The sequence below is a fragment of the Brassica napus genome, chromosome C6 (assembly GCF_020379485.1).
Source record: "Brassica napus cultivar Da-Ae chromosome C6, Da-Ae, whole genome shotgun sequence".
Taxonomy (NCBI): Eukaryota; Viridiplantae; Streptophyta; class Magnoliopsida; order Brassicales; family Brassicaceae; genus Brassica; species Brassica napus.
In genome coordinates this window covers 12,752,966-12,825,054 of record NC_063449.1, presented here as the reverse complement: position 1 = coordinate 12,825,054, position 72,089 = coordinate 12,752,966, and the positions used below count along the sequence as shown (strand labels likewise).

Genomic DNA, 72,089 nt, shown 5'->3' with positions numbered 1-72,089 from the left:
CAAACGACTGGGTTCAGGTGTTTCGGTACCTGGTCAAGTTCCCATTTTTGCTTCCACTCATTGATTCGCTTGGTGTAGTGTCGAGCCGCTTTCTGGTGAAAAGCATTTTTCACCGTTGTTGTCAACACTGAATCCCAAGTAAACTCTTGCTGCAAAATAAATACAAACAAATTAAAAAAAGTTACAAATGTAGAAATTTTAAAAAATATTTAAAATTGAGAACTTATACCGCAAATTGCCGAAACCAGAGGGCCTGATCTTCGTCAGGCATGTCACAGTAAGTAGGATAACCATGCTTTAGCAAGTTGTACTCCGTCCTAAGAAGGCTTTGGGTGATACCATTGCTAGACAAATCAAACCTACAAAATAAAATCAAACACAATTAACAGTAAAAGTTGAATATAAGATGTAAGAAACTTTTAAATTAAATATTTACCAAGTTGTGTTTAGGACAAATCGATAATTTGGATCGAGGCGCGTGAGCGATTCTCGGCCAGGTTGACTAACCAACTCCTCAATGCTCATTACAGTGGGAAATCCTCCTCTTGAACCTTGAGAAGGGTCGGAAGCTACCGAAGTGGGGGTGCGGGCTGGTGGAGGGGTGCGTGCCGGTGGAGGGGTGCGGGATGGTGGAATGGTAGCTGCAACAGGGCAGCAGGTGAAGTATTCGGAGGGGCCGAACTAGAACTACCACTCCGAGATCAGGAACGACGTCTAAATGTAAGAGGAGGAGGTCCATCCCTTAAAAGAAATATATATGAATAATTAATCTTTCAATGACAAAAATTCCTAATCTAAACTTCAATACATAATTCTAACATCAATCCTGACCCTAATCTATCTCTACATCCCTAATCTAACTTCAAAATCCCTAATCAATCTTTCAATCTCACAAATCCTAAACAAACTAACTTTGTAACATCTAAAACCCAAAGCAAAGTAATTGGGAGAGAAAACTTACATGATTAGGAGGGGACAGTGAACGAATCGACAGAAGAGGAAGAGAAAGAGCCGATTTCGGCGATTTTCACGAGAGAGGGAGAGAGAGATCGACGGAAGAGAGAGAGAGAGAGAGAAGAGGGGAAAAATGGGGAAGAAGAATGGTTTTTGGGTTAAGTATGGAAACGAAAATCCTAACGGAAAAAACCTGTGGAATATACCGTCGATATTTACGGGTTTAGCGGTGAACCGAAATTTTGGCGCGGTACTCTCCCGGGTAATTTTTGCTATACCGACGAATTATTCCGTCGGTAATTCGTTGGACATATATATCCGTCTGTATTTCGTTGGTATTTCCCGACGGAATAGAGTTTCTTAATGGCAACTCTTCAAAAATGATTTACAATTTGTTATATGCCTTTGTACAACTGAAATATTATGTTATATAATCATAAACATTAAAAAAATTGTTAAAAGTAATTGGAGGAGTACAACTTACAAATCCGGCATAAGCTACATAAGAGTGTATGAGTTTTACAATACAGTTTTGATTCGATGAATGTCATGTTCAAAATTTTAAAATGTGAGGATACAAAGGTGACATTTATTTTCTAATCTTATATATGATCCCTAATCCTTTTAAAAACCAAAACCCATAACCCGTAACAAACCGAAACCACAAACTAGAGGTTTCCGTCTGCATTCCCTCGGTATTTACTGACGGGATTCCGACGGAAACCTCAAATTTGAGGATTCCGTCGGAATGCCGTCGGTATATCCCGAGGAAAAACAGACGGAAACAACAAATTTGAGGTTTCCGTCGGAATGTCGTTGGTAAATCCCGACGGAATACAGACGAATTTGTGGTTTCTAACTATCGAGAATTTAATTATTTTTTTAATGAAATTTTCAAATATTTTTAAATATTTTTAAAAGAAATCTAAAATGATTAAAAGTAATTCTCAGATATTATATATATATATAAGAAATTTTCATATATTCTTAAATGTTTTTAAAAGAAATCTACAAAGATTAAAAGTGATTCTCAAATACATTTAATTATACGAGATCTATTATGAAGCAGAGGAATTATCTGATGATGAACATGAAGCTGAATCGTCTTCGTCATACTCTCCAATCTCGTCCTCTGATTCCAAGTGTACATCCTCTTCGGTTAATCGCTGTTGTAGTGGATCAAATACTCCTTGTACTCGGCTTCTTGGATATATTGACGTGACAGTGATCCAAGGATCATTTCTTTGCCTAATCCGTGGATAACGTATATAGCAAACCTGAAATAGCATAAAATATATAAGTCGAAGTAAATATATATGATTACTTTAGGCGGAAAATATATTTCAAAAGACATACTTGATCAGCTTGTGAAGCAAGAATGAATGGATCGTAATAATCCAGTCGACGTCGCGAATGTATAGACGTAACTCCGAATGCATCGGTGTGTACTCCGCGATCAACAATGTTGTCGTACCAATCACAGTAGAACAGTGCACCTCATGCCTATCATTCCCGCGTACTGGATTTCTAAAATTTCGCGTACGTTACCGTAGTACACATCATCCCCTGATGAGGAAGAAACACCACAATCAACTGTTCTCCTCGCAGTACCTTCCTTAAGAACTCTGAATGCATATCCTCGAGTGCAATATCTCAGATATGATTTCACAACAAAGTTTGGACCACAAACTATCTCACGCAACCAATCTTTAACAAGGTGCCCAATAGCTAAACAATGGCTTACCTATAAAAACAAGAAAATTGTTATTGTTCAGTAAAATTTAATAATAAAATGATTAATTACTACTAATTACTTATTAGACACTTACATAATCAGAAAGCCATGTTGCGAAGTTGGTTTGCTTAAGTTGTTCTTCAGTCGCACCCGGGTACTTAAAGCGCATCTCTGCCATGTAAATCCTGTTAAAACACCAAGATGTTACATATTTGTCAAATATATTGCAATTAATTCATAGTTTTGAATTAACGTACCTCTCATATTCAAGAACGTTTTCGCAGTTAGTAAGCAAATATGTGTAAAAATGGGCATGCTCAGCCACAGTAAGTCTCCGATCCATCGATTTCCTACTATGTCGTCCAATTTATGTAAACATTTTTGGCACATAAACATAATAAGTTGCCCTTTCACCTCTATCATCATGCCGTGCAGGTCTTCGACTTTTTGTTTGAACTTCTGATGGAAAGTAGTATTCAGCAAAGTTTGAGGTTTCTTCATTGATGCACTGAGCCACTATTGATCCCTCCACCTTGCTCAAATTTTTCACCTTCTTCTTCAAATGAAACATATACCGTCCGTACAAATACATCCACCTATATTGCACATGACCACCAAGTGCCGCTTCTCTTGCAAGATAAATACAGAGATGCTCCATAACATCAAAAAAAGATGGAGGAAATATCTTCTCAAGGTTGCAAAGAGTCACTGGTATATTAGCTTCCAAGTTACGAATACCATCTGATGTGAGTGATCTCGAGCATAAATCACGGAGGAAAGTACTTATCCCTACATACATAAAGAAAACAAATTCCATAAGTATATATATAAGAATTAAAAAAAATTATACAACAAATAATTAAATATATTAGAATATAAAGTACCTGCAATTGCTTCATGGACATTTTGTTGTAATAGTTCAGAAAATGCAAATGGAAGGAGGCGCTGCATCATTACATGACAATCGTGGCTTTTCAGGCCACTAAAATTCCCTGCACTTTTGTCAACACAATTACGCAAATTTGATGCGTAAACGTCTGGAAATTTAACACTGTATGTTATCCAATAAAAAAACTCGTCTTTCGCAGCTGCATCCAGTTGGTATATGGGAATAGGAGCTTCACCATGCTCATCAATGTGAAGTTCGGGACGAGCACAAATATAAACCAAATCCAGTCTTGTCTTCAAATTGTCCTTCGTCTTGCCTTGGACATTAAAGACAGTGTTCATCAAATTGTCGAAAAAGTTCTTCTCCATATGCATGATATCTAAACAGTGCCGCAACAAATGAGTCTCCTAATATGGAATATCCCAAAAGATACTCTTCTTATGCCAGTTATGATGTTCTCCTACACCATCAACCGGTTCATGTCCGTTTCCACCCACGTCTGGTGTCCTTTCTGCACCAAAATCTCTTAACAGTTCCACCAACTTTTGCCACTTACTTCTTCAGGTGGACTGTCAAACACCCTCTTGTTCTTTGTAAACAATGTTTTACTCTTACGATATGGATGATCGTGTGCTATAAATCTCCTGTGATAGTCAAACCAACACGTTTTCCTACCGTTTTTTTAGTTGGAAAGCATCTGTGTTGTCTTGGCAATAAGGACATTATAGCCTCCCATGAGTGGTCCATCCAGATAACACACCATATGCTGGGAAATCACTTATTGCCCACATAAGTACTGGTCGCATCTAAATTTTTTCTTTCTGCGAAACATCGTCTGTAGGAACACCGTGCTCCCATAATAATTAAAGCTCATATATCAATGGCTAAAGAAGCACATCTAGTGATCTCTTAGGATGATGTGGACCGGGAACGAGAATTGAGAGGAAAATAAACTCACATCGCATACACAAATGTGGTGGTAAGTTGTATGGTGTCACAATTACTGGCCACAATGAATATTGTCTTCCATGCTTTCCAAATGGGCTGAAACCATCTGTGCTTACTGCAAGATACACATTTCTTATTTCAGATGCAAATTCGGGATATGTTGATTGAAAATGCTTCCAGGCTTTTGCATCAGAAGGATGTGTTATCTCACCATTTGTTGAGTGCTCTGCATGCCATCTCATTTGTTCTGCTGTGCGTTCTGACTGATATAACCTCTTCAATCTTTCAGTCAACGGCAAATACCACATTCGTTTGTATGGCATCGGAACTCTTCCACTCGTTTCCTGATAACGGGGCTTGCCACATAATTTACATTTCTTCCGGTTCTCATCTGCTCTCCAGTAAATTATGCAGTTATCGATGCAAACATCTATCACTTGATAAGGTAAACCAAGACCATCGACTAATTTTTGAACCTTATAATATGAACCAGGTGCAAGATTATCCTCAGGTAGAACATCTCTGACAAGATACGCAATCGCGTCCACACATTCTTCAGGCAAATTATAGTCAGTCTTTAGCGTCATCAATCGACTTGCAGATGATATTGGTGAATGTCCATCTCTACATCCTCGATACAGGCTGCTTAGCTGCATCTAACATTTCAAAAAATCTTCTGGCTTCTAAATTGGGTTCTTCTCGTCTATCTCTTTCCTCTTTACCCGGCGGTAAATTTTCTCTATATGCATCATTTACCATCTGAACAGTCCCTACCCCAAAATCTACATCCGTGCTAGGTTCATCTAACCTATCGGCAGTGTGAGGTTCGCTACTACTACTACTACTACTACCACCATAATCAAATCTTTCTCCACGAAGATACCAAATCTTATAACCGGGTGTAAAACCTTTTAGATATAAATGATTCCATACTTCCATTTTCTTAACGCTTCTATTATTCTTACAACTAGAGCATGAACATAACAAATACTTACTTGTTCTTGCTTCCGGTTGATTTTGAGCTACCGCCATGAATTCTTGAATACCACGTGCGTATTCTTCCGTAAGTAAACCTGGATTTGGATTCATATGAGGTTGATCTATCCAAGAACGAAAATTATAAGGAGAAGCCATGATTTTTATTGTTTTGTTGTGAGTTGAAAGAATGAAGGAACAATTGTATTTATATGAAAATCTGGAAAACTACCGACGGCCGATAGCCATCGGTAATCCGTCGGGAAATCAAACGGCTATTTTAACGTTCACATTCCGTCGGGATTCCGTCTGTAATTCAGCAGGATTATTCAACTTTAAACGGCTATATATAACGGTTATTTAATCTGTCGGGATGCCGTCGGTATGCCGTCAGTAGGTTCTATTTTTTCAACGGTCATATTTCCTCGGGATATCGTCGAAATGCTGTCGGGATTACCAGACCAAATACCGATGAGCTTTATCTGTCGGGAAATTCCGACGGAATACCGACGAATTTGACGAAGCTTATTTTCGACCATTTTTCGCAGGAGTTCTGTCGGGATATTCCGACGGAATTTTTTCGGTCGGATTTTTCGTCGGGATATCCCTTGTTTTCTTATAGTGAAATATATCTATGACGCAAGGCCTCCTTCCTCACAAGAAAATTCACCCACAAGAATCGCCGGGGAACTCCCATTATAAGCTTCGCTATTTCTTCTCCAGCGAAGGACACCGGGCGAGACACAACTTATAGCAAAAAAACCAAGCATCAATGAATACGAGGTCCTAAAGGATTGGTAAACTCAAGGCTCAAATAAAGGAGAAAACCTTACCGACGGTACGCCAGGACGTAGGATAGCCGAATGGCTCCTGAATCTTCACGAATGCATACCGGTTGTTCCAACCATCCCCGAAGGGATAATTACCCCTAATACCCCTTGAAGATTCCTCAACGAAAGGAGTCCCATTGTGGGAGCAGAGGTGATAGAACCCTGCTTTGTTCACCTGAGGGGAAAAGTAGTTGGAGTATAGAATCTCATGCACTCCGACGGAGAATCCATGAAAGTCCCCGAGTACTTGGATAGCCATTAAAATCCTCCAGGTCAGGGGAGTAAGTTGAGAGGGACATAAACCGAAGTAAGAGGATACTTTAGCTGTAAGGGAAGGGATACTACCTCGGAAGCCCGCCTCTAGATATGCCTCGTAGACAGCACCTCACTCGCTCCTCCGCCTGGAGCGCGCTCGAACTCGGAAGGACTCCTCATTCCAACTGAAGGATGAATCCCATACTTCCTCCAGATATCCTCAAGATCTCCCTCCCGGATCTTGGAACGAGGACCGTCATAAAAGAAACAGGAGTGACGCCCTCTCAGGGGCGCCATCGGGACCACTTCACTATCAGCGTTTGGAACATCTCCCCCAAGAAGGAATGGGAGAGGAGAAAGGATCGGTGAAAAGACGACGTGGCTTTGAACGGCCACCCACGAGTGAGGACGGAAATGCGAGTAGTTCGGGATTCATCTTTCATGTCCAAAAATCAGCATTCAAGATGGATTGAGGCTGATATAGAGGTATCGCGAGCCATTATATACACCGGGATCATCCTTCCTAACAGAGCTGGAAAAGGAAATATTATGATAAAGAGATCCTTCCATATTTCCAAATATCTCAGAGAATCCTCAGCGTAGATGACCAGCGTAAAAGGAAACTCGGTCCTCGCAAGAAAAAGGGAAAATCCTCCCTGAAAAGGAAAAAATTCCGCAAAAAATGGACACGTGCCTCCTAAATATTCTTTGACTTAAATATCCTTCTAAGTACTCGGAACCCTTTAGACCTTCCTCTACGCATCACACTCAAATGCTCAGGCTTCCTCTTCAGGAATTATTAGAGCTCTAGGCTCCATCATCTACAGGATAACGCTAAAGCCCCGAGCTTTGCCATCTTTGACAAGAATCAACGGTTCAAGAAGATACCACCATGTCCCGGCCTACTACAACGGAACCAGTCCTCCCCCGGGTTCATAGTATGGCTCTGACCTAAGAGGAACCCGGAATAGCATGATTACTAGAGCGATGTCCTGCCCAGGGGAAGCCAACTGAGAATGAGTAACTCCGGTTGACTTGAGTGCACAGGTTATTCCCCGAGTTCGATGACGAAATCGAGAAATAAGGGGCAAACTGTTTGGGAAAAATACTCAGGTATTGAATTCCTCCAGACCCAGGCAGGACACCGGCCTCCGGGTCCCCGCTAGGAGACGCCTCGGGTCCCCGCTAGGAGACTCCCCGGGTCCCCGCTACGAAGCACTCCGGGTCCTGTCAAATGGACCACCCCTTCCTCTGGGAAATGGAAAAATTCTGATATGGAGAACCTTCCATATTTCCGAATATTGAAGAGTTTAACCTACTCAAACCGACTCAGGCCAACCTCAAGACGACTATATAAGGGGAGCCCAAACCCTAGAAAAAGGGATCGACACTGGAAAACTTAGAGATTAGAGGTAGGCGGCTAGAACTAGGGTTTATACACCAATCTATTGTTGTTCCAGCTCTTTGATATAATAAAACGTCCTCTTCTACCTTGTTACTTGCAAATCAATACGAAATACCAGCTTCATCCATCGTTCCGGGGTAGTTACAAAGATCCTACACAAAATCCCCTAACAGAGTATATAAGGATGTCGAGGCTGAAGATGCAGGGGGGCACAAAAAATTTCTACTCAGAGCAAAACTTAGCAATTAGAGCATTTAGGCAAGTTTCCGTTTTTGTTATCGAGCTGCGACTCAACTAGGTTTTCCGCAGTCTTAGGTTGCTAGAACTAGGGATCTCGCCGACATCTCTCGTAGCCAAGGCTCTTACCTTGTTGTAACGCTCATACGCAGAATCGGAATAAAACACTTCTTGCTCTCTTTCTATTCTCATATGTACTTTTCGTCTATATTTTCGTGTTCTGATGGCTTGGCGTGTTGTTTAACAGATATTCGAGACCTCTGGGAAATTTAGGGTTTCCTATCTTTCCTAAATCAATGGAAATCGATAGTGTGAATTTTGGTTCCCACACAATCTCTTCTTCCTCCTCTGACGATCTCTTTTTCCTCCGACGATGATCTCTTCTTCTCTCTTCTGGTAATTTTATGAGAAAACCCTGGTTTCTTATATGTTACTTTCTCTCTTTCACGGAGTATTGTGGGCCTTAGGGACTGTAAAGTTGTTGAACTTTTGATTCATGTTTCTGATGAGCTCGTCATTTGTCTTCTCTTATTATAATCATTGTCACTCTGTTTCGTTTCAGGGTAAGAGGAGATTTTAACCCATCTTTTAGCTTCATCTCTGATACGATCTGGTACGTCTCTTGTGGGAAAACATTTTTTTATTATTCTCAGATAGCTCATTTGTTTTGATTTTGTAATAAACTCAATTAGACTAGCTAGCTTGCTACTTGTTTTGCGGTTCTTGTCTTTGTCTTAAGTAATACTTTAAGCTTATGAACTAATCTTGTCTTATTTTTGTATTGAGTTTCAGCTACTGATACTATGGATCTCCCATCACTTGAAACACTTGCTGCTATGGATGCTGAAAATGAGAACATAGAGGTGCAGATGGAAGGTGAAGAAGAATTTCATGAGCAAACACTAAGTGTCACTCATCCATTTCAATCGGTACGTAAAAGACGTAGGGCTAAATGTTGGAAAGATTTTACTCATGTAGGATTAGAGGATGATGGAAAACAAATGGCTAGATGTAATCATTGTGGTCTTAAGTTGGTAGTAGAAAAAACACATGGAACATCAACACTAAACCGCCATTCAAAGATATGCCCTGCTAAGCCTAGGTCTGATGCTGTTAAATATGATCACAAAGCAGATAGAGAGAAGATGTCTGACATAATTATATATCGTGACTTACCTTTTAAGTATGTTGAATACGGAAAATTAAGGGAAAGAGATAGATTTCTTAACCCTGATGTTCAGCATATCTGTAGACAAACTGCAGCAGCAGATGTCTACAAGAGATATGAGATAGAAAAAGCTAAGTTGATAGAGGTTTTGGTGAAACACAAGGGTAGAGTGTGTTTTACAGCAGATTTGTGGACAGCCCGAAGTGTTGATATGGGATATATATGTATTACTGCGCATTTCATTGATGAGAATTGGAGGTTGAATAATAAGGTTCTAGCATTTTGTAATCTGAAACCTCCTCATCGTGGTGAAGAGATAGATAAGGTAGTTTATGATTGCTTAAAGGGGTGGGGACTGGAGAAGAAAGTATTTACTATCACACTAGATAATGCTAAAGCTAATGATAGTATGCTAAATATTCTAAAGCATCAGCTTCTGAGTAGCAATGGGAGTAGAAATGGGCTATTGTGTAATGGAAAGTTCTTGCACGTTAGATGCTCGACACATATTTTAAATCTGATTGTGAAAGCAGGTTTAGAATTAGCCACTAGTCTAATAGAGAACATAAGAGAGAGTGTAAAGTTTGTAAAAACATCTGAGTCAAGGAAAGACTCTTTTGCTATCTGCGTTGAGAGTGATGGGATCACAAGTGGTGCGGGTTTGTCTTTAGATGTCTCTACCAGGTGGAATTCGACATATGAAATGTTGGCGAGAGCTTTAAAATTCAGAGAGGCATTTGCTATTCTGAATTTGTATGAAAGATGTTACAAATGGTTGCCTACAAAAGAAGAGTGGGAACATGGAGTCAAAATATGTGACTTGCTGAAGCCTTTTAATACCATCAGCACTTACTTTTCATGAGTAAAATATCCAACCGCCAATGTCTACTTCATTCAGGTGTGGAAAATTGAGATGATTTTGAAGAATATGCTGATTGTGAAGATGATGGTGATGTGAGAACAGTGGCTAGGGTGATGCAAAAGAAGTTTGCGAAGTATTGGAATCAATATAGTGTGATTCTAGCTATGGGGCTGCTCAAGATCCGAGGTTGAAACTGGATATACTTCGATCTGCTTATCAAAAGATTGATCCAAGGACTTCTGAGGAAAAGGTTCAAGTTGTTAGGGACAATCTGATTTCGCTTTATGAAGAATATCAAAAATCAGCAAATCCTTCAAAGTTTTCTGCAACATTAACTCCACATGAGCTTCTCACAGAGTCACCACTTGAAGATAATATGGATGATGTAAGTTCTTCAAAATTTTCTCATTAGTTTTCATTCGAAAACAATAGCAAGTAACTTACTGGTTGTGTCTTTGTATATAAACAAAGCAATAAACAAAAGATGTACCTCGACGATGGTCTCATGCGGAGTCAAGAAGCTTCGCTTCAAAAAACGGAAGAAACACTTCACTGAAAAAAAAATTAAACTTTGAAAATGTGGAAACTGAAAACGCTAAAAAAAAATTGCAAACAGAACCGACTAACATGAAACTTATAAATCCTAATTGACATATAGACACAGAGATGTACAAAAGATACACCACATTAGGATTTGAAATCGGTTGATGCATAAGTAAATAAACCTACAAGATCAAAATAAATGAGTAAGCCAACACCAAAACCAGACTTGGAACTTAATGAATCAAAACAGACAAGTGAAAGGGAAACACTAACCTGCAGAATTTCAAGTGTATTGAGGTTTGGTCTAGCCCATCGGACTTGTTCATTGGCTGGGCCAGCTTGCATAAGTCATGCGCAGACAACCTATAAGCCTAAACGAAGAAGCCAATTAAGTCAAGTAATGAAAATACAAAGAAGGAGAGATCACGACAGGGATCTCTAAGCACAAGTCAAGTTTCTGGGAGGCAAGAGCTTCAATCATCCAGAGAGTGCTTCCATGGCGTCTCTTAGAGAGATAGAGTAAGCTAGAGATGATATGTTGTTTTAGTCATAGCTCTTAGCCATGTACTTCTCTTGTATATCTTTGTATACTCTCTAGGGTTTTATAACCGAAGAGAGATGATCTTGTAAACCACATCGGAGGTGTTTTCCGATGCTTCATAGTAGATGTTGTGGATCTTGGATCCACCCCAGATGTAGCGGTGCGGCTTTGAACTGGGTGAAATTTTTTTGAGTCATGAACAAGGATTGAATCAATGGGAAAGATCAAAGGACCGGGGGATTGTAGTAAACGATACCATAAACTATTAATCCCTCCAACAAAGTCTTGTTAGAGTTGCGATTAACTCTACAAGTGGTATCAGAACCATAAATTCCGCAACAAGTAGTATCAGAGCACATACTCATTGATTCACGGATTCCACGTCTCGAGGAGGAGAGTCATATGAAGCTGGTGGTCAAGTGGTTCTACACACGTGGAAATCTGATAGAGTGAAAATCAGAGGATACACTGAGATCAAGATTAGGTGAAAGAGATTTTTGGTTTACAAGAAAAAGAAGGAAAAATGTTGGACGTTCTTCGCTGCAGCTGAACAAGTTTACGGAGGAAGGATTCACGAGTCAGTTGAATCGGTTTAGATGATTTCTAGTTATGAAATCAGATTTTCTCTAAAGTTCTCCAAGGGTGCAATAACGTGCTACTATGTGAGAAGGACTTCATGTTATTCACAAGATAAGATGGTGGCAGGCTGTTAGCATAAGAAAGAGAGGTTTTGTAACTGTCCTCGATCTGCAGTCACAAGGCGTATGTGACTATATTGGAGTTTCAGATTTTTTCTTATTCTGCATGTTATTGGAACTGAAAGCATAGTGGAACACAAGAGGTTTCGCACTGGTTTTGTATAGGATTGTCTGAAGATTCAGTGAGGGATTTCACGGTGTTCTTGGGTTATCTCTACTTGGTATATCAGTTACAGGTGTGTTCTAATATATGTGGGTATTTCAGCTCGGTATCTCATGGAATTCTTGGAACTAGGGGACGCCTTAGAACCTTGAATGATATGAGTGTTTCATGGTTGTTCAGATGGTACTCTTTAGTCAGCGTGAAGGGTGCTGAAGAAGAGTTGAAGTAAATCAGTTGATGCAGGGTTTGTCTATGTGTGATTATGAGAGTCTACAATTGGATAGATGTTCAGAGAACAAGATACTATAAGGCTTCTATTTTCAGAGGGAATGCAGTGTGGTTTTCTAAGCAGATATGTGTTTGGCGTAACACATAGTTTTCTGTTGGGATTGATCTACGAGAACAAGGAGTTTACTTGTTCAAGACAGAGTTCGGCTGAACAGGTGGCGGTATCAAATCGAGATTGATTCAGGATGGAAACATGTATGTTTCGGGTCTTCTGCATGGGATTCAGTAGTAGTTTGTTTTGGCTTCTTAGGGCATATGAGGGGGAAACAAATGGCTCTACAAGGTATCATGGTTGCAGAGGTAATGATTTGTTTGAGCAGAGATTCTTGCGTCGAAAGTCTTCTTAGCAAAGTTGTGCTAAGCGGCGGGTTATGTTGGCAACATCAGCGGTTTAGAGTGATGTTCAAGAAAAGGTGTTCATTCAGGTTGTTACAAAGGAATTCTCAGAAATTTGGTGTCTACAGGCTGTTGAGGTTGACTAGGATTGAGTCAAAGATCTTCTGGTTTGAAGCAATGGCGATTCAGGTTCTACAAGAGCTTCAAGTTAGCATCGATATCAGCTGGAAATTCTGGAGAAGGTGATGTGATTCCGGATAGCACAAATGATTGGAATCATGAACCTGATCATGGAGAGCTTGTAGCTGAGGATGCAACAAGAAGAATTCATTGTTCGAGATGGAAGCACTATCATCTTTATACCTCAACCACCATCCAAGACATTCCAAGTTCAAGCTGATCAACAACTAAGCAAGTAGCTTGTGTGTGCTCTTTTCCTAACCTTTGGTTTTCTCCCACCAGGTTTTCCAAAGGAAGGTTTGTAACGAAGCCACAAGTTTCTTCACATCACTTGGTTGTTGATTTGGTCCAAGAATATCATTATCTATCTTATGTTATTTTTATTTCTAAGTTTATGTTATGTTTTTCTTCATTTTCGAAAACTCTAGCCTTTGGTCTTTGTTGTATTTTCGAGAGGAGTCTGTCTTTACTCCTGTTGCATATTCGAGAGCTTGTGCATGTACAAGTCTCTCCCTCTATAAACCTGGTCGAAATCTAATAAGAGGTATCCAATCTTTTTATCAAAACCTTTGTTTTCTCTTTTCTTCTTGCTTGTCGAGTTGATTGAGTGTTGGTGTGTAATATCCAACTTCTGGTGTGTAATATCCAGAGACTAAGAGCTCGAGTTTGGTGTGTCATATCCGATCTATTGCCTAGGAGTATCAAGGAGCCTTTGCGCAGCCTCTTGTGTCACCATTCGATCCACATGCCTTGAGAAACTTGAGTCTTTTTATTAGTTTCTGCAAGGATTATCCCATCTGTTCCAGAGCATCATCCTAGGATCTCATTAAGTGGTATCAGAGCAACTCTGGAAGGGAATTGTTCTGTTTCTCTAAAAATTTCGATTGATATGTTCATCTCTTTGATCAGTTTGTATCGATCTGTGTGTCTGTTGTTAAGATCTGATAATTCTGAAAACTTTGATCACTATTTTGAGTTTACTCTATTCATATTCTTGTTGAGAAAGTTACAAATCTACTTAGTTGATTTGAATCTTTTTGGAATTAAAAATAATCGATCTGTTTCTAAGAAGCTGTGAATCTGTTCTTTTCCTTGCAATTGATATATGTTCTGAGATATTTCGAATTGTTGCAGGATTAGGGTTTGATTTTCGAATTGATTTGTTCCTGTTTGGTTTAAAATTGATCGTGTCTTTTCTGTTGTTTATGTTTTAGATTATCAAAACTGTTTCTGATTATCAACCTAATTACTTTGATTTAGTTCTCGATCTTACATGTTCTAATTATTGTCTAAATCCAATTTTTGTGATCTGATTTGTTGGAACTACTTACTGGCTTAGTCTTTCTCTTGTCTCAGGTACCATGGCAAGAGATCAAAAAGGAGAATTGACTAAGGAAGAAAAGCTATTGATTAAAGCCATGACCAATCATCTAAATCAAACCATGGACAAGATGATGAAGGCTAAGATGGAAGAGCTTCGACAGGAGGTTAAACATAAATGTCCACGAGCTACTGGTCAGAGTCATGAGTCTAGGCGCAGCGAGAGGAGACAAAGATGTGAGCATGAAGGTAGAGGCAGTCACAGAGATAAACTTGTTGATCAAAAGCTAAAAATCCCTCATTTCCATGGCCAGGCTGATCCTGCTGCATATGCGGAGTGGGAAAATAAGCTGGAGTGGATTTTCAACTGTCAAAACTATGCTTAAGTACAAAAAGTTCAACTAGCCACTGCTGAGTTTTATGGTTATGCTCTAAGCTGGTGGAATCAATTGATAAAGTCCAGAAGACTCGATGGAAAAGAACCAGTAGAAACATGGCTTAAGCTGAGAGCTTTGATGCGTAGAGAGTATGTTCCAAGACAATACCACAAGAAAGTAATTTGAAAACAGTCTGAAACAAAGCCATGCTCTGCAAACTCAGTTCAGAAACAACAATTCAGAATAAGATCAAGTTCAACCGGTGTTATTTGTTTACCTAGCAAGACAACAAGCTGGTTTAGTGAGGAGGACACAAAGGAGCTGTCTCAAGTGATTTTGGATGTCGAGAAACAACTCAGAGAGACCAACACCACACGTCCATCCTTAGAAGAACAGAGCCAAGAGTCAATCACTTCAGTCTCAGAACTTAATTCAACAGAACCGGTATCAGCTGCACCTATTCAAGAAGATCAAGCCAAAGAATCATCACCTACCATTCAAAAAGAAGAGCAACCAGTTCAGGACGTGATGGTTTCTATCATTCAGGATATGAAAGAAAAGGAAGCACCCAAGGAACCACAATCAGACTGTGGACTGAATCAACTGATTGTCTTTGATCCATGTGATTTCCAAACACATTTTTTGGAACTTTTCTGATCAGTCCTTTTGTTTGGAACAAGCCCAGAGCAGTGGAGCCTTCAAGACATGAACTGGGCATTAATCATGTTGTATTTGAGCCTGGAGGAGAGTTGTGGAGTCACAGGAACAATACCATAATGATTGAGAAGAAATCGGCAGCAATAACAATTGTTTTTGGTGATCTTTTACCATCTGGAGATAAGGTGTCGCACGTCTCAACTCAGCAAGAGTTTCACTATGAAACCAACTGTAGAATGTTACCAACTATGTCATGGATCCAAAAAACCAGACAACAAAGAAAATGGCCACCTGATGATCAAGATATTGTCAATTTTTCAAAACATATTGGTTTGGCTCAATTATGTGAGATGCTTATATCTGATTATGCTGAAAGGTTACAGACCTACTCATGGAGACCTTGAGCATATGTCCAAAAAATTATCATCCTTGGAGAGTGCTCTGCTCGTGCTAGAACCAGCTGGGGTAGTAAGGGGTTGGAAGTTGATCAAAATGCCTTGCTTCTTGATCATGTCAAGGTGTGGAAGCCACCAGATTTGCAAAAGCTTCAATACCATTTCAGAGATTGTCAAACCATGAGTGGAGATGGAGATTTCACTAGAGGAAATGGTGAAGTGATTACTGGAGCAGGAGGAGAACTCATGTTTTCTTCTCAAATCAAAGAGAAACCACCAGATGGACTCAATCTACATCAATCTCCAAATAAACCAACCCGAGGTAATTATCTAGACTCAAAGAAACGCATGAAACCTGATTTTCTTTCTATTGGTACAGGTAAAACAGTTTTTAGTACTAGAATTTTCGAAAAGGGACGCTATAACGATCAGAGTATCAATGATGAGTCCTTGGATAAGTTGGAGATGCAACAATCAAATCTTGGAAACTGTCTAGCCACCAGCGTTGACATAGGAGAAGTCCGAGGATCATATCTCTACAACCAAAGGGAATTAACCAACAAACTCGACTGCAATGGAAACTTCACTCATCAGGGTCTCACGTCGAATTGGAATCATGTCCAAAGCTTCTCAGGTGAAAGAGTTATGGATTCTACAAGTCGGGTGATCATGTGTTTGCTTTGCTTGAATCTTTCTGAGTTTAAAACATCTCAATCCTATCAATGGCGACCAGGTGAACATGCTAAAGTAAGTGATCATGTTTTCAAGAGTTCTTTTATTATTGATTACACAGATATGATGCACTTGTTTTTGTCAAAAGAGCCATATGCAGATTATGATGAAGCTTTGTAGCATTCAAGAAGAAACTACAAGCGTGATGAAGAGAAGAGATTCAAACCACCTGACTTGGACCAGGATAAGCACCAAGCCGTCCCTGTCTTTATCATCATCAAAGAAGCACCTCCAGATGCAACATACAAGCAAAAACCGAGCAAAAACAAATTTGGGATATGACTCTTACTCTATGATGATTTCGCTTGTGGTAACTTGTTTTCTTTCAAAGTATGTGAATTAGGTTTGAGGAACGCAACAGGAGTAAAGAGAGCCAAATGGATCAGTCCCTTCTACATAACATAACCAGTCAGCGACAATGCCTATCAAAGAGGCTTGCAAGGTAAGTGTAATCTGATTTTAAACTATAATGTTACTGACTTGGTCCCCTCTACTGCAGATAAAACAGATTTGAGGACAAATTCTTTTCAAGAGGGAGGGAATGATGTGATTCTGGATAGCACAAAGGAATTGAATCATGAACCTGATCATGGAGAGCTTGGAGCTGAGGATGCAACAAGAAGAATTCATTGTTCGAGATGGAATCACTATCATCTTTATACCTCAACCACCATCCAAGACATTCCAAGTTCAAGCTGATCAACAACTAAGCAAGTAGCTTGTGTGTGCTCCTTTCCTAACCTTTGGTTTTGTCCAACTGGGTTTTCCAAACGAAGGTTTTTAACGAGGCCACAAGTTACTTCACATCACTTGGTTGTGGATTTGGTCCAAGAATATCATTATCTATCTTATGTTATTTTTATTTCTAAGTTTATGTAATGTTTTTCTTCATTTTCGGAAACTCTAGTCTTTGGTCTTTGTTATATTTTCGAGAGGAGTCTGTCTTTACTCCTCTTGCATTTTCGAGAGCTTGTGCATGTACAAGTCTCTCCCTTTATAAACCTGGTCGAAATCTAATAAGAGGTATCCAATCTTTTTATCAAAACCTTTGTTTTCTCTTTTCTTCTTGCTTGTCGAGTTGATTGAGTGTTGGTGTGTAATATCCAACTTCTGGTGTGTAATATCCAGAGACTAAGGGCTCTAGTTTGGTGTGTCATATCCGATCTATTGCCTAGGAGTATCAAGGAGCCTTTCTGCAGCCTCTTGTGTCACCATTCAATCCACATGCCTTGAGAAACATGAGTCTTTTTGATTCGTTTCTGCAAGGATTATTCCATTTGTTCCAGAGCATCATCCTAGGATCTTATTAGAAGGAGAATCAGTAGATTTGTAGTCGCGATCACATCATTATTTTCAAGGGTGACGAACCAGGGATGATTCCGAAAGATATGCTTTGTCAGGGAAAGAAGCAGATGGTGTTCATTTGTGGTAGACAAAGATGACATCAGAGACAGAGGAAGAAACGTTCACAAATGAGGATCTCAATGCACGTGATGGTTTCAGGTTGGTGAAATCATGATGAGAGATTTGCAAGGGATGCAGCAGTTGTTTGCAAGAAAAGAAAGACCCGCGTAAGCTGCAGCAGGAACGGCTGCACAGGTGGGCGTGTTCGTGATCAGTAGTATTGAAGATTTATTTGAGTCGTTTGGGATGGAGGATATCTCAAGAGAAGACAAACTCACATTAAGTCAAAACTAGGCTTAATGAGAAGGAATCAAAGGTCATCAATCTCACAGAGACTGAAGGTTTTCAGAGATTACAAGGAATGCAGATTATTTTTGCGAAAGATGATCAGTGGATCTTGCAGATGCACATGTTGGTTGTCGTGTGAAAACAATATGACAAAACAAAGGTGATTTGTTTTGGGTCAATTCAAGTCAGTCTCATGGGTGCATGAGAGGAAAGATTTCTAGCTGGTAGAAGAAAGCCAGAGGAGTCACCTAGTTAGTGCGACTGAAATAGGTACAACCTCCACGAAGAAGCAACTAGAGCGAAGGCACAAAGTGTGTAAAGCCTACAAAGAGTATGTTGGACCAAATGGCTATTTGTGGTAACAACATGTAGAAGCTTTAGTTAGTTTGTGTGAGTGACATGAAGAAACCTAAGGATAAAAGGCGATTCAAGGTTAGACTTAGCTTAAAGATTCTGGTCAAAGGCTGAGGAAAATGCGTAAGTGGAATCGGGTTGAACAGTCATCAACACTTGTTCAAGAAGTAGAAAGTCGTTACCACAACTAGCAGAAGCGTGTGTGAGTTATACCTTAGAGGAATCGTCATGGATGTCTGAGTCATAAATTCAAGATGAATAGGCTCAGAAGAGAAGTAAGGGACACCGGTATAATGTCATGACCATAAGTGTCAAGGTGGAGCTCTCGAACAATAATCGAAGCTCATAAGCAAAAGGAGAAATTTGCAGACTTGACCAGGTCGGAACTTCATGCTTGAACAAGTCAGGGTTCATGTATGATTACAGCTGGAGAAACTCGGCATGGGTTCGAGTTTGATACGAGAAAAGCTGTAAGGGAGTATCTCAGAAGCATCACAGGTCTGGATGATGTGAGATATGGTTAAGAAGCCGACATGAACAACGAATAGTTGCAGAAACTTAGTTACAAAGACATGGTATTTCTAAAGGTTATTTGATTCAGGTGGAGCCACTAAGATTATATAAGGATTGATGCATCAGGGATATATATAATCTGATTCCAGGTGGAGTGAGTCACTGGTTTAGAAGATGTCTTGATTGGTTCTGCTGAAGGGTAAAAGTTTCGGGTTAGCAACTTGGAGCTCAAGAGAGTAAGAGCTGAAAGGAAAGGATATTCCATGACAAGAGGGTCATGGATATGTTCAGTGTGTCAAGGCCAGGAGTGTGAAGATCAGTTAACAAGTACAAGGTGCATCATAAGGAGATTTGTAAGAGGAGTCTTACATAAGGAAACTTGTAGGCGAGACAAGTAAATCAGCATATGTATCAGGAGTACACTGCAGTGGAGTTGATACAAAGGAGCCGAGTATGATGCAAGATAACACGTGGTGAGGTACTTATTTAAACTGAAGGGGAGTAAGTATCAAGAGATACTGAAATATTGAGTAGTGAAGATGAAGAATGGTGAGATGAAGCAAAGTAAGAAACTGTTAGAAGACATTACAGGGATTGCAGGGAATTGTCTTACAGTTTGCCCATCTCAGGAAGGGTAAGACTTGTTGTCCATAAGCAGGCTCATCTTAAGCTCAAGTCATGGAACTGGAAGAAGCTTCATGAAGGTCTAAATGCAAGGAAAAGCTGATTGCATTTAAGGAACATAACAAGTGTAGTTCTGGATATATGTTCGCATCAAAAGGGAGTACTGAGGCAGTTTTCTCAAGAAAGTCCATTTCCTAATGGCAGGTTCAATGACTAACAGGCGTGCTCAAGTCGAACAGGCGTGCTCAAGTCGTTGATGGTGATGCACAATTTTCGGTATTAGAGACATCTCAACACAAGAAGGGTATTGAGATAATGAATTCACAACTGAGTAAAGGAGGGATATCAGGGATTCTAGATAAGATATCACATGCAGATCGTGAGGAGAGTCAAGGCGTATCGTGGAGTATATGGTATGAGGCTCAGTTTATTTAACTAGCAGTGGGATCTAAATCTGTTAGTGGGGTTCTGTTGTTGCAGAACAAGTTGATCAGATGGTGGAGCAGAGATATTTGTGTCGAAAGTCTTCATAATCATGTGGTTTTAGGCGACGTGACCTACTTGTGATAGTAGCGGTACAAAGTGATGTTCAAGTGTAATTTGTTCAAGAACATCAAGGGTAAGCCAAAGACTGTTTTAGAGACATGGAGCATGAGTGACTTCAAGGTTTGCGGTTGATTCCAGGAGAATTATGTGGTAGCAATTTCTGTTAACAACATGAAAGGTGAACCAATGTTGTGTCGAAAGTCTGTCCTGCAGTGATGGTTGGATGGCGGGTCATGTTCAGAGTAACAACGGTACACAACGTGGTCAAGGCTGGAGTGTTTTAAACAAGTAGAGAATCAGAGGTTGTTTCAGGTCTGAAGCATATATGGTTCGAAGGTTGTTGCACAGTATCCAAAGACTTTGATTCAAGGCTCAGTGCACATGAGTGGAATCAAGAGGCCAAGGAGAAAATCAACTTGAAGAAAGATGTTCAGGTTTCTGTTCAAGCACTTGAACAAGTTCGTGATTTTGACAGCAAATTTGTGTTGTTGATAAGTTCACGAGAAACAAGATATGAAGTAACACGACATCAATGAGGAGTTGAGCTTGATACTTGGAGTATAGCAGCTGGGTTCGCAACTCAAGACAATAGATGAAGGTGATGGAAATTCATAATGGCAATGGGATTGTCACATACCCTTCATCAAGTGTGATGTCAATTTTTATTGATGGGGTTAAGTGGATTTAAGTGTTTAATCTACTTATGCGGTTGTGGTGTATAAGTGTAAGCTTATGCAGGTTTCAAGAAGATCATGAAGGGACTTCAAGCTTGGCTCAAGATGAAGCTGAGAGAAGTGAAAAGATATAAGAGAAGACAAAGAGATGCAGAAGATGAGCAGACTTGCTCAATCATCAGGAGATGTCAGCACAAAGGAAGGGTTATGGACTTGGACCACACATGTGGAGTTTATTGAGGTTTGGTCAAGCCCATCGGAATTGTTCATCGGATGGGCCGGCTTGCACAAGTCACGCGCGGACAACCTATGGACCTAAACGAAGAAGCCCATTAGGTCAAGTGATGACAATACAAAGAAGGAGAGATCACGAGAGGGATCTCTAAGCACAAGTCAAGTTTCTGGGAGGCAGGAGCCTCAAGCATCCAGAGAGTGCTTCCATGGCGTCTCTTAGAGAGATAGCGTAAGTTAGAGATGATATGTTGTTCTATGCTTACCTCTTAGCCATGTACTTCTCTTGTATCTCTTTGTATACTCTCTAGGGTTGTTTAACCGAAGAGAGATGATCTTATAAACCATATCGGATGTGTTTTCCAATAGTTTAAAGTGGATGTGGTGGATCTTGGATCCACCCCAGATGTAGCGGTGTGGCCGTGAATTGGGTGAAAAATTCTTGAATCATGAACAAGGATTGAATCAATGGGAATGATCAAGGGACGAGAGAGAGGATTGTAGTAAATGATACCATAAACTATGAATTCCTCCAACGAAGTCTCGTTAGAGTTACGATTAACTCCATAAGTGGTATTAGAACCATAAATTTCGCAACCAAGTGACCAGTGTTTTCTTCTACGAAACAGAGACGTGGTTACTCTGAAACATTAAAAGGCTTATTTGAGCAACATTGATTCAAATGCAAAGTTATACACTATAAAAAGGGTACTAAATCCATATTTTCACCAATGACTTATAAACGTTTGAAAAATCTTTTGGGCGTCCATAAAAGAAGCACATACCTGGAAAAAAAAAGCAACATTGGCCTATATACTTCAAGCTGTCACATACGTATAAAGGCTAACACATAAATATCTTAAGATTTTGGATGCTTATTCAAGCGCACTTCTGGTGGAAATGAAATTAATCTTGATTTCTCATATGTTTCTCCTACTTGTGAATTTCAGAAACTAATTACAAGCAAGTTTGAAAAGTACATACCTGTCACAAAATTCTGCTACACTTGAAATCTCCTCAAAATCTCTATAACAGTTTGGTTTTGAACACCTTCTGAAGCACTTACCTGAAAAACAAAAACCATAATTAATTAGTCTTTACTTCGCCATATATATGTATACAATATATTTTTGATTTGTAGTCCTTGAAACTTTTGGTCATATTAGCCATCCAACGAATCATTATACGCTTTGTCATAAGACCGTAAGCCATGGTGACAAAGACTACAATTCTAAAACCGATTCATAGTCTTTTTGGTAATTTCTTTTTTCCTCGTCATTGTTTCAGACATTGGTCACTCTTTCCACCCACCAAAACATATACCGAATCATCTTAAGATTCCTTTAACCCTTTGGTGCTATTTTTCTTTTCTATCCATCACAAATTATTTCAGCCATAAATCGTTTGTCCATCTTCAGTTCATAGTTTTTGGTTAAAGACTTTCTTAAGTCCTAGTTATCTTATTGGTCCTTCAATACTTTTAACCCTTGTGATTATCGCAAATACATAGTTCTGAGTTCAGAATCTTTGTTTTAACACATCTTTAAGCCATTGCCTGTGTTTTTTTTCCATCAAACAAGTGCTTGGGGTTTTTTCTATAAATCTCCTTAAATTAACGACATATTGGTCGTCTTTTCCCATCCTACAAGTCCAATTTTTGTCGTTAATTTAGAATCTCTTTTAGATCATAATCTTTATTATAATATTTGCGTTATGATTCTTTAAGCCATTGGTAGTCTCTGTTTAAGACTGATTTCAAAGTATGAGTTGGCCACTCTTCCATTGTGTTTGTCTAAAGAGTTGGTCATTATTTCCATCTAGCTTATAGTCTTTGTATACTTTTAAACCTTGTGGTTGTCAAACAGAAACAGTTCTTTGAGTCTGTGTGTTGAAAATTTCTATTAAAAGCCATGTTGCAGAGTAAAAAATCGGTTTTCCATCCATAGTCTCAGTCATGAGAGATTTATTTCTATTTTAGCCGTGAGTTGTTTTTCCATCTATGTTATTTGTCTCGAGACATTTTTAAGTCGTTGCTCATTTTACCAAAACCGACCCAGTCTTTTTAAAATGATTTTAATACTGTCAAGAATCTTTGCCTTGTGACTTTTTAAAGCAGTTGATCTTTCATCAGTACAACAAGTTCTCAGTTTTTTTCTACCATCCAACAAGTTTATCGTTTATACTTTCTCAACATAACATGTTTATTGCAGGTCTCTTAGGTTGAGTCTCTTAGGTTGAGTCTCTTAGCGTAATATAAGATACGGTCTCTTAGTTTTTAACTAAAAAAGCTAAGAGACGTCTCTTATATCTCTTATTTAAAAGACGTCAGCTAAGAGACCGTATCTTATATTACGCTAAGAGACCCGACCTAAAAGACCTAGGATAATCATGCTCTAAGCCATGTCGAAAATAAGAATCTTTTTCAAGAATATCTAAGCAGTTGGTCTTTTTTTTCTTTACAGCAAATCGTTAGTTGTTTTTACCATCCAACAAGTCTACACCGAGCTGTGGGACATTTCTAAGCCGTAGGTTATCTTTGTCAAGAGATATTCCAAAGTCATGACAGCTTTTTGTTTGAGCTCTGTCTCTGTCTACTCTAAGGCCTAGTGGGTTATTAAACAGAAACAGGTCTTTAAGCATTTTGGGTGATTCTTGTCTTAAGACTTTTTCAAACTGTTTTTTCTTTTTTAATCCAACAAACATTATCTCAGCCATTAGTTGGTTTACATGGCCAGTCAATTGTTTCGTAGTTATTAAGCCCGAAGTAATTAAGTTGTAATTTTAAATTGGGAAAATCTCCAAAATATCAGGTTTCTAAGTTTATATCATAAAAATAGCACTCCAAAACTAAAATGACTAAAATAGCACATTTCTAAGTTTATCCTTTGAAAATTTTAATTTTTTTATTTTTCAAAATTTGAAATCTTATTCCCAAAACCTCATTTCTCAACTCTAAACCCTAAACCTTAAACTCTAAACCCTAAACCCTAAACCCTAAACTCTAAACCCTAAACCCTAAACCCTAAACCATAAACCCTAAACCCCACCCTTTAACTCTAAACCCTAAGTTTGTGACTTTTGATAAAACATTAAATGCTATTTTTGTGACTTTTGACCTTGAGTGCTAGTTTGTGAACAAAAAATTGATTTAGCGCTATTTTTGTCTTTTTCTCTTTTAAATTACATATATATATTTCTGATAAAAGAAAATTACATATATATTATTTGGACTTTTTCTCCATTTGGAGACCTATAAAAACGGGGGCCTGAAACAAATGTCTCAATGGGCTTGGCCCTGGTCTCTGTTTGCGACTGATTTCGGAGTATGAGTTGGTCATTATTTCCATCCAACTTAATAGTCTTTTATACTTTAAAGCCTTGTGAATATCAAGCAGAATTTCTTTTAAACCTTATGGTTCATAGTCTGTGTTGAGGACTTTCTATTTGAAGTCGTATGGCAGAGTAAAGAATCAGTTCTCCATCCATAGTCTCGTCTTAGTCATGAGTGATTTATTTCATTTGAGCCGTGGGTTGTTTTTCCTTCTACAGTCTCTGTCTTGAGAAATTTTAAAGCTGTTGGCTATTACCAAACCAAGACATAGTCTTTTTCAGAAGACTCCTAAAGCTGGTTACATAAGAACCTGTTGTCGATTCATATTGTCAAGAAGCTTTGCCTTGTGATTTTTTTAAAGCCGTTGGTCTTTTATCAATACAGAAAGTTTTTAGTTGTTTTCTACCATCCAACAAGTCTATGGCATTGACATTTTCAAGAGACTTCTAAGCCGTGTGGTTAAATAAGAATCTGTGTTTGATTCATAATCTTTGTCAGGAACTTTCAGGCAGTTTATTTCTTTAGATGTCAGTTAGTTTTTTTAACAATCCAACAACTCTAAATTGTTGACAAGCTGTGGGACATTTCTAAGCCGTGAGTTTTCTTTGTTTAGAGAGTTTCCAGAGCTGTCATCAGTCTTTCTCTACTTTTAAGCCTTGTCGGTTATCAAACATAAAATAGGTCTTTAAGCCTTTTGGTTCATGTAGTCTGTCTTATGACTCTTTTAAAGATGTTTGTCATTCTCTCAGCCATTAGTCGGTTTTGTTCATCTAATGACCTTTTTTTTCTAAGCAGCTGGTCAATGTTTCCACTTTCCATCAAACACATCTAAAACCGGTGGGACCCATATTGTCTTTCTCTAGAGTAAAAAATCTCTTTTCGATTCAGAATCCTTGTTTAGAATCTTTGTTTAAAGACTCGTTAGCCCGTTGGCAGCCTTTGTCAAAAGACTTTCCAAAGCCATTGGTTGTTTTTGTATCAGCTCTGTCTTTGTTATTCTTTCTATCCACCAAATATACAAACCAACTCATAGTATTTGTCTTGAGAGCTTTTTCAGACTTTGTCTCAACTCGCTGGTCGTTTTTTTCTTTTCAATCCAACAAATCCCATCCAACTCTTGTCTTTGTATACTTTTCAAGCCTTGTATTTTATCAAGCAGACACAGTTTTTTTTATGCGTTGTGGTTCAGTCTCTGTTTCAAGACTCTATCAAATCAACAATGGCGTTAGCTCAACAAAGCGACACCAAATACAAAACCATCTCACCGTACGACCTATCATCTAATGATAACCCAAGAGCTGTTATCTCACAACCACTCTTGAATGGTTTGAATTATGATGAATGGGCTATCAACTTTCGTATGGCCTTAAGCTCACGGAAGAAATTCGGATTCCTTGACGGCAGCATTCTCAAATCCGCAGCCGATTCATCTCGCCTCTAGGATTGGACAGCAAACAATCATCTCATTGTAGGATGGATAAAGCAAACCATCGAACCAAAGATCAAGTCGTCTATCTCAACCCGGGAAAACGCAAAAGATCTGTGTGATATGATTAAGAAACGTTACTCTCTCAAAAGTGGGGCACGCCTTCAGCAACTACGTAACGCCTTATCAAACTGCAAACAGAATGGTTCATCAATCGATGAATATTTCGGCCGATTAATAAAATTATGGGATGGGATCACCGATTGTATGAATTCAAAACTATGCAGTTGCGGTAAGTGCGAGTGCGACTTAAACACAGCAAGAGAACAAGAAGCAGAAACTCTACGAGTCCATGATTTCTTGTCTGGGCTTGACAACGCCACTCATGGAGTAATACGCTCTCAAATCTGCGCCATATCTCCTCTTCCCGATATGGACAGCGTCTATCAAACTGTATCTCAGAATGAGATCATCCGTTCAACCATGACGCAAGAAACTCAGGTTATGAGCTTCACAGCTCAGAATCGAAATTCAACCAACTACTCAAAACCTAATACTACTCGACCAGGGAATAAAGATCCTTCGAGACAATGTACGGTATGTGGACGTACTGGTCATGAAGCTTCTGGCTGTTTCACGGTTATTGGTTACCCGGAATGGTGGGACGAACGTTCGAGGAACAGAGGTCAAAATCGTCCTGCACCAGCTAAACCTACCGATCAAGCAAGCACTACTGCACCAAGGGCTAACACGACAACTGTGGCAACACCGGAAAAATCAAAAATTCAAGCCAACATCACCATTACTGAATCTGATCGTCTGGGTCTGAGTGGTATTACGGATGAACAATGGAATATTGTTCAGAAGTTAATCAATAAAGAAGCAACAAACGCTGATCATCTAAAAGGTAAAATATATGAGAATATTTGGATCCTAGATACCAGCGCCACACACCATATGACAGGGAGTCTTGAGGCAATGGAGAATATCCGAGACATCGCCAGCATACCAGTCTTATTGCCTGCCGGTTCCGACGCAATAGCGTCCAAACAAGGAACCGTCAAGCTAACTTCCACTTTACACATTCGGAATGTGTACTTTGTGGAAGGATTCCATACAAATCTTATTTCTTTTGGACAACTAGTTACAGATAATTTCCTAGTTGGACAAGTAACTGATAAGCTTATGATATTGCAGGACCGTGCCTCGAGGATGCTGATTGGAGCGGGTGGAAGAGAGGGAGAGGGATTGTACCGTTTTCGGGGGATTGATTCCTTGACATCGTTCCAGACCACTGTTTCAGAAGATCCAGTTTTATGGCACCGACGTCTTGGACATCCGTCTTCTCATATTACGGCTATGATTCCTGCATTAGAAAGTTCATCATCTAAACACGATGAACATATTATCAAGTCCTGTGATATTTGTTTTAGAGCTAAACAAACCCGTCAGAGTTTTTCAGATTGTATTCATAATGCAAAAGAGATTTTTGATTTAATCCATTGTGATCTCTGGGGACCATATCAGACTACTGCACTTTGTGGTTCTTGTTATTTTCTTACTATCATTGATGATCATTCTCGAGCAGATTGGTTGTACCTTATGCCGGACAAAACTATGGTGGCACAGCAACTTAAAAACTTTATGGCTTTAATTGAGAGACAGTTTTCAAAGAAAGTCAAGACACTACGTAGCGACAACGGGACGGAGTTCATGTGCCTGGCACAATTCTTTAAAGAACAAGGGATCATTCATGAGACCTCTTGCGTGTATACACCTCAACAAAACGGACGTGCTGAGCGTAAGCATCGGCATATTCTTAACGTGGCACGAGCTCTTCGGTTCCAGGCAAATTTGCCGATTGATCTTTGGGGAGAATGCGTTCTAGCCTCTGCTCATCTGATTAATCGCACGCCATCTTCTCTTCTCAAGAATAAGACATCGTTCGAGATTCTTCATGGCCAGCCACCATCCCTGTCTCATCTCCGTGTGATAGGGTGTTTAACGTACGCTCATAACAAAAACACGAAGGGTGATAAATTCGCATCAAGGAGTCGAAAGTGTATTCTTCTGGGATTTCCATCTGGCACAAAAGGATGGAAATTATTTGACTTAGAGCAGAAGGACGTGTTCGTCTCCAGAGACGTCACTTTCCAAGAAAATATATTCCCATATATGGATAATACACCAACATAAACATCAGACGCCTTACCTCCTATTACGCTGCCTGCATCAAATATGACAGAAGATCACAACGATTCACCAATTCCATCAGTTATTGACGAGGCCCCGGTATCATCGTCAACTCCTTCAGCAATTGATATTCCTCCAGAAACAGAACATGTCGATCCCGAGCCTGTGTTCACAGAAATTGCACCAGAACCTTCAGGACGAGGTCACAGACCACGTGTTCCATCAACACGATATCGAGACTACGTTATTAATACGGTTACTACAATCCCTACTCTCACTCCCTCTCTCCCGTCATCCATACCTCAGCTATCCTCAGGTTCGTTATTCCCCTTATCTGATTATCTATCGTATGATCGTATTTCATCAAAACATTGCAGTTATCTTATTGCCCTGGCAACCAATATCGAACCAAAACACTTTCGAGAAGCGATGAAACATAAAGTATGGCGAGAATCAATGAAGTCTGAGATAGATGCTCTTGAAAGACAACATACATAGGATCTTGTCGAGCTACCACCTAACAAAAAGGCTCTTGGAACCGGGTGTATACAATTAAACTTCTCTCCGACGGCACAATCGGGCGGCACAAGTCTCGTTTGGTCGTCTTAGGAAACAATCAAAAAGAGGGTCTAGATTATACCGAAACTTTTTTTCCTGTCGCCAAGATGGTAACTGTCCATGTGTTCCTGGATATTGCGGCAAAGAAAAATCATGAAATTAACCAGATGGACGTCCACAACGCATTTCTTCATGGCGATCTTCAAGAGGAAGTCTATATTAAAGTACCTTTCGGTTTTTCTAAACCTGACGATACAAGGGTATGTCGGTTACGTAAATCTCTCTACAGCTTAAAGCAAGCTCCTAGATGCTGGTTTGCTAAGCTTGTGGAGGCTCTTCTCGCATATGGCTTCTCACAGACGCATTCCGACTACTCATTGTTCGTTTATACAAAGGACGCCATCTCCCTTCGGATTCTGGTTTACGTGGACGATCTCATTATCTCAGGGAACTCATCTTCATCAATCACTTCTTTCAAATCATACCTATCGACGTGCTTCCATATGAAGGATCTCGGGCCTCTAAAGTACTTTCTCGGTTTGGAAGTAGCTCGGAGTCCCGACGGTATTTATCTTTCTCAACGAAAATACACCTTGGAGATCATCACGGAGTGTGGTTTACTTGGGTGTAAACCGGCTGGTTCCCCTATGGATCAAAACCATCAGCTAGGACGTGCTACTGGGAACTTTCTTTCTGATCCTGAACGATTCCGTCGCCTCACCGGACGTCTCATTTATCTTCTAGCTACTCGGCCTGATCTTGCTTATTCAGTCCATATTCTTTCACAGTTCATGCAACAACCACGTGAGGAACATTGGCTTGCTGCCTTAAAGACTGTTTGTTATTTGAAAGGCATAGTCGGACAAGGTGTTCTTTTCAGGGCTGAACCCACGTTTTCTGTTACCGGCTGGTGCGATGCGGATTGGGGAGCATGCCCTACAACTCGTCGCTCGCTTTCTGGCTGGATCATTCAGTTTGGGACTTCTCCTATAACTTAGAAAACAAAGAAATAAGATGCAGTCTCACTCTCCTCTACCAAAGCCGAGTTCCGTGCGATGAAAGCAATTACACAGGAACTTATCTGGATTAAAGATCTTCTCAACGAACTTGGGATCGCTCATCCTGCTCCAATGTTGATCTGCTGTGATAATAAATCTGCCGTACACATAGGTGCTAATCCAGTTCTACACGAGAAGACAAAACATATGGGTATTATATGCAAGTTTGTTCGAGAACAGATCACTAAAGGTGTCGTCAAAACAACTTATGTTTCAACTCATGATCAGCTCGCAGACATTTTCACTAAAGCTTTGGGACGTAGAGAGTTTGATGCATTTCTTCTCAAGTTAGGCATTAATAATATTCATTCTCCAACTTGAGGGAGGGGGGTGGGGTATTGGAGTATAATTCCTAGATAACTTAGGAATTATACTAATTAGTTTTAGATAAGGTTTATCTATGCTTTTCCTATTTTAGGTTGAACTTTATATTTTCCTATTGTGGCTTTGCTTACCTTGGTATATAAACCAAGCTTATTCGTCAATAAAACTTAACTTACTTTGATCTCAAACTAGAATTTGTCAAAAATAAAATAAAAAATCAAGATCTCTTCAAGAAGAAAAGATTGAACAATTCAGAAAAAAAAATTGGAAACCAGGAATCAAAACAATGATCAAATAGTACTATAAGCTTTAAATTCCTCAAACGTGAGAACAGATAGCAACAACAATTTCATCCGACATGCGTATTTTTGATTTTCCAATGGATTTTACGAAACACTTACTAATCTAGATTGCAATCAGATTTTACGATTTTGTAAATCTTTGAAGATTCGTTCGAGAGAATTCTTCCCAAAAAAGATATTTAAAAATGCGTTTTCTAACGGTTATATTTTAAAAAATGAATCAATTGATTTTGAATCGAACCGGTCCTGCATTTTTCACCATAAACTGGTTCGATTTATTTCCAATTGAATTGGTTCTGTGTTTACGAACTGTTCTATTTTCCCACTTAAACCAAACCGGTGTTGTGATTTATTAAATTAAGAAAGACAAAAATATTAATGGTAGTGTTTTTAATTAATTCAGAAGTTGATTACATTAAGAGACACTTTTTGACTTTCTATTACACCTAGAGACACTTCTTACATGTGACACAATTTGTTGTGGGCCAGCAACAGATTGTTGACAATTTTGCCCTTAATGGAAAAGACAGTTGTGGATAGGTGATTTGTGGACGAGTGATGTGTGGTTGGGTGATTTGTGGACGGGTGATGTGTGGATGAGTGATGAGTAATGTGTGGATATGTGATGTTAATGTGTTTATAGTAGATAAGTGGACAAACTCTCTGTTTTGATTCCATAAAACTATACAACAATACGTGGACATGGACTCATATTACTAAAATTATACCATAAAACGTGGACACGGACTCTGTTATCTCCAATACAAACACTTGGCTTCTTCAGCTCAATTGATAAATTATCTGCAGTTAAACTTCAATCAAGATGAGAAAGAGATGATATTATGAGTATGAGCGGAGAGAAAAATCGAAGTAGCGTTTACCTTTTGTCGGAGAGTAATAGATCTTGCATGTCAGAGATTTCTGATCTAAGGAATTTGCGCTTTGTCATGATGTGGATGGATGTAATTTTGATTAGAATTGAATTTAGCTCCCGAGATGATGAATGAAATCGAATGAATATTGTCCATGTCCACAACTAGTTTATAATTCTGTTAAAATGTTCATGTCCACAACTAATTTATAATTATGTTATCCACGCTTTCGTGTCCACGTCCACATTTTGTTTACACATTAATATATATAATATATATATGAACATGGATCTTAAAGGATGGGATTTTAGGAACCAAAGGAATAATTCGAGGATAGTTGATAAGATTAGTAACTGCAGGCATGAGATTTCGGTTTGGAGGAAAAATAATCCCCCTTATGGAAAGGAGAAAATAAAAACTCTCCAAAAGGCTTTGGAGGATATTCAGTGTGATAATACAAAATCTTATGAAGAGGTACTAGAGGTCTCTAGGAAGCTAAAAGAAGCATATAGAGATGAGGAATTATTCTGGGAACAAAAATGTAGGGCGAACTGGCATGCAAAAGGGGATTGTAATACAAAATTCTATCATGCTCTAACAAAGCAAAGACGGATCCAAAATAAGATTGTGGGATTACACGATAGTGCTGGTAATTGGGTTACATCGGAAGCAGAAGTGGAAGGGGTTGCGTTAGATTATTTTAATGATCTTTTCTCAACATCCTTGCCATCAGGTTGTGAAGATTTTTTATAAGAGGTACCAACGCTGATTACTGATGATCAGAACCGATTCCTAACTTCCTGGGCATCTGAAGAAGAAGTACGATCGGCTCTATTTTTAATGCATCCGGAGAAAGCCCCAGGTCCGGACAGAATGACGGCTTTATTCTTTCAACAATCATGGTCAATTATTAAAACAGATATTACCGATATGGTTAATGAATTTTTAGGACAGGATCCTTGGATGAGCAGTTAAATATGACCAATATCTGTCTTATTCCAAAAACGGCAAGGGCGAATCGAATGACGGAGCTAAGACCTATTAGTTTATGTAATGTGGAATACAAAATTATTGCAAGGGTGATTTGCCAGCGGCTAAAATGGTTATTACCAAATTTAATCTCCGAAACGCAATCAGCTTTTGTGTCTGGGTGGCTGATCTCAGATAATATTATGATTGCTCAAGAGATGTTTCATGGGTTGAGAACGAACAATTCATGCAAGGAGAATTTCGTGGCTATAAAGACGGGTATGAGCAAGGCCTATGATCGGGTTGAATGGCCTTTTATTGAGGCGATGTTACTAAAATTGGGCTTTGCACAGCGTTGGGTATCTAGAATTATGGCTTGCATCTCTTCAGTCCAATATAAGGTTCTGATTAATGGCCAGCCAAAAAGACACATTGTCCCAAACAGAGGATTACGGCAAAGGGATCCGTTATCACCTTATTTATTCATCTTGTGTACTGAGGCACTAATTTCAAATATTAGAAAGAAGGAAGAAGAAAAGCTATTAACAGGCTTAAAAATTGCGCGTGGTAGTCCGGCAATTTCACACTTACTGTTTGCAGACGATAGTCTTTTTTTCTGCAAAGCCAATAGACAAGAATGTGGGGTTATATTACAGATTTTGAAAGATTATGAGAGAGCGTCGAGGCAGCAAATAAATTTTGCGAAATCGTCACTTCAGTTCGGACATAAGGTTCCCGATCCGGCACGGTTGGAAATCCAACAGGTTTTGGGTATCATCACAATAGGAGGTATGGGAACTTACCTAGGGATCCCTGAAAGTCTGGGAGGATCAAAGACTCGAATTTTTGGTTTTCTTCATGAAAGAGTAAATAATAAAATTAATAATTGGACAATTAGGTTTATTACAAAGGGGGGAAATGAAGTTTTAATAAATCAGTGGCATCACCTATGCCAACTCATGTGATGTCTTGTTTCCGTCTACCCAAAACGGTTACCAAGAAACTAACGAGTGTGGTTTCTCATTTTTGGTGGAATGGCAGTGGAAATAAAAAAGGGATGCACTGGTTTTCGTGGGACAAAATGTGCATAGATAAGAAGGAAGGTGGCATTGGCTTTAGAGATGTTCAGAACTTCAATACAACTTTATTAGCAAAACAATTATGGAGGCTAATTGACAAACCTGAGTCTCTCTTCGCAAAGGTTTTTAAAGGGCGCTATTATAGGAAATCAGATCCAATGGATGCTATACGTTCATACTCTCCCTCTTATGGGTTGAGAAGTATTACTTCAGCTAGATCTCTGGTTAAAAAAGGGCTAATCAAAAGAGTGGGAACAGGTTCAAGCATTTCAGTATGGAATGATCCCTGGATCCCCGCTCAACGCCCGAGGTCAGCAATTCAAAAACTTCAAAATCAATATTTGAATCCATTACTTAAAGTGGAGGATTTAATTAATCCAGTAGATCTCTCTTGGAATCTAGATTTACTCAATGCATATGTTCACAAGGATGATGTGAGTATTATACGGAGTTTAGCTATTAGCCCAAATCCAAAACCGGACTCATATGGATGGTTGTTTACGGATCATGGCAGATATACTGTTAAATCGGGATACCGTACAGAAAAAAACTATATCCTGATTTAGGATCTCAACACAGTGATATGGGCCCCACTGTTAAACCTTTGTTAGCATACTCGTGGAAACTTCACTGCTCGCCAAAATTACAACATTTTGTGTGGCAAATAATCTCTGGTAGTCTACCAGTTACAAAGAACCTTCATTCCCGGGGGATCAAGTGTGATTTGCAATGTCATATATGTGGTGCAGAAGAAGAATCGATTAATCATGTGCTTTTTAAATGTCCCATTGCGCCCCAAACATGGGCCTTATCTAATATTCCTTCACGTCCAGGAGTTTTCTCTACCCAATCTCTTTTTACCAATATGGATTATTTATTTTGGCGGTTACCAAAGGAACCAGATTTAAGTTATTTCCCGTGGATATTGTGGTATATTTGGAAAAACCGCAATGCTAAGATTTTTAATAATAAAATTGGAAGTCCTCCTCAATTTCTTCGGACTGCGGAGATAGAAGGCACCTTATGGGCTGAGGCCCAGACTAAAGAGGGTATAAACAGGGGGTCTTCATTTGGTGGGAGTCCTATTTTACAAGGGGTAAACCGATGTTATATTGATGGTGCATGGAAGGAACAAGATCCCTTTACAGGGCAAGGATGGTTTTACAGAGAATCCACTGATACTATGATGGGTGCAATGTCTATTCGCAGGAGTCTATCACCTTTACATGCAGAATATGAAGCTTTGATATGGGCGATGAAGTGCATGAAGACCCTACATATCTCAGAAGTGGTGTTTGCAACAGACTGCTCACAGTTGGTGAAGATGGTGTCTACTACAACAGAATGGCCGGCGTTCACTACTCACATGGAGGAGTTTCTACGATGTAAGGAATACTTCCCCACTTTCACTATTCAGCATATTCCAAGGGCACAAAACACAATGGCGGATAAGCTAGCACGAGGTGCTAGGACTCAGCCTTCTGTTATGGTATATGTTGACTCCATTCCTCCGAGATGGTTATCGGCTCAGGAATCTACTTAGTTTAGTTTTGCTTCTTTGTTGAAAAAAAAAAAACATGGATCTTAAAAGATTGAGAATTTTATATATAGTTTATTATGACAATTATTTTTGTTTAATATATTTTAGAACTTGAGATAAAAGTAAATAAATATATAAAGTAGAATAAGAAAAATAATAAAATGAAATAAGAGGAGGAGAGAGATTCTCTTTAGTTTATGGTCATAAGAGTCTTTTTGACAAAAAAAAGTGTGTCTCAAGTGATAAGCGTCTTGTAGTGTAATTTGAATGTGAGAAAATGCCTCTAGATGTAAAAAAATATCAGTTGATCTCTAAACTACAATTTAAGAAGTGAACTTGTTAATTTGTCGTGTTCCCCATAATTTTAGATTTAATCAAATTTTATGCTCAATTATTAATTTTAATAAATAATTTTATGATTTAACTGATAATTTTATAGTTATCTTGAGAATAATTAAATAATTCTAACGATAATATCATAGTTAATTTTATATTAAATTTCTTTTAATAATATTTATATTATACTTGGTTTAGTAATATTAAACCGACTTTATTTTAAGATATAATTAATAATCTATCTTTTAAAATATTTTTAGGACAATCAAAATTACCTAATTGACAAAGACTTCAAAAATAATTGTAATATTATTTGCGAAATGATTTTTTCGCTCTAACTTAAAAGTTAGAACTTTAATAAATAATTAAATTTGTTAATGTATAATTTACCTGTAAATTTAAAATGAATTTCATTAATTTGATTATTATCATTATCTAAAGAGATTTTACATTAAGGCAAATCTCCAAAATAGCACATTTCTAAGTTTATATCACAAAAATAGCACTCAAAAACTAAAATGACCAAAATAGCACATTTCTAAGTTTATCCTTTGAAAATTTTAATTTTTTTTATTTTTCAAAATTTGAAATCTTATCCCCAAAACCTCATTTCTCAACTCTAAACCCTAAACCCTAAACCCTAAACCCTAAACCCTAAACTCTAAACCCTAAACCCTAAACCATAAACCCTAAACTCTAAACCCTAAACCCTAAACCCTAAACTATAAACCCTAAACCCTAAACCCTAAACCCTAAACCCTAAACCCTAAACCCTAAACCCTAAATCCTAAACTCCACCCTTTAACTCTAAACCCTAAGTTTGTGACTTTTGATAAAACATTAAGTGTTATTTTTGTGACTTTTGACCTTGATTGCTAGTTTGGGAACAAAAACTTGATTTAGTGCTATTTTTGTCTTTTTATCTTTTACATTATGTTATCCAAAAAAAACTTAGTTAAGAAACATGCTTATGTATTGACAAAAACTCCACTGACATTGATATTATTTATAATTATAAACAGTCACAATTCATAAATTTCAAAAAATAACAAATTATAAAAAAAATTAGATTTTAAAAGCCGTGAGAAAAAAATTATAAATTGAAAAAAATACTTTTTCAGATAAAAAAATAATAATTAATTAAATTAAATATTTCCTAAACATAAAAATAATTTATCTAGTGGTTTTTGAATTGATATATATCTATTTACAAAATTTTGTAAAATTATTAAACTGAGATTTTCATTTAATTTTAATATATCAATGGATAATATATAAAATAAATTTAATTATAATTTAATTTTATTAAAGATAACAATGATATTAACAGTTTTAATTTTTAATGTGAGATTTCAAATGCAAAAAATCACTTTGCATATAATAATTTTCTTAGATAAATAGATATCATGTCGCAACATTGTAGATTGTTTTTTTCCCTCAAATTGAAATTATATTGATCAAATGGGCCTAGCCCACGGCCGAAGCCCAAATTCACCGGCTTACAACCCACAAAACCCAAATATGAGATGGGCAACAAAAAAGAACGGCCGAAGCCCAAATAAGAAACATGGCCCAAAGCCCACAAACGCTACGCCGGGCTTGCTCTGGACGCGCGGGAAGGAGGCAGAGCAGAACACGTGTAAGAATCTGGTTCATCCGCCCGCCACGTGTCGCCCGCCTCAACTTAGTCGCCCCATCCTCGCACAGCCACCGACGCTTTCCACCGTCACAACTTTTCGCCGGAACTCCGAGCCTACAGAGCCTCCGCGCCATCGGACTTCTGCGGCGCCTTGTCTTCCCGTCGGAGAGTTCAATCGTTGAACGAGATCTCTTCCGCCTATGAACCACCGGAAACCCTAGACAAGCACGACGAGAACCACCGCTAACCTCCTCTTCAAACAAACGTAACCGTCGTCGGAGATCTTCTTCTTCTTGAGATCTCAACCGCTGCGACCCACGGGTCCTAATCTGACCCACGACCCACCTCAACCTTCAAAAACTCGAAACCGTCACCTCAACCCAAAAGACCTGGGATTCCACAACGGCAGCGCGGAGCTTTGTTAGCCTCCACCCTCCGTGACCAAAAGCCGACGAAGAAGGAGCTGATTGAGCCTCCTCTTCCCGGAAGCTAGAGCGGCGTCGGTAGAACTGAGAAAACCTCCACCCTACCCCCCGACAAGACCGGCGATGATGGATCTAGGTTAGCCTCCATCTCCCGGGAAGAACGACTACAACATGCAAGCCGCTCCATCTCCACCGCAAACCTTCAAAATGGCCGCGGCGTTACTCCAAAGCCGACTCACCTCTGATGGAAAACCTCGGCGTCAGAGCTCCGACAAAGCAACTGTTGACGGATCTGTGAAGAGGAAGCGGTAAGGACCAAAAACCAAGAAGGAAAACAAAGCTCCGGCGACGGCACGGACGCTCACGCGCCGGCCGAACGCCGGAATAGATCTCCCTTCTCTCTCTACTTTATTTACTCCCTCGATTGCAGCTGTGTAGATCTTTAATTTTAAGATTTACGAAAAATATTTTTTATCGGGCCGTAGATTACCATTCAAAACTTATCTTAAACTTTAATATTTACGAAATATAGACTTTTTAGATAAATATTAAATAGCTTAAAAATTTGTATCCTACGGTCTATGATCACTTTACGAAGGTGATCCGCGTGGCATGTGATAACTTCCTGTTTGTATTATGAGAAGGAAGACTTCTTCCGGTGTAGTCAGGTTTACTGATTCCGTATATATTGCTGCGAAAGAGATATTTGCTTTTTGGGTATTGTTGTTATCTAAACTTCCTTGTCGTTTCAGCTTTCCTCTTTTTAAGCAACAAGTATTCTTCTAACCCCCCCTCTTTCTTACCTCATCGTTGGTCTTTGATCTGTTGATTCTTCTAGTTCTGTCTTGGAGTGTTAGTTCTTCTCTGCTAGCAAGTACTGTTACTGTCGGAAACCTAATAATCTAAGTTGTTGTTTTTTTCTGATTACTTAAAGATCAGAACTTTACTAGGTCATTGACCCTTTAAGCGATCAATAATTATTTATTTGTATTTGTTCTGCAGAAAGTTATATGAGTTTGTTGAAGATGGGTGGAGATTTGATGGAAGATGATTGGGAATTTGCTTCATCGTCAAACCCTACTCGAACCCTAGTTCTTGTGGGCCGTACTGGAAACGGTAAGAGCGCAACAGGGAACAGTATCCTTGGGAAGAAAGCCTTTAGGTCAAGAGTAAGTACTCTAGGAGTGACGACCACATGCGAGTCACATAGAGTTGAACAAGAAGATGGCCAGGTCATCAATGTCGTTGATACTCCTGGTAAACCTAATTGTTACTCGTTAAGTCAAATTGTGTTACAGTTTTGATCTGCTATGTGAGGCTTATTTGGTAGTCTTTTTGCAGGTCTGTTTGATGTGTCGATGGCGGCTGCTTTTATCTGTAAAGAAATTGTGAGATGCATGACTTTGGCTGAAGATGGGATCCATGCTGTTCTGTTGGTGTTCTCTGTGAGGGGACGTCTTTCTGAAGAGGAGAAGTCTGCTCTCTATCACTTGCAAACTCTGTTTGGTAGTAAGATCGCTGATTATATGATCATTGTGTTCACTGGTGGTGATGAGCTGGAAGAGAATGAAGAGACGTTGGAGGAGTATTTGGCTCAAGCTTGCCCTGAGTTTCTGAAAGTATGCGTCTTTTGTTTCTTACTTTCTTGCCTTCTTCATATAGGATTTTTTCAGCTTACTTGTGTATATTTTTGAACTGTTTGGTTTGTAGGAGATGCTTGAGCTATGTGACAATCGAATGGTACTGTTTGATAACAAGACCAAGGATAAGCGCAAGAAAGCTGCGCAAGTTCAGAAGCTTCTCTCACATGTTGATTCCATCTCTAGAAAGAACAATGGAAAACCGTTTACAGATGAATTGTTCCATGAACTTCAGGTGATACCGTTGTTGATTATAATAATGTATTCCTTTAATGTGTGTTTGAAGCAGAGAATGATTATTATTATTGTTATTGCTTTCTCAGGGAGAGGCTATGAAGCTACGTGACCAGAAGAAGGAGGTTGAATCGCTCAAGGGCTATTCAAAGGATGAGATATCTGAGTTCAAGAAGCAAATAGAGATATCGTATGATCGACAGCTTAGCCGCATCACAGAGATGGTAATTCTATTTATCAGTCTTTTAATACAGCTTTAATCTCTTATCCCCATAACATATAGGTTGTTTAGAAGAGTTTCAACTTGCAAAATGTCCTGATGAATTCCTCTGGATGATTTCTTAACCATATGGTCCTGAGCTAAAAGCTATTTTTATTACATCTGTTTTGTTGTTGTCCAGGTGGAGACAAAGCTGAGAGAAACGGCAAAGAGGCTGGAGAAGCAGCTAGGTGAAGAACAAGCAGCAAGACTTGAAGCTGAGAAGAGGGCAAATGAGGCTCAGAAACGGTCGAGCGATGAGATCAAGAAGCTGAGAGAGAATCTGGAGAAAGCAGAGAAAGAAACAAAGGAACTCCAGAAAAAACTTGGAAAGTGCATCAATCTGTGATTGAGATATCTCTACTTCTTTGAAGTCTCTGACAAAGGCTTCACTTATATATGGTTTTATCATGAAACACTAGGTGTGTTGTAACTAAAGACGCATTTGCATGTGAACGAATTTGAGTTTTGAGTTTGGTTTTTATTTTCCGTGGTTCAAGCTTTAATCTTTTCTGGTTTTGACATGGCGAATGGTTAGCCTAAGATCATTCCAAACATCAAAAAACTGTTGTGGTATTTGGAACGAAGCTTGGGACACGGATAACGCTAGCGCTTAACTTGGAATCTTCATTGTACTTTGAAAAAAGCAGACAAATTTATCTTGAAGAAGACACTTAAATAACACAACAAGAATGCTGGGGTGGTTCATTCAAAAGTGTTCAACGAACCCGACGAGCTTTGTCTTCCTGTCCCAACCCAAGAGACTTCTGTGCATTTGCAATGCCTTCAGGATCTGCACAAATAGAACAAGGTTCGTTGATCACTAGTTGTTGATATCACATGAAAAGAAAACATTTGACTAAGAGTCTCACCAAAGAACTGAGTGAAAATGCGGAAGAAGAAGCCCAAGTTGCGAGAGACATTGTAAGCCATGGCAGGAGGAAGAGGCTTCACCACAGTGTCTATAGAGAACACTCTTTGCAGGAACTGTAATTAAAGACTATCAGACTTCTTTACAAGCAACCAAACCTATATGGTATCTCAACATACTAAGTGACCTTAATTACAGCAAAGGAGACACCTGATAGTTTCGATTGAAGCTGTAGCGAAGCTGAGGATCGATCTCGAGGGAATCCTCTTCATCGGAGAGACTGCCCTTATTGGCTCCACGGCTAGGGACGTGCATCTTCGACATACCGTCAGATTCCTTGGTGACCTTGAGCTTTGCGCCGCTGAACTTGTCCGAGTCATCGTCGTCGCCTCTCCACGGGGCTTTGGATAAGAGCTCTTTCTTCTTCGCCATTGCTGTCTTCGGCCAAATCCCTGACGTTTGTGAATTTCGCGAGTTATGTTGTTTGTTGGCGAGATAAGGGTTCGGAAGATATCGTTTGTTTGGTTGCGGAGCTGAGCTTATTTACCAATTGGGATATGAATTTTCCCGAACATTTAACAAACCTAACTCACCCACACAAAAATAAACAACCTTAACTTTTATTTCACCCAATTTAATTTCTTACTTCAAAAATTGTCCATTCCAAATTTCTTCTTTTTTTTTTTGCTTAAGCAATTTTAAATACATGAAAAGCTACCACTAAATCAATTTAATTGTTGACTTTTTGTGTATCTAAAACGGTTTAATTAACATAAAATAAGTCTAAAATGGATAATTTTTTTAAGGGCTTTTTGCAAAAGTGACTTAAAACTTGAAGTCAAACAGAAAACTAACTTTTTCTTTTGACTCCTTTTTTTTTTGAGATTTTAACCCCACACCTGCATTTTATCTACGAAAATGCCATTAACATTTTTTTTTTCTTTTTTTCGAAAATGGCTTCTTTACTGTCTCAACCTCATCTTCTTCAAGTATTTACAATATTGCCACTGCAATGAATAGTGGCAACAACCTTGTACGAACTGTTTGGAGCTTTTAATGCCCTTTAATGCACGTAAATCTCTTTACACTCTCTCTGTTTCAATTGTTATGAACTAAAAACAACATTTCTTTCACTTTCTCTCTATATTCATCCAAAAAACTCAAGCTTTTGATTCAAAATATGGGCTATGGTTGACAGAGCCATATTTCTTTCGTTTTGACTTACGGTTGCTTTCGTTTGAGGTTCTGGGTGGTTGGAGAAGACCCTGTGTGCAAACGAAGTCATCTCACCTAGTTTAAGGTACGAATTTGAATTTTTTTTCAAGATCTGTTCGCGTAGAAGACTTACTAGTAAGTCATCTGTATGTAGAAGACTTACTGATGAGTCTTCTGGTCAAACGGACGACTTAAATTAAGTCGTCCAGAATTTTTCCCAATTTTCTGGTCAAACCTTGCTTATCCCGGACGACCTTAAATTAAGTCGTTTAGCTGGACGACTTTCATCTAAGTCGTCTGGAGAAAGTTAAATTTCAAGTTTTATTTTTCAATTACAAAACTAACCTAGGACGACTTACACGTAAGTCGTCAAGTTTTCATAAAATATTGAAATTTTAACTTTCCCAGAGACGACTGAATTATAAGTCGTCCAGAAATAGTCAAAGATCTGACACGATTCGGTCAAATGCAAAACTAGCCCGTTTCTCGTAGACGACTTATATATAAGTCGTCTGAAGTTTTTTTTTTAACAAACAAATCCGGACGACTTAGAATTAAGTCGTCCCTTTTAATTTTCAATTGCAAAAGTGACCTCTTTAGACGACTTACCTTTAAGTCTTCTGGACGACTTAATGCTAAGTCGTCTGCGGCAATGTTTATTGAACTTCTTCATTTTCTCTATGTTTACTAATGTGTTTTATTTTGAATATTTGCAGATGATTTTTCAGTTACATGCAGTGTATGGAGAATGGTTGTTGAGAGATTTCCGTTGGGATTTTGTGGTTGATGATCTCAAAGGAGCAAGATTGTTTTTATTGAATGAAGATTCAACACATGCTGAACTTGTTGCAATGGCTCAAGAAGATTATAACCTGGACATGAGAACAGTGAGTGTGGAGATTAGCTACTCATTACCAGCAGCAATGATGATGGCTCCAGGCAGTCTTCCCATTCATGTTACAAGTGATAGACAAGTTCGAAACTTGCTGGAGATACTCAAAACCCATAGAGTATGTCTTTGTGTATCAAGCCGCAGCAAGGTCGAAACGGTTTCAGAGAAAAGGGATATTGATGAAGCTGGTGAATGGGAAAAAGATGTTGGTGATAATGATGAAGCTGGTGAATGAGAAGAAGATGTTGGTGATGATGATAAAGCTGGTGAATGGGAAGAAGATGTTGGTGATGATGATGAAGCTGATGAATGTTTTGAAGATGTTGGTGATAATGAGTTTGTTGAAGATGAAAATCAAGATGGGGAGGAGGAAAATGGGGAGGAGGATGCTGATAATTCTATTGTTGGTGAAACGGATCAGAATGGTGGGGATTACAGTCTTTATGGAAAGGTTCCAGATGAGGACGAGGAAGATGATGATAATATTTGTTTTGAAGAAATCCAAAAGACATATGCTAAGACAAATGCTATTGAAGGAGGAAAATCGAATGGTACCAGTATCTATGTCAACCAGAGTTTTGTTAGCAAGGGTGCACTGCTTTCAGAGCTGCGGTTGGCAGCAGTGAGGGGCAAGTTTTCTTTCAGATTATACAAATCAACGAAAACTCTCGTTGTGGCAACATGTCCGGTTAGCTATTGTGGATGGAAGGTCAGAGCGAGTGTCAAACATGGGACAAACACGTTTTGGGTAACAAAGTATGTGGAAAAACATTTATGCTCAGCGGGAGACCGAATCGCTCAGCGGAGACACTGTACTCCGAAGTATGTAGGTAGTCTTTTCATTGATCGTGTTGGAATCATTGATGGGATAACTCCGCAGCATATCACTGATGCAATGAGGAACATGTTTGGCATGGCGCTTGATTACACCACTTCATACAGAGCACTGTTATATGCACAAAGATTGGTGAGAGGATCAGCAGAAGAAGGGTATTCGCGTCTGGCATCATATCTCGAGCAAATCTCCATTGCAAATCCTGATTCTATCACGGCGATAGAACTTGATTCTATGAAAAGATTTAAGTATCTATTTCTCTCTTTTGGAGCTTCTATCAAAGGTTTTAAGTATCAGAGAAGGGTCATTGTGGTGGATGGAACTCACCTAAGTGGAAAGTATGGAGGAACTATGTTAGTTGCAGCCGCACAAGATGGCAATTTTCAGATATTCCCATTGGCTTTTGGGATCGTGGATGAGGAAGATATACCTTCTTGGGAATGGTTTTTCACAAAATTGGCTAGTTGTATATCTCATGACAAGCCTCTGGTGATAGTCTCCGACCGGCACAAGGCCATTAAAAGTGCGTGTGATAAGGTGTTTCCTTGGGCAACCCGAGGAATATGTTATTATCACCTTCAAGATAACATTGTCAAAAAGTTTAAAGGGAAACATCTCATGTACTTGGTGAAAGGGGCTGCTTATGCTCACACGGTTTACGATTTTGACCGGTACATGGCTGAGATACGGAGTGCAAACCCGGAACTTGCAACGTATTTGGAGAAAGCCGACGTCAGGCTATGGTCAAGGGTTTATTGTAAGGGGAACAGGTTCAACATAAAAACAAGCAACATTGCTGAATCTATTAATTCCGCACTGAAGCGAGCAAGAGGATTTCCGATTACGTTCCTGCTGGAGTTCATAAGGCAGAAGTTAGGAAAATGGTATTGGAAAAGGAGACAAGATGCTTTGAGTCTCACAACTGAACATAGCGGGGGTGTTGAATACTTGCTTGCTGTTCGAGAAGAGATAGCGGGTACGATGACGGTCGAACCAATTGATGGATGGCATTTCTTTGTCAAAGGTGGCAAAATGGACTGTGTGGTTGATTTGGAACATGCAAAGTGTGATTGTGGTGTCTATGGAGTGGAGAAAATACCTTGCTCTCATGCTATAGCTGCTGGAATACATGCTGGTTTGCATATCTCCACACTTGTATGTCCACTGTACTCAAAGAATTATCTGTATGCAGGATACTCAGAGAATATATATCCTATCGTGTCACAACATATTGAGGAACGAGAATGCTTTCCTCCAGAACTAAAGCGTGGTCGGGGGAGACCGAAGAAATCAAGATGGCAATCTTGGTTGGAGCTATCTAGGATGAGAGGACACAAACCCAGGAAGAAACACAGGGCACGGAGATGCTCAAACTGCAAGGAAACTGGCCATACGAAACCACAATGTACACAACCAGTTGACTAGTTGTCAAGACGACCTAAATTTAAGTCGTCCAGTCTTGATTACCCGTCCAGACGACTAAAATTTTAGTCGTCCAGTGTATTTTATTTTTAGACGACCTTCTACTAAGTCGTCCAGTGTATTTTATTTTTAGACGACCTTCTACTATCCCTTCAAGTGTATTTTATTTTTAGACTACCTTCTACTATCCCTTCAAGTCGTCCAAACCTTCTAGACGACTTATTTGTAAGTCGTCCAGTTGGAAAACCTTCCAGACGACTTATAATAAGTCGTCCAAACCTTCTAGACGACTTATTTGTAAGTCGTCCAGTTGGAAAACCTTCCAGACGACTTATTTCTTCCAGACAACTTATATATTTACAAATCTATACAAAGACAAGCTGAAATACAAATACTTCGCTCGTTAAAAAATCATGTTCAAATACAAAGACAAGTTCAAATACAAACACAAATCTAATCATACATGCCCACGAACTTATCACCATCCACATTTTCTTTCAGATGCTGATCAACAAGCTCCTTCCATATATCCACCGCCATATTATCCCTCATTTTCTTCGCGTTGCACCTAGCAAAGTCTTTAGGGTCAAAGGAGACCCCAAGAGCATGACATTCAATGTACTTTACAGCGTACACGCCACAATCACCATTGTTGGCCGTGGGTACACCTTTCAGCGGTCTCTCATATGTGTATGGCTCCAACCCGTATTTGACCCGTATTTCGTCGGTGGCTGCGCACTCAACAAGCAGATAAGGGACCATCTGGAGAAAAGGCTCCATTATCGCATCCCATGCGTCTGGTACACTAGATGAAGGTATGCTGTCCCAGACGACTATGTGCCTCTTAGGGATCGATATCCAAATAGCAACCCAATGCTTGTCGTCCAAGTTCACTGGCGCATAGATATCATCAATGTCCTCCCCCACTTCTTGTTTGATTGGCAAAATGAAGGTATTGATCCGTCATAAAAATACGACGCCCCACCAGGTAGAACTCTTCCTAAACCTTTGTGATCAGGTTCCGATGTTTTGAAGAGCTGATACTGCTCTCTCCAAGACTGGGAAAAGTTGTGATCCAGGAAGCACATTCGCTCGCTCCTGAAAGCTTGTGGGTTCTCCTGATACCTCTGCCTTAGCACATTAATCCAAGCATCTATATGCTGCATATTAAATATAACAAGTTAGAAGTTACCAGACGACTTAAATATAAGTCGTGTGCAGAAGACTTACGCAGTCTTCCAGCCATCCTCTGGCTGTCCGGAGGAAGTGGTACCACCTTGTTGGTGATGTACGTGGTTTGTCCTCGGTCTTAGTTAAATAATGACTGCAAACAAAAAAGCAATCAGTTTTGGACGACTAAATCAAGCTATTATGGGTAAAGCAATCACTTACGGATCAGTTTTCAACCAATCAGCGAGTTCCTTCAACTTATCTTTGTTTACTGGCGGAAATGGATTATAGGCTGCCACTTTATCTTTTTTTTTCTCTGCCGTATAAGGAGATCTCACAGTGGGAGCAGGTTTCTTCGCTCGTTTACTCTTTGCACGCTTGTCCAATACAACCAGGCTCGGTTCTGAAACTGGATCGCTTGGCTCGGTGGAAGCGAGGCTCGGTTGTTGATCGGTGGAAGCGAGGCTCGGTTGGTGATCGGTGGAAGTGACAGCAACAATCTCTTTGGAGGTGACACCATCTGCTTTATCCTCCGGCAAGATCTTATTTACCGAGTTCGCCTCGGTTGCTGTATCCTCCGGCAACCATCTCTGCAATAAAAGTTGCACACAAGTTAACCCTGGACGACTTAAATAAAAGTTGTCTGGACGACTAGTTGACCCTGGACGACTTAAAATTAAGTCTTCCGTGGTCAACTAGTCGTCCAGACAACTTACGTTTAAGTCGTCCAGGGTCAACTAGTCGTCCAGACAACTTTTACAGTCGTCTGGACAACTAGTTAACCCTGGATTTGATACTAACCTCTTTGATTTGAGGAGGCTGTTTCTTTTGAGGAGGAGGCTGTTTCTTTTGAGGAGGAGGAGGCTGCTGCTGTTTCTTTTGAGGAGGAGGAGGCTGCTGTTTGGTTTGATGAGGAGGAGGAGGCTGCTGCTGTTTCTTTTGAGGAGGAGGAGGCTGCTGTTTGGTTTGATGAGGAGGAGGCTGGTTACTAACCACGGTTTCATTGGCATGAGGGGTAGCCTGTTTGTTTCTACCCCCGGTTTCTTTGGCAAGAGGGGTAGGCTGTTTATCTTGAGGGGTAGCCTGATTGGTTAGAGGTGGAGGGGTAGCCTGATTGGTGACACCAACCTTCTTCTCCACAGCTTCCAATCTATCGGACAACTTCCTAAACTCCCTCATGCACTTATTAAACCCTTTTTTCATGCAGTCAGCTACGCCCTTGAACATAATTTCCAACTCCTCTCTGGTCACCCCTCTAGCCTCTTCTCTAGCCTCTTCACTAGCCACTTTAGGAGCCTCTTTACGAGCTTTCTTCCGAGGTCTTGGATTGTCTTCCTCCTCCTCCTCCTCCTCCTCCAACACAACCATCTCTTTGGCCTTCTTCGATGGAGTCACAACCTTAGGTTTTGTATTGACCTTAGTACCAGTGACTTCCCAGCAATCCATGGTCCACTTCCACGGTCTCCGCTCATACATGACTTTAATGATGTTCTCCGCGGGCAGGTCCTCAACCTCAGAGTCCCATTTTGGCCACATTTCACTAATGTCCTTCTCAACAAAGTTGATCACGCGGGTCTGCAGTAAATAGAAGAATCGAGTTAGATATTTGAAAAAAAATACTAAATAGACGACTTAATTATAAGTCGTCTACTAAGTCGTCCAGCTGGAAGACCTTCCAGACGACTTATAATAAGTCGTCTAATAAGTCGTCCAGATGGAAGACTTTCCAGACGACTTAATTAAGTCGTCCGATAAGTCGTCCAGCTGGGAAGACTTTCCAGACGACTTATTATAAGTCGTCCGATAAGTCGTCCAGCTGGACGACCTTCCAGACGACTTATAATAAGTCGTCTGCGCAGTCTTTTGGATTGAAGTAAATACCTGACTCAAGATAGCAGCTTTCATTGATCTGCGGCCTCTGCTGCCCTCGTAAGCCAGTATCGGTGGAGACGGACTGTCTGCTCTGGGACCACCAATACTAGCACCCAATTCCGGCATAGCTGTGTACGTCCAGACCTGAAGAACTTGTATAAACCCATCCACGGTGTAACAGCCAGCAATTTCTTTGTTCCACAAAGAGTCCATCAGCACCTTAAACGCGACTCTCCCCCATGGATAATTCTCAAACCGTTCTAAATCCATCACTAGCCTTGCCAGAGTAGATCGTGTAGCGGTTGAAAACTTTCTCCCTTCAATGAATCCAGTGAAGATGGAGAGGTACGCGAGCCGCTTGCGATCTTCCCTGGACCAATCCCCGCATCCCCCAGAAAGAAACCATCTCTGGGGTAACGTCACATTTTGGTGTCTCAAGGTCCTCGATGTACTCGCAGTTTAGACCAGTGAGGTTTTCAAACTCTAACAGTGAAAACCTCAAAGGTTCTGGACCAACGAGAGACCACATCTCATACTTCTTCTTAATGTCCAGCTTGAAACTGAGCATGTAGTGAACCAGCCTTGAAGCCCAACCAAATCCCTGCTCCTTGAACTTGATGAAAACTCCCAAACTCGACTCCTTGAGCTCTTCAAATTCGTCATCAGTAAGAGCTTTCCTAAGAGCAGTATGCAACTTGCTGTTATCCGTATGATACGAAATGCTATTGTGGGCTTCTGGCTCTTCCCCTGATGTGTATAACCTACGGGGGAGTTCTGGAATATCCATCCTTTTTGTCTGCAAAATAATCAAAGACAACAATATAAGTCCAGACGACTTAGTAGACGACTTATATTTAAGTCATCTACTAAGTCGTCCAGTTGGAAGACTTTCCAGACGACTTAAATTACTTACAAGTCTTCCAGTCGCAGAAGGAGTTGGAGTACTCGTCATTGCGGTTATTGATCTGAAAAAATAAACGTGAAACGGTGAGAATGAGTAAATTGATAGAGACAACGTTTTATGTTCATCTTTTCCTCGAGATTGATGACTTAGCGGCGTTAGGGTTTACAGAGAAACGGCGCTAAGGTTTACAGAGAAGAAGCGGCGGCGCTAGGGTTTAGAAGAAGCGGCGGCGCTAGTGTTTAGAGGAAGCGGCGGTGAGAACGTTGGTGACCACGGTGGCGAGGGCGACGGTTTGTTCGGAAATAGTGGAAGCGGCGGCGCTAGGGTTTAGAGGAATCGGCGGCGCTAGGGTTTAGAGGAATCGGCGGCGCTAGAGTTAGAAGAAGCTGCGGCGACAACGGTGAGAATGAAGTGAGATAGATAGCTGACGTTGAGAACGATGGTTTGTTCGGAAATCGTGGGAATTCGAAATCGCCTTTGAGAGAGAACTGTTAGGGTTTCTGAATTTCGCGAAAAATGAAACAAAAAAAATAAAAATCACCTTATATATTGGGTAAATAATCCGGTTAGCTTTAAAAGTACATTGGTAAACTTTAAGGTTTGGTCCGGTTTAGACGACTTATTCTGGCTGATAATGTACAACAGACGACTTAATATTTAGTCGTCTGTTTTCAGACGACAAAATATTAAGTTGTCCTAGACCCTAAAATGAACCCCTAAACTAAAATGACTAGATTAACTAACTAACCACGTTATAAAATCAAATTATACTTAAATAGTGTTTACTATACACAGAAATGAACACGCATAAGTAATTTTAAAAATTTTCAAAAACGGTTTTAATGCTTTCCAAAATCTAACCCTAAGAACACATACAATACTACAACATATGTTGATGAAACATAAACTAAAGAATATCATGACTCACTACTTTCACTCATCTATGCTGAAAACAATTGAAATTTGTTATATCTTAATTTATACCTCCTAAGACATATGTTAATTACATAATTCCCATTTTTCACTTATCAAAATATTTTTTACAAAATTTTTAAATTATGTTTAAGACTAACTGTCCAGACGACTTTCAGTTAAGTCGTCTAAACAGACGACTTGCGAGGGGTAGAAACGTAAAAAAAATTCCGTTTTTTTGTTTGGTCACAAGGGGATAGTTGTAATTTCAATAGCCTTTTAGGTTACTTTTGCCTTTGACCCAAGTTGGGGTATTGTTTTGGGTTTGACTCCAAGTTTTGAGTCACACTTGGCAATTCTCCCTTTTTTTAAACTGAATATTAAAATGACTTAAATAAAAGTTTATGTTTTTGCTTCGTTTTCAAAGATATGTGTTTTAGCAGGTATTTTTTATCGACCGAAAATCTAATTATTTTTGCTTAATTACTCCTTCAAAAACTTGTTATTTTTTTTCTCTTTTAGACTAGGGGTGTTCAATCCGGATATCGGTTCGGTTTCGGTTCGGTTTTTTCGGTTTTTTGGTATTTCGGTTAGTAAAATATAACTACCATTCTAAATCCATATTTACTTCGGTTCGGTTTATATACCGTCAGTTTTTGGTTTATTCGGTTTTATACCAAAAAACATAATTCTTTATTTTGGGATCATATTATATGAATTTTAGAGTCTTGTTGTCAACACATTCATTTATTAAAAAATATTATAAGTTTAAATAAAAGAACAAAAATAATCATCTAATAAAATAATCAAATCTATAATTAAAATCAAAGCTCAAAATTTTGATAATAAAAATAAAAAACAAAAAATAAAACAGAAGCACGAAGCACAAAAAATAAGTTATTATATTCTTTCATATTTAGCGTTCATCAAAGTCTTGTTTCTTCTATTAAACACGAAACTCTATTCGTTTATAGATAAAAAAATTGTGAAGAATTTCCACTAATTGTTATCATTAAATTTATAATCTTTATTTCAATTTAGTCAATGCTAAATTAAAGCAAAAAGATTAAAAGAAGACTAAGAAAATAAGAAGCATGTTTGCGATGAATTGTTATTTAATTATAGTTTAAGTGTTTTACAAATCAGGACTATTTTATTACTGTAAAAAAATATGGTAATAGTTATTAGCAAAAAAATTAACTTATGATTTTCATACGTTGTTATAAAATATATACATATTTACATGTTTCTATTTTTTTATCGGTTTTATTCGGTTTATTCGGTTTTATTGGTTATATACTTAACCATATCCAAATCCTACGGTTTTTTAAAAATCATATTCATTCGGTTTGTATGGTATATACCAAATCCAAACCATATTATCTATTTCGGTTTGGTTCGGTTCGGTACGGTTCGATTTTGCCATATTGAAGCCCTAATTTTAGTTCACCTTTTTTGCTTAATGGATTAACAAATCAGTCATAATAATGACGAAGATGATTTAGATATGTTGTCAAATCAACAACTAAATAGTTTAAGAAACCGATTAGTCAGGTACAATTTTAATCGGGGTCAAAAATTAGTCAACAACAAAAAAAAGTCTTTGTTGGGCATTGAAGCCTAGTTTTTAGAGGTCATTAAACAATTTTAAATTTTTACCAAAACTACTAAAACTTCTATAAATTAATAATATTGAGACTACACCAAAATTATAATTTTTTTATTAATTTATAAAAATATTAATTTATCAATATACTAATTGAACCAAAAACTTAATTTGAGACTATAAAATTATATTATTTTATAGAGATTTTTATTGTATATTAATTTATATAGTATTATTTAAAATGCTATACTGTATAAGTTTCTTACTGTTTTAATACACATATAATAATATTTAGAGATTTAAGAGGTGTGACACCCCATTCTTGTTAATAGGTCCGCCTTTAAAACCGATTGCATATGCAGTATCTAATATCAAAGTTACCATTACAAAGCCAAAATCCAAAGTCACTCCAAAACTTAAATTTGAGATTTTCATTGATATGTGTGGAACAACCATATCGGCATCCGACAAGATGGACTTTTGTTGGCTTAACAATCTTGGTATATCATCACTGATCGTCTCATCTTGGTAACACACAAATCACTAATCAGATAACGATATATTTGGCTACATAAGAGAGTTTTATGTCTAAAACTTTGTTGATGTCCCATGTAAAAGCACCTGCAAACCTCAAAATTAGTGATTTTTGGGTAGTATTTGTCATAAATAACGGATTCAAGATATAATTTTGAGAAGTAACTAAATAAAAATAATTATTTTCTGGTTTGAAAGAGAGAAAGATGGTAAAACTTAGACTTTAAAAACGATGCAAAAACATAAGTCTGAAATCTTGTCTTTGTCTCTTCTCTCAATGTTCTCTTTCTTGTATCATTCATAGAGAAGAAGAGTAGAGATGAGAAATCTTTTCTTTCTAATCTTTAAATCAGATTAGCTTTTGGCTTATCCGATAAATCTTCCGATTAGTGGATTTGTGGTGTTTCTTCTTCTCATTCTGTTCTTAAACGTTCTCAATCCATTTGATCTAGAGGGTTGATTTTTCTTTTGTTAGAAAGCTCTACTTTTGATTCTGAGTTGGAATCAATCTTCGTATTTAGACGATTAGACGATGTATCCACGATGGTCAAGATTTGAGAGTTCGAAAGTGTTTTCGAGATAAGGCGCAAAAATTAGAAAAATTGGAGCTGCCATATAGGCTAGCGTTCCAACAAAGTTATGTCTCGTTTTTTTAGTGAAGCTCTTCATCGGTAGTAACTCTAATGATTGGAGAGGAAGACCTTGTTTTTTATAATTAATAAAATCTATGATTAACATCGTTTTTTTGTTCATTAATCATAAACATGAACCGCAACATACAAGAATAACAGAAGCAGACGCTAAACATTACCACAAACTGCAACAATTAATTACACGAAGAATAAAGGATATGAAGGCCAAAACTCAAACAGGAAAAAAACTTAATCCCTAAAAGATAGTTGGGTGCTCAAGAACTCATCCAGGACCAGCAGCATTAGGCAGTCCATCACAAAGCGAAAAAGCAGTTTCCAGCGAATCGGTGGTGATGGAGGTTGTCGGTCCGGCAAGCTTTCCGGCTACACTTTCTCATCTCGATTCTCGATGTAACAAAGCCACAGAGGTGTGCACGGGTCATGTCACACATGTATTCATCTCTATCTATATACTTGGGCTTTGTTTATGCTGAATGAAATAATGTATGAACTTGGTTCTGCTTGTAATCTTACTTTAATGCAAAACTAAATTTTAACCCACGCACCCGCGCAAGTATTTATTCTTATTGTACTTTAGATTTTGTTTACACATTATTTGTGTTATATATTCTAAATATTTATCATATTTCCAAATGTATATATGTTTTTTTTAGAAATATGAAATATTCAATCAAACTACTAATTTGGCTTGCAGAGTCAATATGAGTACGAAGTCGATGACAAAAAAAAAATTTGCGTCGAACACAATACATGTGGGATTTTTAAAAATATTTTAATAATATAGATATTATATCCGCAGAATCTATTCATGTTCCTTTATGAAGATTAGTTTTTATTTTATGAAGATTAGTTTTGTATATGGAGATATTCGAATCTTTAAAAACATCATAAACGTATTTGTTTCAAACCAATCTAAAGATGCAAACGATCATCACCCGTAACAGTGATACATAATACATCAAAGTAAAATACCAAAGCTGCAAAACATTATTACTAACTGCTGTATCAAGATGCTTGCATATGTGATAGACATGTGTTGTATTATGTCGAGGAAAGTTCCACACACACAAAGAGCATGTTCATCGATACATCAATACAATATTCTGTTAGTTTCAATCAGCTGAAACAACAAATATAGTGAAATTATGCAATAAAAATTCCAAAATCAACATTAAAATTATGTAATAGACTTTACCAAGAACCTTGACGAGAGTCTTATTGATGGTGGGACCTTCCACCCCTGCTTAAGGATCATCTTCTGCCTTTGGAGATGGATTGCCTTTGCCTTTGGCCATTTGATGCAGTGAGTAAGATCCTTCTTGGGAGGAATACAAAATGCTTAGGCCTTCTTTTTCAAATAGAGGGTTCGTTACGTTCTCCTGGAAATATAATACAACATAACATAAAATTAAGAAAAAAAAAATCCATAAACATGTGTATGTTAAAAACCTTAAAAACAAACTGAGATGATACTGTCTTCTTGGTAGCAGCTACCTTTACTCCTTTCTTTGGGGCTTAAAACCAAATCTTGGCCTAGAAAACTAATCTTCCTAATCCGCATCTTTCTAACAAAAACACACACACAAAAGTAGCAAATGAGGTTCTTACCTACAAATACAAAGCATATTTCCGATGACTTTTTTAATTGTCTAATTATTGTGAATTCAAGCTGTAATCACAGAACCATCAAGTAATCATTGCAACACTTTATTAATCAGAATCTTAAAACATTTATAGATAATAAAAATCAGAATTCAAAGCTACATTCATGAATCTTTAGTGTGAAACTAAGAAACAGAGTATACATCACTCAGTTTCAGCTCTAATGTCTCACTATCAAAGGAAAGTTAATCCCTCTACAACCAATCGTTTTTGTGGCAAAGAGATAAGCTTTGGAAAGAAGCGCTTCGGAGGATGAAGCGGATGAATCGATTTCAGAGCTAGAATAGAGGTGATGAACGGGTTTTTTACCGGTCTGCGTCGGATCTGAGGTTTCAGGCGAGATTCATGATGCCGAAATTTTGCATCCTTTGAAAATTCTATTTGATCTTCTCTTCTGCATCACCCATAGAGAGAGGCCTTTGGGTTTCCTTCAATTTATGGATTAGGGTTTGGTTTGGCCATCAAAGCTTCCTATGATGTTCTCATGACGAGCATGGTGATGACAATGATTCCCACTGGTATTCAGATTTCACAATCTCTCCCTTGTCTCTCAATATGCTCTGGATAAATTATTTTTTTTTTATTTTATGATGAATTTTAGTACATTTTGAAGCAATGTATGAGTTTTGATTATTCATGATTAAGCATGCATGTTATGTTTATATGATGATGATTTAATATATTGACTAATAGACGGTTCACTTTACTTCTGTTTTAATAAGTAAGAAGTTGACAAAAAAAATTAAATAGTCTGAAAAAAATTGTATGGATAGTTTCTTACAAAATTAAATTTGTCTCTTTAAGACCACGATTAACGCTAAATTTGTCTGAGTAAAAAAAAAAAAAAAAAAAAATTAAATACCAACCAATTGCGGGCCACCACGTGTCAGTGGGGTCCGCAAACAGTTGAAAAACTCACCAAAAGTCGGTCTTTATTTTGGCTTCCCTACAATCGATTTTACCCATTTCTGTGGGCCCCCCCACCTAAAAACCCCTCTATAACCCGCGATAATCGTGGCCTAAGAATCTAACCAAAAGAGGGTGTATTCAACTAACTAGGGGTTATTGGTTGTTGTATATTAATGGATTTGAAAATTCGAACTAAATCTAGTGTTATTGGTTCCATGATTTTCAAATCTGTATTAAAATCATGTGTTATTGGTTTAATGATTCATAAATTCTATATCAAATCAAGTGTTATTCAATCGTACGGATTTACTAATATATTTGATTTAATAATTAATTTGAATGGATTTGTTTGAATTTTTTAGTTAAAAATACAAAGACTCAAATCCGAGGGAAAACCTCCGGATTTGCCTATTTTACTTGGATTTATAAATACTATATGGATTTCTAAATCAGTCAAAATATATAAACCAATAACACCTCCTAAGAATTTTAAGTGATTTGTATTCAAATGACAAATCCACTGATATTCAAACGTGAATTTTAAAAAATACTTTAAAATCCAATGTTATTGAACTTGTCATTTCATAAAACACTCTGAAATCTAATGTTATTGACCAAAATTTAAGTTAGAGATTTTAGAGTACTTTAATTGTTTCTAGAGTGTTTGTGGGGTGTGTTTGTGAGGAGTTCCTTAGTTATAAAAATAAAAATTCAAATCTCACTGTTTTAGATGAGATTCTATAGTGTTTTAACAAAAATCACACCAAATTTTCTAATTCTCCTGCAATCATCTACAAATTCATTAAAAATTAAATTACCTCAAATTTCAGATTCAATACACCCCCTGAGTTAAAAAAGAAAAAAAAAACGAACTCAAACAGAATTATCCTTTTTAGATAGTTTTCAGTTTTATTTTCCAAACAAAATTGAATCAAGGCTTATTTGAACAAATTTATTTTTAAACCAAACTATATTCTAAACTCTTTTACTCAGAACTACCCAAACAACAACAAATATAAACTGAATCAAACGGAATATTCTAATGTCTCTACTGTGTGACTAGTGATTAGTGAATATGCCTGACACTTTGTTACTAATATTTTTAAAAAGATTTTGACATTTTTAATCTAAAGGTCTTTCACTGATTAGGGCTGGTTAATTGGTCATTTTCCGTCGTTGGTGCTCGAATTCGTATACTTTGAAAGAATCTCTCATTAAAGGTGGCTAGCTAGTACTAGTTAAGCTATCAACACATGAAAATATGATACATATGCTAGGTTCCTAATTTTTTTTTGAAACTGTGTTTGTTGTTCAGCTTTCCTAATTTAAACCAAAAAGAAAACGCTAACCTACGTTACGTTAAATGGGCTCTCATTGTTCCATGATCCATATATATATATATATACGGATTGACGTTAAGAAACTCATACTATACATAGCAAAACGAAAATGAATAAAGCTGTGGTTTGGTTAATAACCGTATCTAATGTTCTTCGAAATATCAAACACAGCTTTTGCCCTGAATCCAAACGTATCTCCAAAGACAAGTAAGTTTCCAACTCAATCATTATAGTAATATGTAAATTCTTTTGCTTTCAAGTTTCAAAATTAATGAGTTGATTGTGGTTGTTTTGATTGTCGGGACATGTATAGGAGAAGGGGTTCAGAAGCTGATGAAAGGGAGAAAGATTGGCGTAGGAGGCAGTGAGTCAAAGCGGGGGAAAGGAAACGATGATCCACCATAGTCAGTAGACACATATTGGTTCAACATGTGGCTTATGATAGATTCAACTATGTTACCTTTCCTTATTTTCTATTTCTTTATCACTACAAGAAAACAGCGGTATTCTGACGGACATTCCGACGGAAAATGAAATCCTCGGAATATCCCGAGGAATTTCCGAGGAAATTCCGAGGAAGCACAAAATTGGGTTTCCTCGGAATTTCCTCTGAATATACCGACGGAATTCCGAGGAAATATCTATCCGTCGGAATATTCCGAGTAAATTCCGAGGGAAAATGGGTTCCTCGGAAAAAACCGATGAATTCCGAGGAAATATTATAGCCGTTGGAGAGCCGTTGGGGGATTTTACAAAATTCCGAGGAAATTCCGACGAACTAGCCTTTTCCGTCGGAATTCCGTCGGAATTTCCTCGGTCTGTCGGCAGGATTTAAACTATAAATACAAGCACTCCTCTTCCTCTTCATTCACTCCATATCTTCATCCTCCCTCTTACTCTATTTACACACGAATTTGATTCATAAAAAATATGTCTTCTTCAAATTATTTTCGTTCTTGGATCGATCGACCTCATTTGGATCCGAACACGAGATTGCTTACGGAAGAATACCAACGAGGTATAACCGAATTCATGGGGTTAGTTCACCGACAACCGGAAGAAAAAACAGGTATGTTAAGATGTCCTTGCTCTAATTGTAAAAATAGAAAGGTTATTAAAGAGTGGGATGTTTGGACTCATCTATATTTGAGTGGGTTTACACGAAGTTACAAAATTTGGTATCATCATGGGGAAACTGATTATGAACATGGTAGTACTAGCGAACCTCAGCCAGCGGTTAGATTAGAAGAACCAATTAGAACAGATGTAGATTATGGTGTAGGTACTGAGCAGATGGTAAATGATCATTTTAGAGGGGAAGATTTACCCAATGCAGAAGCTAGGAGATTTTATGATATGTTGGATGCTGGAAAGCAACCATTGTACGAAGGTTGCAGAGATGGTCATTCAGCTTTATCATCTGCTACAAGATTTATAATTTGGCTGAAGACTGTGTGGATGCGATTGCTGATTTTGTAAAAGGTATTCTACCCGAGGATAATGTAGCTCCTGGTTCATACTACGAGGTTCAGAAACTCGTAGCTGGTCTTGGTTTATCGTATCAGGTAATAGATGTATGCAGCGACAACTGCATGATTTATTGGAGGGCGGATGAACAGCGGGTTACATGCAAATTTTGTGGAAAGCCTCGTTATAAAGATACGAGTGGAAGAGTTCCAGTGCCATATAAAAGGATGTGGTATTTACCTTTGACGGAAAGGTTGCAGAGGTTGTATCTGTCTGAACGCACAGCGCAACCAATGAGATGGCATGCGGAGCACTCAACAGATGGTGAGATCAGACATCCTTCAGATGCAAAAGCGTGGAAGCATTTCCAATCAAAGTATCCCGACTTTGCGTATGAGAGAAGAAATGTCTACCTTGGATTATGTACTGATGGTTTCAGTCCGTTTGGCAAGAGTGGAAGACAGTATTCTCTATGGCCCGTCATTCTTACACCATACAACCTACCCCCAAACTTGTGCTTGCGACGAGAGTTTTTGTTTCTCTCGATTCTCGTTCCCGGACCAGAGCATCCTAAGAGATCACTTGATGTGTTTCTTCAGCCACTAATATATGAGTTGCAACAACTATGGGCTCAAGGTGCTGAAACATACGATGTTTCGTGTAAAGAAAACTTTCAAATGCGGGCAGTACTAATGTGGACAATAAGTGATTTTCCAGCATATGGTATGTTGTCTGGATGGACAACGCATGGAAGGCTATCATGTCCATATTGTCAAGATAACACTGATGCTTTCCAACTAAAACACGGAAGGAAAACGTGTTGGTTTGACTGTCACAGGAGATTCCTACCACCTGATCATCCATATCGTAGGAGTAGGAATTTGTTTACGAAGAACAAGAGGGTGTTTGACAGTCCACCTCCGGAAATTTGTGGGAAAGATTTGAAGATACAACTAAGAGATTTTGGTGCAGAAAGGACGCCAGACGTCGGTGGACATGAGCGTTTTCCGGTAGATGCTGTTGGAGAACTACATAACTGGCACAAAAAAATATTTTCTGGGATCTGCCATACTGGGAGGATCATCTGCTAAGGCATAATTTAGATGTCATGCATATTGAGAAGAACTTTTTTGACAATCTCATGAACACGATCCTTAATGTTCAAGGTAAAACAAAGGATAATTTGAAGTCAAGACTGGATTTAGTCGATATATGTGCTCGTTCAGAACTTCATGTTGATGAGAATGGTAGGGCTCCTTTTCCCATATACCGACTTGATGCAGAGGGAAAAGATGCGTTCTTTGATTGGATTTCAAACGATGTGGAATTTCCAGACGGTTACGCATCAAATTTGCGTAACTGTATCGACAGAAAGGAAGGAAAGTTTACTGGCTTGAAAAGCCACGATTGCCATGTAATGATGCAGCGCCTCCTTCCGTTCGCCTTCAAGGAACTATTACCACGAAATGTTCATGAAGCAATTGCAGGGATAAGTGGTTTCTTCCGCGATTTATGCACGAGATCAGTGACTCTTGAAGGTATTGAAAATTTGAAGACTAACATAGCCGTGATTCAGTGCAACCTTGAGAAGATATTTCCTCCCTCATTTTTTGATGTTATGGAGCATCTTGTTATTCACCTGGCAAGAGAATTGGAACTTGGTGGTCCTGTGCAGTATAGATGGATGTATCTGTATGAGCGGTATATGTTCCATTTGAAAAAGATGGTGAAAAATTTAAGTAGGGTGGAAGGTTCTATAGTCGCACAGATGATCAATGAAGAAACTTCAAACTTTGCCGAGTACTACTTTCCAGCAGAAGTTCAGACCAAAAACAGAAGACCTGCTCGGCATGATGATAGAGGCGAACGGGCAACATATCATGTTACGGTTCCAGACATTTTCACAGACGTTGGACGACTTAGCGGAAAACCAAAGGACCGTCGACTTACTGAGCAGGAGCGCAGTCATTTGCAAACATATTTGCTCACCAACTGCGAAGACGTTCTTCAATATGAGAGGTAAATAAATGAGCTTACAAATTTTTATTTTAACAAGTTGAAATTTAAATCTTAATTAATTACATTATTGTCATCATATACAGGATTTTCATGGCAGAAAAGCGGTTCGAGTATAGATACGCCACAGAGGACGAACTAGAAGAAATGAAGCAGAGAGAATTTACTGGATGGATGTTTACTTATGTGAGTGCTTTAAACAAATTAAAATATATTTTATCACATATTTATACTAATTCACATTTATTGATATAACATATATATATGTGCTATTAATAGGTGTCTGCTGGTTTGGCCAGAGGTGAAACATTTGACGATTGGATACGTGAGATGGTCGTTGGACCAAACTTTGTTGTGAAGTCATATCCGAGATTTTGTACTCGAGGATATGCATTCACAACTCAGAAGAGGAGACGTTCGAGTACGACTTATGATGCTGGCGTTTGTTCTGCATCAGGAGATGATGTATACTACGGACACATACATGAGATTTTGGAAATCAAGTATTTGGGCATGGTTGGATTGCGCTGTACTGTTTTCTATTGTGATTGGCACGACAACACTCCAGATCGAGGTGTGAGAACAGATGCATTTGGTGTTACATCAGTAAATTCGAGGCGAAAGCTGCAATATTATGATCCTTTCATTCTTGCTTCTCAGGCCGATCAGGTATTTAAATGTTAATTATTCAGAATGATTCATCATCATGTGTATTAATTTATAATTTTTTTAAATGTTACAGGTTTGTTATATCAAGTACCCCCGGGTGAGGAACAGAGATGATCCATGGGTTACTGTTACAAGACTCAACCCGAGAGGCCGAGTTCAGGGAAGTTCTGAGCTGGAAGACCCACTACAACCAAGCACATCCGGCAACTTAAGTGCAGCAGAAGATTTAGCTGGAGTTGGCCTTGTAGTCGATTTAACCGACTTTGGAGAGGAAGCCGTCGTTCACGTAGAGGATGAACCAGTGATTGGAGAGTTTCACCAAGATCCAAATTCAGATTCATCTGGTGATGATGACTCGGAAACAGACTACCATTGATTTTTTTTTTTTTTTTTTAAGAAATACCGAGGAAATTCTGAGGAACACTTGATATAACCTCTTTCCTCGGATATTAGTTATTTGGTTTATCTAGCAAGGCAAAGCTGAATACGAATTAAAAACTACTCAAAACACAACCAAATAAAACGAAGAAACCATGTAAAAGAAATACGAACTCATAATTAAGAAAAAAAAACTAAGTTCAAAATTAACAGAAAATAAGACCATAAAACGTTAGAATAAAAAAGAAAATAAAATAGCGCGGTCGGAAATCAAATGGCAATACTGGCCGGTGATAGCTCCTACTCCTCGTCTCCTGCTCCAGATGTTCCTGCATCGTTGGGTCTCTTGGACCTCTTTCTTACCCTGTGTGTACCACTCGAACCCGAACCAGAGCTGGATGGAGAGTTGTCCCGATGAACTACATCATCCTTTTGGCAACGACACGGCCTGATACGTGAAATGGCAGCCCAGATCTTGTGTAGCATGTCGTTGTTTGTCTTTATGCTCTGATCTCTCCAATGTTGTTGCTGGCGCGAAGTGGCGTTCGGTGGAAGCTCTTGCAGCTTGTACTGGCTGGAGTCTGATGGGAGTAGCTGATGGGGTTGTGAATCATCTGGAATGGCTTGTGCAGCCTCATCTTCTCCTTCTTCATCAACCACGGCCTTGCCTTTGGTCTGATATTTTGGCGTGAAGAAGGATGGCTTGTCTACTAGTGCGGTAGCAGGGGGTAGGAACTCAACTGCAGCCTCTGAAAGTAGAGCAGTCAGGCCGATCTGAGGCAGGTGGCAGTAGAGTGTTTTCTTCGCTCGGTCCTGGAATACGTAGACGTAAGGACCATCCCGATCGATCCTCGAGTGGGGACCAGCTATGAACTCCTTACTTACTAGAGAAATGACATCCAGGTAGTTCCAAGCAATGTTGTTCGATCTGTCCAGTGCTACCTGCTGGTTCTGGCAGTCTACACCCACATGTCTAAGGATCCGAGTAATCACTGCACCAAATCCACATGCATTGCTCTTGGATTTGGTTACTTTCCCCTTGTATCCTGCTAAGTTTGCGGCCAGCACCGCTCCCATGTTGAAGGCAGTAGCAGGTGGGAATGTAGAGTTTCCAAATGCCGGTAGCAAATGCCTCACACCTTGGTACAGGAGGCACAACTCCCATTGCGTGACTGATGCGGCTGTGGTTGTCCCGTATAGCAATGAGCCAATGAGGCGTGTCGCATATCTCAGTACTGGGCTCCGGATAAGTGACTCCTTTGCCTGAGAAGATCTATAAACCCCTGTGCCAATCGTTTCCCAGAAGTTCAACAGCTCTGAAGTCCAATAAAGACCAGATGTCCTCTCCCCCGCACTCAATCCAAATAGTCCGCAGAGGTCTGTGAAAGATACCTCATAGTATACTTTCTGCACTACGAATGCCAGAAAACCTTCCTGATGGCTATCATCGGGACGGCTGACGTATGCGGATGCTATGAACTGGCGTACCAACTCCGGATAAGTGGGTTCCTTGAGGTTGCATAGTTGGCCTAGACCCATGTTCTGGAATAGCCCTTCAATGTCTGCTTTGATTCCCAATATTGTCATCGTCTCAGGACATGCTAGTTGTGTAGCCGGAACGGCTACCTTCTTCATGTTGTTGTAGTGGGTCGTATCAGACTTATCCCACTTCTTTGGCCTTTGCGTCTCTCGCTGAGATGAACCCTCTTCTTGTGTGTTCTTCTTTGCTGATGTTTTCGTGCGCTTCATTCTCTACAAAATAGAATCATTGCTCTCAACATGGTTATAATCAATTAAGAACTCAAAGCAACATGAAAATGAAAGGCGAAATCGAGTTGTGATAAAAAAAAACGAAATTGAAAAAAATTCTCAATCCCTAAATCATCTCAATTGTGTTCCAAACTCGTTGATCACAGACAATTGTGTTCTATTCCATGTTTAAACATCTGTTTCATGCATATTTGATCAAGAAATCAACAAAGAAATAAGAAATTCACAAAACCCAAATATTGCTCAAGAACACGATTTCAGAATGTGGAGATTCGCGGAGTATACCTGTCTTAGGGTGAAAACGAGTGTAGGAATCAGGTAGAGCTCGAAAAATCAAGGGGAATAGAGCCCAAAATTGTTCAAATCAGATGATTATAGAGAGAGAAAGGGGGGCAAAATATAGGGGAAATCGGAGGGGATGAGAGTTCTGAGGTTTAGATCCAAAAAAGGTCGGGTTTTGCCTTATAATTCTGTTTCCCGCACACGCATCGATCGATGCATTTTTGAACACATACAGATCGATCGATCACATTCTTACGGCCCGGTGCATCTTAGTGATCGATCGATTCGTTTTTATACATATAGCGATCGATCGATTCGTTTATACTAAAACTCACTAGATTTTCCGAGGACATTCCGAGGAACACTTGAGATTCTCGATCGATCGATGGGATAATCTCATCGATCGATCACATTCTTACGGCCCGGTGCATCTTAGTGATCGATCGATGCGTTTCTGGATATATATCCATCGATCGATCCGTTTATAAAAAAACTTACAAGATTTTTCGAGGAAATTCCGAGGAACAATTGAGATTCTCGATCGATCGATTGGATCATCTCATCGATCGATCACATTCTTACGGCCCGGTGCATCTTAGTGATCGATCGATGCGTTTCTGGATATATATCCATCGATCGATCCGTTTATAAAAAAACTTACAAGATTTTCCGAGGAAATTCCGAGGAACAATTGAGATTCTCGATCGATCGATTGGATCATCTCATCGATCGATCACATTATTACGGCCCGGTGCATCTTTGTGATCGATCGATGCGTTTTTGAACATATATCCATCGATCGATGCGTTTATAAAAAAAATTGACGTTTTGAAACCCCAAACACTAGTTCCTCGGAATTTCCTCGGAATATTCCGAGGAAATTCCGAGGAAGAAGAGGGTTTCCTCGGAGTTCCCTCGGAATAATCCGAGGAAATCCCGAGGAAATAGGGTTTTTAAAAAAAAACAACGTTTTGCGGTTTGAATAACACCTATATAACCCTTATTAAGTGTCTTACGTTCATTATGAAGTCAAATATTTGTTCCTTACCGTATAATTAACACTTTTCCGATTGTATGAACGAAATCCCACAACATAAGAGAAACACTTATACCTTTTAATGAACGGTAAAGGGAATACTTTCAATTAGTTTTGAAATTTTTTATTTCATGGTTTATGCTCATCTATACAAAGAATTATCAATGGTATGCATTACAATTGTATAAGAAATGAAATACGGCAAAAAAATTGATGTTTTGAAACCCCAAACACTAGTTCCTCGGTATTTTCTCGGAATATTCCGAGGAAATTCCGACGGATATTTTACTATCCGTCGGAATTTCCTCGGAATATTTTCATTTTACCGGGCAAATATTTCGCGAAAATTGAAATTAGAATTCCGACGGAATTCCGACGGAAAATGTCCGTCGGACCCTAGGTTTTATAACCACGAGCCCCTTCTTCTTCCCCATTTCTCTCTTCTTCCTCTGCGCGACTCCTCTCTTCTCTCCGGCGATTTCCCCCTGAAATCCGAAGATATCTCCGGCGATCTCCCCCTTCTCTTACACAAATCATGTAAGGACCCTATCCCACTCTCTTAGGTTCTATTTCTTAGGTTTTTGTGTAGTTTTGATAGATTTTTGTTAGGGTGATTGGTTAGGATTGTGATTTGGTTGTATAATAGGTTTAGAATTATGATTTGGTTGAATAATTTGTTTTGTTGAATTGATGTAGAATTTTTTTATAATTTTTTTATTTTTTTGTATTTATAAAATCGATTTTTGTATATAAAATCGATTTTTGTATTTTACAAATCGATTTTTCTATATAAATTCGATTTTTTGGATTTTACAAAAAAATTTTGGTATACAAATTCGATTTTTTTGGATTTTACAAAACATTTTAAATATCTATAAAACTTTTTTTGTGATTAAAAACTGTTATTAAAACTATTTTTTTTTAATTATTAAACTATTTTTATTTATTAAAACTATTTTTTGTTTATTAGAACTATTTTTATATATTTATTAAATATTTTTAATATATATAAATCTTTTTTGTGACTATATTATTTGGGATTTTTTTTAAAAACAAAATTAATTTATATATTTCTCTATTTATTAAATATATTTTTTTAATTTACAGGTCTCATGATGATCAGACCCGGCCTCGACAGCGTCGTAGTCGTGGTGGTACGGGGAGCCAGTCTCGGGATTCCAGCCATTTTCAGGATTCCTCTTCGCCCCACAGCTCCAACCACAGTTGAGAAAATTTTGGAATTCAAGCACGTACCCCTTGATCAATGTGTTCCGGTTCTAGCTATGTGCTTTCGAAAAAAGAGCTGCAGCTTGGTGGACACAATTGAAGACAACCAGAAATAGCTTGAACAAACCAAAGATCACCTCGTGGGACAAATTAAAAAAGCATCTCCAGAAGACATTCTTGCCTTACAACTATGATCAATTCATGTTTCAAAAGCTACTGAATCTGCGGCAAGGTTCCCGTACTGTTGAAGAATATGCCACCGAATTATTCTTACTGATCAATCGAATTGAGATCAATGACACCGAAAGACAAATCATGGCTCGATTCATAGGTGGTCTGCGTCAACAAATTCAACAAACATTGATCTTGTTCAATCCCTTAACCATCTCAGAAGCTCATCAACAAGCACTTACAATCGAGGCTAAAAATCGTTCCAACCCTTCTTCTTGGAACTCGACACGACACGACAGCGATCAGCAACCAACACCACCACACCAACAACTACAAACACCAATCTCACACCTCCCACCTATACAACCATTGTCCCTGTAGACCAAGTTTGTCCGACATGAACCGGTACCATTCGTTATTTTGCCTGCGGGGAACTAGGCCACAGACAGTCGACATGCCCATCACGTAATCGTCGTGGACTAGAGATGGCAAACTGGGTACTGGCCCACAGGCCTGGCCTGTAAGGGTTTGGTGCAGGGCGGGTTTGGGTCTAGGAATTCATGACCCGCAAAAAAACGGGCTTTGCGGGATGGGGCTTGCACGGTACTGGGTTTAAAGCGGGATGGCCCGTAACAACCGCGGGAAGGCCCAGATGAACCGGTAGACGCTTCAGTTGCTTTCGTCACCTGAAAACAAAACGAAAGAGAGAGTGGGACGAGATGGAGCTCCGACGAGGCCATGGGAAGAGATGACGATGATGGCCGTGGGAAGAGATGGAGCTCCGACGATGGCCGTTCGATGTCCGACAGGCGACAATGCTTCTGGTGACCACATCGTGTTCAATCTGCAGCAGAGGAGCTTCTCTTCCTTTTCGTTCCACCAAAAGGTATAAAATTTCTTTCTCTTATGAATTCTAGACTTTATCTTTTGATTACAATCTCTGCATGTGTACTTCGTAAATGATAAAATGGTCCACTGAAACATGATGATTCTTAATCTGATATTAAGTCATTTTTCTTGATGTGAGTGTGATTGTGCTTAGCTTAGCTTCGGTTTTAGTCGATTTGAATTGATGTTTAGTTCATGTTCTGTTTTTTATTGTGGCTTGATGTTTAAAACTGTATGAGCTGTTCTATTAGAAACTTTTATGGTTTTATTGTTAACTGTTACTTGTCTGTTTGAAAAGGCGATTAGTATGTGAGTGTGATTGTGTTTTAAAAGCCTACTGATGCGTTTACAAACTTAGTAACACTAGGAGCCAAATCCAAGCTTATGTCTTTGATGGTAAGTGTAAACAACATTGATTTAGAAAGTGATGAATATGTTATTGAAAGTGAGTTTTGTTTTTTTCAGTGATCAGAGCAAGTGTCCCTAAGCTGCTTCTTGATTATGTCTTCTCTGCTTCATCAAGCCACCACCGGTGCTTCTCTGCTTCATCAAGCCACCACCGGAGCTTCTCTGCTTCATCAAGCCACCACCGGAGCTTCTCGTCTTCTCTGCTTCATCAAGCCTCCACCGGAGCTTCTCTGCTTCATCAAGCCTCCACCGGAGCTTCTCTGATGCAACAGATCCAAGTCCAGAACCTCCTGAAGCAAAAATAAACTGAGAGGAAATCTGTTGAGAGGCTTGTCCCATCTTCATCAGCTTTTTCTTTGATGTAAGATTAGTTTGATCTCACTTGACTCTCATCATTGTTTTTCTGTGCGTTCAATGATTGATGCTTTTGTCTACATACAGATCAGGAACATGGCTGAGAAAGTACCGTCATTTAAAATCGGTGGAACTCTTTGGTTTACTGATCTAACCACTGCAGATACTACATATATCTTGCCACTTCTCACCGCCATCACTTTCATAATTATGGTGGAGGTAGTAGGAGCTCTTTACAGGTCCTTATCTTCAGACCTAATATATATTGAAAGCAAGTCTTGTATTGTTTTTCTGTCTCTAGTCGAACATGCAGGAAGGTATGGAAGGGAATCCAGTAGCTGGAACTATGAAGAAATTCTCAAGAATCATTGCCTTTCTCTCTATTCCAATTCTGATGGGCATTGAAAAGGTAACATGAAAGAGACTTTGCTATTATCAAGTCAACAATAAGACTAAGCTATATGTAGTTACAGCCTTGTCAACTAATCTATATATGCATATAACAATGATACATATCAGCTGAAAGACTAATCTCCATAGCTACACGTACACGTATTGTTTCTTCATGGTATTGTGCTTTCTAATCAAATTGTTCTTGATAATCAAATTGTCGTAGACACGTATACGTACACGCATTGTGCTTGATAATTAAAATAGCCTTTCATGGTATTGTACTTCATGGTATACATATACGTACACACAATAAAAAAATTGTCTTAAGTGAATGAAATAGACTTTGCTATGATCAAGTCATTCTTGTTTCGTGTTTGTTCCTGCAGAAACTCATTCTTGTTTATGTTTGTTCGTGCAGGAAGAAGTAGACAGTGTAATATCCAATATCCCGCGGGACGGCCCGCGAACGCCTAGAAAGAATGTGGTACGGGGGATTGGGCAGCTATTTTCATAACCGCATCCTGCGCGGGACAGGCCCGCCGTGTCCCGCCCGAAGACAAACCCGTAGCGGTCCGATCCGGGACGGGACGGGACGGGAGAACCCAATTGACATCTATATCGTGGACTGTTACTGGATGCTACCGGACGCGACGCGGAATTAAAATTTTACGATGACAATCAAACACCAGTTTATGACGAGTCTCCAGAAGAATTGGAAGCTGACTCCGGAGTCTCCTTGATGATACGACGCTCGTGTCTCGCTCCCCACGCACCAGAAAAGCATCCTCAACGAAAAGCACTATTTCAGTCACGTTGCACCATCGCAGGAAAAGTTTGCAAATTTATTATCGATTCGGGCAGCAGTAAAAACGTAATTGCAATGGATGATGTTCAAAAACTCCAACTAAAAGACGAGGAACACCCACACCCGTATCACCTTGCATGGCTGCAACAAAATAATGAACTTCGTGTCACTCGTCGGGCGCTGGTTACATTCTCTATTGGTGATGCTTACAAAGACCAACTCTACTTCGATGTAGTACCAATGGATGCGTGTCAGCTATTGCTCGGATGACCGTGGGAGTTCGATCGAAGAGTAATCCACGACGGCTACCTCAACACTTACACTTTCAAATTTAACAATCGTAGCATCACCTTGAAACCCTCCACTCACTCGCCGCAACCCCCATTGACACCACAACTTCTATCAACTTCACGACTTCCATCAACACCACAACTCCTATTGATGCAAAAGGCCCCATTCGAAGAAGCTATGCGACAAGAAGGACATTTTTTCTTACTCACTCCGACACCCACCCCGTCAATCGCGTCCCAACCTATTCAGCTTGAGTTTGTGTCCATCATTGAGTAATTTTCAGATGTGTTCCCTGATGATCTACCACCAGGTCTACCGCCACTACACGATATCAAACATCAGATTGATATTGTTCCTGATGCAGCTCTCCCCAACCGGCCACATTATCGAATGAGCCCAAATGAGCATGAGGAACTCCGTAAACAAGTCGACACTTTGGTCACCAAAAAATTTTTGCGCGAAAGTTTAAGTCCATGCGCCGTACCAGCCTTATTAATACCAAAGAAAGATGGATCATGGCGTATGTGCGTGGACAGTCGGGCTGTCAATAAAATTACCGTCCGTTATCGTTTTCCAATACCAAGACTCGACGATCTCCTTGACCAAATTGGGACTGCTCGCGTCTTCTCCAAATTGGATCTGCGTAGCGGCTATCATCAGATTTGTATTCGGCAAGGTGACGAGTGGAAAACGGCTTCCAAGACACGTGAAGGCCTTTTTGAGTGGTTAGTCATGCCTTTCGGCTTGTCCAATGCTCCCAGCACATTCATGCGAGTTATGAATCAAGCCCTGCAGCCTTTTATTGGCAAATTTGTAGTTGTCTATTTTGACGATATACTGATCTTCAGCCTTACTCTCGCCGATCACCTACAGCATCTCTGGGAGGTACTCATGGTTCTAAGACGTGACCAATTGTTCGCGACGATCAAAAAGTGTTCCTTTGGATCCCCACAAGTTCACTTTCTAGGATATATCGTTTGTACTGAGGGTCTTGGCGTTGATCCTGACAAGGTCTCCACAATACAGACATGGCCGCAACCTACAATACTCACTGAAGCGCGAAGTTTTCACGGATTGGCCTCTTTTTACAGACAATTTGTCCCTCACTTCAGTTCTATTATGGCACCAATGACAGACTGCATACGAATTGGCACGTTCTCTTGGACTGAAGCCGCGACGAACGCTTTTGCTATCATAAAAAATAAGCTAAGTTCAGCGCCCATCTTAACTCTGCCCGACTTCACACTAGTTTTTGAACTTCACTGCGATGCGTAAAAGACAGGGATTGGTGCAGTGCTCAGTCAACACAATCGTCCCATTGCCTTCTTTAGTGAAAAAACCTCGGGTGCTCGTTTCTGATACAGTACTTATGACATAGAATTCTATGCCATCATCCAAGCTATCAAGCATTGGCGGCATTATCTGTTTCATAAGGAATTTGTGCTCTACACATATCATGATGCCCTGAAACATATTGGTGATAAAGATAAGGTGTCCTCTCGACATGCGTCTTGGATCTCTTATCTTCAACAGTTCACTTTTGTTATCAAACATACTTCTGGCGTCACGAACAAAGTCGCGGATGCCTTAAGTAGGTGTCACTATTTGCTGTCTGTGCTCAACGTCTCGGTGCCATGATTCAGTTCATTTTCCGATCTGTACCCTTCTGAAAAAATTTTCGGTCCATTATGGGAGGCTGCAACAAATGGGTTATCGACTTTGTACTCCTTACACGATGGATTCTTATTTCGCGATAATCGCCTCTGTATCCCGGACTGTAGTCTCCGACTACAACTCATAGCTGAACTTCATGGTGAAGGACAAATAGGACGTGATCGTACACTTCACTTGGTCGCGACATCTTACTTTTGGCCGACGCTTCGTCGCGATGTCGAGCGTTTGGTCGAACGGTTCACCACATGTCAAACCTCCAAGGGACAAGCTTCAAACGCAGGTTTATATCTTCCTTTACCGATTCCTACTCAGCCTTGGACATATATAAGCATGGATTTTGTGATGGGTCTTCCTCGAACAAAAAAAGGTTATGATTCGATCTTTGTTGTTGTTGACCGTTTCTCCAAAATGGTTCACTTTATACCATGTAAACGCAGCACTGATGCCGTCCAGTTTGTTACGTTGTTCTTTCAAGAAATCTGTAGACTTCATGGTCTTCCATTATCAATTGTTTCTGATCGTGATTACCGCATTCGTGGACACTTCTGGCGTTCTGTGTTGAAACTCCTTGATACTATTCTTGATATGAGCACGGCGTATCATCCTCAAATAGATGGTCAGACTGAAGTCACCAATCGTTCTTTAGGAAATCTATTACGATGTTTAGTGGGAAGTTCGATCAAGTCATGGGACTCCAAGCTTCCTAAAGCGGAGTTTGCCCACAACAATTCCTTAAACAGAAGCTCCGGTTTCAGCCCATTCCAGATCAATTATGGCATCAGTCCCCGTGGACCACCAGACCTCTCTACTCTTCCTGATCGGGTTCGTCTTTACGGTGAGGTTGAAGCATTTGTGGATAATATTGTCGAGACACATGCTCAAGCAAAGGCTAATTTGGATACCAGTGCTGCTAAATATAAGAATTCTGCGGATTCACATCGACGACGCCTTGTCTTTGACGTTGGCGATCTTGTGTTGGTTGTGCTAACTCGTGATCGCATGCCAGCTCACGCTTACAACAAAATCAAAACCGCTTATTGTCTTCAACTCCCTGCTGACATCAAGACATCAGATGTGTTTAATGTAAAGTATCTCTCTCGATATTTTCCGCCGGATCATGATTTGAGGTCGAATCCTATTCAGCTGGGCGGACCTTTTGCAGCAGCATCTCCACCGCCTCAACCGTAACAAGGCTTACGTTATTTCCTTTATAAAGTTTTAGCATTATTTCCTTTTTGATAAGTCTTATTGTTTTCCTATTCTTGATAGGATTATTCTTCATAAGTTGGTTGTGATTTTGATGATAAAACCCTATATATATTGTTTTGGTTTTGGCTTTTAAGACTTAGACTTTGATTATTAAAAATGAGCTTTTGCTTTATACCTTGAGAGAGATTTGATTCAGTTCATCTACTTCGAGAAGCCTTGCACAAGATTCGATTAAATTCATCTTATTCAAGTAGCAGGTGTCTAGCGATTTCAATCGAAATCCCTAGATTGAGCTGAACTATCGTTCTTACCCGCCATCACACTACCACCAAAGGAACCAAAGCAGAGATGTATATATGAGATCCACGAACTCCGTGCCACTAACCCAACTCGATATACGACTCCTGAAGAACCACACACCACGTGGTGAGGGAGACAGCCGCAAGAATCACTATTGACCCCTCACGCTCGAAGAACTCCACCGAAGAAACATAAATCCTCAAGACAGAAAACCAAAAGCGAAAGCTGAAGAGGGCACGCAAGTGGGAAGCCTTCCTCTAGCAACATTGACAACACCATGACCCATATCTGCACTGATGAACCACAAAAGAGCACCACCACCATCGAAGAGAGAGGAACAAGAATAAAGACCGCATGAAAAAGCAATACATGTAGACATACATTGGGTTGGGTATATAACATTTTAAGGCACTTTATGCTGGAGGTGTACTTTTGGGCCTTCTGTGTTGAATTAAAATTCTCATCATACCCCTATGAGCAATGATAGTAGCGACCAAGTTTGTAAAACGTAAACATTAGTTAGACTTCTCTTGTTGCAATTAATTGGTAGATTCATTGAGTGGTGGACTTTTATAACAGCCGTTGGATTAAAGATAAGAAAGAGAAATCTGAGGGCTGGGGTTATTAAGTGATATGCCTTCCTTCTT

General features: G+C 39.1%; 3 protein-coding genes and 1 long non-coding RNA gene across 9 annotated transcripts; 2 read left to right on the top strand and 2 right to left on the bottom strand.

Annotated features, from left to right (window-relative positions):
- Positions 1–34,420: 34,420 nt before the first annotated feature.
- On the top strand, positions 34,421–34,777 carry LOC125588344. The gene has a single exon (XM_048759648.1). It carries the CDS (start codon positions 34,421–34,423, stop codon positions 34,775–34,777), a length of 357 nt encoding a protein of 118 aa, XP_048615605.1.
- A 2,985-nt stretch (positions 34,778–37,762) lies between these two features.
- LOC106421177 (immune-associated nucleotide-binding protein 9) lies at positions 37,763–39,806 on the top strand. 5 transcript variants are annotated; one of them, XM_013862021.3, is made up of 6 exons: positions 37,763–37,948; positions 38,177–38,431; positions 38,516–38,793; positions 38,885–39,049; positions 39,138–39,272; positions 39,450–39,806. In XM_013862021.3, exons 2-6 carry the CDS (start codon positions 38,185–38,187, stop codon positions 39,654–39,656), a joined length of 1,032 nt encoding a protein of 343 aa, XP_013717475.2. In that variant the 5' UTR covers positions 37,763–37,948; positions 38,177–38,184; the 3' UTR covers positions 39,657–39,806. The 5 variants fall into 5 exon arrangements, with proteins under 5 accessions (XP_013717475.2, XP_048617701.1, XP_013717477.2 ...); XM_048761744.1 differs by having other exon boundaries at positions 37,785–37,891; XM_013862023.3 differs by having other exon boundaries at positions 37,847–38,048.
- Positions 39,807–39,914: 108 nt separating this feature from the next.
- LOC125589234 lies at positions 39,915–40,722 on the bottom strand. The gene is made up of 3 exons (XM_048761746.1): positions 40,389–40,722; positions 40,180–40,294; positions 39,915–40,100 (listed from the first exon to the last, which is right to left on the bottom strand). The coding sequence occupies exons 1-3, from the start codon at positions 40,608–40,610 to the stop codon at positions 40,027–40,029; spliced, it is 411 nt and encodes a 136-aa protein (XP_048617703.1). The 5' UTR covers positions 40,611–40,722; the 3' UTR covers positions 39,915–40,026.
- A 12,346-nt stretch (positions 40,723–53,068) lies between these two features.
- Positions 53,069–54,555, bottom strand: LOC106359794. Of its 2 annotated transcripts, XR_007325412.1 has the most exons (3): positions 54,165–54,555; positions 53,688–53,758; positions 53,069–53,572 (listed from the first exon to the last, which is right to left on the bottom strand). It is a non-coding gene; the product is annotated as an uncharacterized LOC106359794 (long non-coding RNA). The 2 variants fall into 2 exon arrangements; XR_007325411.1 differs by lacking the exon at positions 53,688–53,758.
- Between the last annotated feature and the right edge of the window lie 17,534 nt (positions 54,556–72,089).

Coding starts and splice junctions, on each gene's coding strand:
- LOC125588344 (XM_048759648.1), top strand. CDS start 34,421: ATGGGTGCAATGTCTATTCGCAGGAGTCTATCACCTTTACATGCAGAA.
- LOC106421177 (XM_013862021.3), top strand. CDS start 38,185: ATGAGTTTGTTGAAGATGGGTGGAGATTTGATGGAAGATGATTGGGAA. Junction 38,432..38,515: donor CAATGTCGTTGATACTCCTG/GTAAACCTAATT, acceptor GTCTTTTTGCAG/GTCTGTTTGATGTGTCGATG. Junction 38,794..38,884: donor CTTGCCCTGAGTTTCTGAAA/GTATGCGTCTTT, acceptor TTTGGTTTGTAG/GAGATGCTTGAGCTATGTGA.
- LOC125589234 (XM_048761746.1), bottom strand. CDS start 40,610: ATGGCGAAGAAGAAAGAGCTCTTATCCAAAGCCCCGTGGAGAGGCGAC. Junction 40,295..40,388: donor GCTTCAATCGAAACTATCAG/GTGTCTCCTTTG, acceptor CTTTAATTACAG/TTCCTGCAAAGAGTGTTCTC. Junction 40,101..40,179: donor CATTTTCACTCAGTTCTTTG/GTGAGACTCTTA, acceptor CTATTTGTGCAG/ATCCTGAAGGCATTGCAAAT.